This window comes from Grampus griseus (assembly GCF_964374135.1).
Source record: "Grampus griseus genome assembly, chromosome: 9".
Taxonomy (NCBI): domain Eukaryota; kingdom Metazoa; phylum Chordata; class Mammalia; order Artiodactyla; family Delphinidae; genus Grampus; species Grampus griseus.
Genome location: NC_139003.1, coordinates 60,549,833 through 60,610,780, shown reverse-complemented (window position 1 = coordinate 60,610,780; position 60,948 = coordinate 60,549,833). Strand labels below are relative to the sequence as shown.

The window sequence follows — 60,948 nt, the reverse complement described above, 5'->3', positions numbered from 1 at the left end:
TCTTGAAAAGTGATGAAATTTTGATAGTATGAATTGGCAGAAAAACATTCTGCACATTATAAAATAGTACTTTGCTACCTCCATTTAAAATGTTTTTACTAACAACTGTGGACATTTTTTATGACATTCATTTAAGTATGCTTTTAATGAATTAATATATACTTACTAGTATTTACTGAAACTTTTCTGCCCCAATATGAAATTACTAAACTTCATATTTTACTGTGGGCCCTGATATTAGTAACTCTGAAGAAGCTGAAAAATTTTGCCAAAATGAATGATCCACTGATCCTTTAAATTATCTTTAGTCTTTTACATTTAATATAGTGTGATGCTGAACTACACTCATTTAAAACATGCTTTATCTAAATTTTTGAAAGATAACCTTACTTATGGGGCAAGTATCCAAGGATGATTGGCATCAGAATCACCAGGTTTTAGGGAAATGCTGAATAAGACTCACCTGGAGGGCTTGTTTAAACATAATTGCTAGCCTCTACCCCTAGAGTTCCTGATTCAGTAGGCCTGGGGTGAGACCCAGGAGAGGATGCATTACCAACAAGTTTCCAGGTGATGCTGATACTGCTGGTTGGGACCACACACTGGTGGAGAACCAGTGCCCCAGGGTATCTGGTAAGAATGCATACTCCTGGGTCCCATGATAGAATCAAAATTTCTGGAATCTTGAAATCTCCGTTTTAACAAGCTCCCAGGCAAGAGTATAATAACAATAACAATTTAAGAAGCACTATGATAATTTGGCTGGTTAATTTGACTACTGCTGGCCAATGCATCAGATGTCACATGCCATTAAGTAAAAATGGAAATAATGCTAATGATTAACCTCAAGGCTAACATGGGGCAAAGAATACACAGGCTTCCAGTATAAATCCTAGCTCTTTTACTTAGTAGCTTTCTGACAGTGGAAAATGACTTTAGTTTTCTGAGCCTCAGTTTTCTCATCTATAATATGGGAATAACCCCCAATTTGTGAGGATTAACACAGAGTATCTAAGCACGTTACCTGCCATACAGTAGGCATCAAATAAAAACTAGCTATTACTTATTGTAAGAAATGTATGAGTTATTTCCTTTATTACCTGATTTGATTAAAGCAGATTTCTCATTCATTTAAAACAAATATTTACACTCCAAGGTAAAGAATAATAAGAAAACTTTATACTTAGCACTCCATACTCTGGGCCAAACAGTGTTTTTAAAAGTCATACACATTTTCACTCGTTTAATCCTCATATAAATCCTGTGAGGTAGGTAGTATTATTGTCCCTAGTTTACAGATGAGGGAATTGAGGCACAGAGAGATTAATTGCTCAAGGCTACAAAACTAGTGATGGAGCAAGAATTTAAATCCAGGCAGTCTGACTTCAGACCCCAGGATTCATCACAATGTTGATTTCCTATGAATCAATTTTAAGGTTTTTGGATGTTTATGGTAAACCAGTTATACTTCTAGTACAGAAAAGTAGCATGTACGGACTGCAAATAAATTCCTATCCATACCAAGGTAAAGAGGTGTTCAAAGAATAGAATGAACGCCTTGAAATTCTGGCAGATGATATCACCTTGAAAATAACAAAAAACAATTCAATTGGTAAAAACTGGTATAAGTTTTCACTATGTTGACAGAGTAATCCATAATTAGCTACTAAGATGAACATCCTCTCAAATATACAGCTGAAAGAGGTCATGGTTTTGACATGTTTTGGCACAATAAACTATTTAGCTAAGCAGCAGAATCAGTGGCATGACAGCCACATAAAATTAGCATAATGATAAAACATAAGAGAAATGTAAATTATTTGTAACGTTTAAGATAATCTTACGGAAAGTCTGTAAAGTATTCTGTTAGGATACACTCAGATGATATTGCTAAAGACAACAAAAATTTTAAATTTTCTTTCCTTCCAGAAATTCTTTAAATAGAGGGTACCTAAAATTAGAACAAAACATTTATGAATGTGTTTTTGATGTCATCAAGACTGAGTTCTCTTACAACTGTCCACTGGCAAAACAATCATCCCAAATAAGTCAGCATCAAAATTCAGGCTGTTATTCGTAAACTAAGTATTTGGTCTTTTAATATCTGACATATTTCAATTTGTTTAAGCACTCTGCATTTTTTAATGTTTTTAATTAACTCTGGTCAAAATCTCATAAATTATTTTGCCAGTGTAACTAACAGCCACCTCACAGCCTGAAAATGAGTCTCAAAACTCTGCTTTAAACAAGTTATGAAAGGCACAAACAAGTTCTCATCTCTCAGCAGGATGAGAATGAAAGGAACTATAATTATGTAGTTGGACAGTTTTAAATAATCATCTAAAAATGTTACTTAGTGATTCCTGAGAGTGGCACTAATATAAGAAAAGCATCCCCAAATAGCACTACATTTACTATTTATTAGTTACCCATAATTAACAATGGGCAAATTTGGGAATAAAATATTTAAAAATGCATGTTTACAGAATGCTATTAACACTTTCAGTAAATAAATATTAATAGTTGAGAATGGCATTCAAGAATGGTTAAACATGTTTAGGAAAGAGACAACGGGGACTCAGTAAAAGATTAACTATTAATTAGAACCAAGTAGATAATACAGTCAAGGCCCATGATAATTTCAAAATGTGGTTTTATTAATGCACTTTAGGTCAAGTGCCATTCTTATTCTACCTTACTCTGGAAGAAATACTGCCAATTATAAATAGTCACAGCAAAATTTTCATTAGACAAAAGTTGGATGTGTGTGTGTGTGGGGGGGTTGGTTCATTTATATCATACTGCAAATATAAACTCATGTTTTGAGTTTACAAGCAACACTGAGCAACAATATTTCCTTCTAAATTTTCTTTAAGGCAGATCTGTGTAGCATCGTGTGTGGGTTACTAACAATGATGCAGTGTAGTTTTAGCAAATTTAACTGTTTAATTTTCTCAGTGAAAATAATACATGTGGTCAGGAACAGGCAACAAAATCTCTTCTTGTTCCTCTGCCTGGCCACCATTTTAAAAACACAAGTTTTTCACATATGTATATATATTACTGTATCAAAACACATTTCAACAGACTTCACAGCTCACTTAAAGCTTCAGTTTACAGTCATTCATATGAAAAATTTCTAATATGGAATGTTCACTTAGAAAGAATTCCTCACTGGGATTCCAGTGTTCTATATCAGAAATGGAGAAGTTCTTCTTCAGTGCAATGCTAGACATTTTACCTCTGTTCATTTATGTTTTTCTTTCAAGGGCTCCTGATTTACTTTTGTATCTTCGTTTTTGTATGTTTGACTTATTTCCTTTAGCATCTTCTCAGGTAAGGCAGGTTGATATCTGTATAAATAACCATACGGACGAAGGTGATAAACGAGGTATTCTAACTCATACATAGTTGTAGGATCAACATAGTGAAAAGAAACTGCAAGATCAGAACAGCAACCAGGACCCTAAAAAAGTAATGGAAACAGGCATTATTAATAAATAGCACATTGTTAACATACAATATTCAAATACTGATAAAGGAAACACTAATTTTAACAGAATCCAAGCATTAAGGCTGGCAAAGTAAAGCAGAGGCACAAAATTTATTAGACCTGTGAAAGAAACCAAGAGTTTTCAGAGTTCCCAATGATTTAAAATCAAACATGAAGTTACTGAAGTATATCTAACTGAAACAATATTCTCTCATGCCCTATGGATTAGCAAAAAAAGAAAATGCTTGAGACCTCTTCAAATAAAAGGGTCAGCTATACAAAGGATAATGTTCTATTTCTCCAAGTTTTGCTTTCTCTTCATAACTTTCTTACTATGAAGTTTTGCTTGGCTCAGCCTCAGAAAGACACCTTTGGAACATTCAATGACTACAAAGCCTTGCCCAGTATGTGTCTGCAACCTAATACTTCATCGACAAATCAACCCAAACAGTATAGTATTTAAGAGAGGAAGTGCTGAGTCACACATGGGTTTGCGTCTAAATTTTGCCTACTAGTATATAATCTTGGGCAAGTTACTTAATCTCTATAAGCTTCAATTTCCCTATGTTCAAAAGATGCTTACTTAAAGGAGACAACGTGTCACACACTTGGTACCACGCTTTACCTATAGTAAATGCTCAATAAATGTTAGCTATTACTGACAGAATAATCAAGTTCAGGTGGCCCTCAGTAAGTAGGTCGAAGTAAAACCTTTGTTCAGTTTATCTAATTCTCATAGATTTCTAATAGAGTTGGCATGAGAACAGATTTAAATAAAACAAGACAAAAACAAAATAACAAAAATACAACAAACATACAAAGAGGAATGAAAACGCAAGAAAATAAAACAAATTTTAAAAACTGGTCCCAGACTTAAATAGTCACAAGGTCATCTGGGGGTCAGAATTGGTATCTGGAGACTGTTTCACTCAGATGACTCCAAGAAAACTTAAGTCTCTAACGTCTTTGCAGGGGCCCAGGGAGAAAAACAGTCTGGCAAGTTCCCAGAGAAGATTCATATTGACCTATTAAATTGAACATTTAATAATTCATGTTTGGAAGTATGTAGCTTACAATGCAGTAAAAAATCAAGAAATTGTCCACTGTATTTTCTCTGATGTTTCCTTTGAAACAAACACTGGATATGTGGGTTTCTTGGACCACTAAGTAGATGCTGGAAAATTATCTGGTGCCTACTTTTTACAACTTTAGGGAATTTAATAATAGGAACAAATATGAAAAGTAAACAGATAAGTCAACTTGTGATTATCAAACCAGCTCTGTCCAGTAGATATATGTGAGCCACACAATGCAATAGCCATACTTAAAAAGTAAAAATAGGTGAAGAAATTAATTTGAATATATTTTAACTGAATAAATCTATATTATTTTCTTAATATTCAATAGGTGATCAATATTTTTTAAATTACTGATGAAATCATTCTTTTTATTTGTGCTAAGTCCTTGAAATCAAGTATGACTTTTATACCTGAGCATATCTAAATTTTGATAGCCATACTTCAAACACTCAGTAGTCATATATGGTTAGTGGATACTATAGTGGCCAGTGCATAGTAAACTAAAGACTAGGACAAGAGCGGTTAATATTAAATTACTGATCTTTTCTGGAAGCAATTTTATATAACTCTGAAATATTGCAATAATATTTTTGATAAGATTTACTGCATTAATTATGTTATACTCTATTGTGCTGTTTTGTGACTGGATGGCCAGGATACTGTTTTTATTAAGCTTTATAAGCAATAAAAGGCTATAAAAAAACAGCTAATATTATTAGAAACAAAATACCTAGTCCTTTGCATATGATTATGGATACCCCAAAAACTCGAGAGTAGAGTGAAAAATCATCAGAAATAAAAAATCCAGGAACAGAGCCAGATTTTAAAGATGCTTTTTTTAAAAAAAAAAAAAAAAAACAGCTTTCATGTATATACTAGTTAAAAAGTTTTAAGAAAAGAGCCCAAGTCTCAAAGTCTTTTCATGCGTTGTTCCTAAAGACGTGAAGGCTCTTTACCCAGATCTTCCCGTAGCCTGCTTTCTAACCTCATTCAGGTTTCTGTTCAAAAGTTACCCTTTAGAGAAGTCTTCCTTAATTGCCTAAACTACAGTACCCCATTCCACTCTGGGTCACTCTCCATCCTCTTACCTGGGTTTACTGTTCTTCAGGGCACTTGCCACTACCTAAAATCATATTATAACTTGACTTGTCTTGCCTGTTTGTTGCATGTCTCTTCATCCAGAATGTAAGGTTCATAAGAACTGGAACTTGGCCATATTTACTGCTATATTCTTAGTGCCTGGCATACAGTAGTATGAATATTTGTTGAATTACCACTGCCGACACCTTTGTTCTCATCTACTCTGTTACACTGCCATTCAATATAAAAAGACTAAGGTAGATTCTTAGTTATTGATACTAAAGAAACATACACATTATTAGTTTTTTTTTAAGTAAACAAAAGTCAGTCTAAGTATTTATACAGTAATAAAATTTTTAAACTTACCTCTACAGGAGGATAATAGTTATAATTCCAGTACCAAAAGGTTCTAGGCAGATAACCCTTAATTAAATGGTGTTCTGGTACAAAGGGATGAAAAGTTTCTTTTCCAGTGGTATCTCTGGAATCTCCTGCTTCTACATTTATAATTTCCATGCATCTCCCCAGTGCTAAATCTTCGATGGAGGAACTATGCGTACATTTGTCTGTTTTAAATGCATCAACAAATCTCTTCAAGGCTTCTTTGCTCAGTACATATCCTGCTCCTCCACTCATGTAGCCCTGCTTTACATAGGGCTTAAATCTTCTCCCGAAGTAAATGGGTTCTTCAGGGTTGTATTTTGAGAGAAGCCATCTCAAGTTATCTAATATAACATATGTATCATCATCTGCTTTCATAAACCAATCAGCATCTTCTAAATAATGATCATGAACATACTGAAAAGCTTTAATTGTTTTCCAGTATAGTTGGTCTCTGCCTTCTCTGGTTTTTAATCCCACAGCAGGGAAGTCTTTATTTTCTTCTGAACTCATAAATAACACTTTATTACAACGCTGGGCCCATGTAGCTTTGACGTGTTTAGCCTTTTTCTCTAGATTTTGAGGTCCTGTCATTACCCAGCAAAGAATTTTAACCTTCTGATAGAGGTTTTCAGCGATGTCAGTGTTCTCATCTATTAAACAGAAATTGTTTAAAGTTAATTCACATAGTTGTAAAATCCAAATAAATTATACCAAAGAAGACATTTTCTTAAACAATTTCAAAGATCCCCCCCGCCCCCATATACCTCTTTACCATTAGTGATTTAGCTGAAAGAAACAGAACATTGACAGGAATTTCTCACTGCTGTGAATAAGCTTCTGAAGGGCAGTAAAGACAAACTAATGAAGCAGCAGTTCATTTTGGAGTCCACAAGAGTCCAGTGTTAAGAATTTCTACAAGTACCCTGAGGTGGTTTTAAAAATGCTTTCATGACTACCCCAGTTCGAAGAAGAGGAGTTAATGCAAAACAGAGATTACTTCTTACAGTAACATACCTCATTCCAAAATGCAAATCTAACAGTGAGAAATGGAAGAACAGGTAGAGGTAGTATTTCCAAGATTGTCTAGAGCAGTGTTTTTCAAAGCACTGGTCGGCAAAGAAATAGGGAGCTTATGCCAGAATATAAAGCAACATGTTACTTCTTTCATCAAGGAAGTTTTACTACAACCTATCAAAACGTCCACTTAACTCAGCAGCGAGCTTAACTGAGTTACATCCTGGTGCAAGATCCTTATTAGGATGCAGACAGGTAACAAACAATTCACAGGCTGTCAGGCCAAGGCTACCTTTTGAGTAACACTGCTCTAGAGGAAGAATCCAACTATGATATTCCAGATCAGTGCTTGGTGAAGGATCAATTTTTATTTCATTGTTAGAGACCTATACTTCTGTAAATATGCTAAAAATGAATTACTAATAAAATAAAATTTAAAAAACAAATATAAAGTACAAGCCCAAAGTTTTTATTTCTAGATTTATTCAAAATTATTGTCAAATTACCATAAAAGTTTCTAACTATTTAATCCTGATTTTAATACTTATTTAGTTGTGGACCAGCATGAGTCTGCAAAACCTCACTTTGTGTAGCAATGCTCTAGGCAGAATTCTGAGGAAACATCCTTAAAGTTAAGGTCAACCAGTGAGTTACAAAAGCTCAGCCCTGAGAAAAATTAACAACTGGAGGCAAAAATTTCTAGTTAACTGATGGAGAGGGAGTAGAAGGAAAGATTGGGCAGGGCATGAAAGTATTCTCATGTCCCTCTGAATTTCAAGAATTCACAATCCAAAAACAGAGAAAATTACCCTCTTTTCAGTCAGAGAGCATTCACATTTCATATACTTGAGGAGCCCAATCTCTTAGCTGTACAGATATACCAAATCCTGGATGGTGGCGAAAGTGGTGGAAGCAGAAATCCCCAATATGTTTCACTTAGAGCAAGACATCCTTCTCCCTACTGCTGGAATCTGGTAGATAGTCTTTCTCATTCTTTCAATTATTAATTCATTCATTACTCTGTAGTAGGCATGTACTGGTACAGGAGATAAAAAGATGAATAAGACACATGCCTTATTCATGTGTCTTCAGAAGAATTCATTCTAGCATGGGAGCTTGGCATGCAAACCAATACTTGCCATACACTAGAAATGCTATAATAGAGGTATGTATGAAGGTTTCAATGTGCTGAGGGTAAAATAAAGCAATGCCTTATAAACACTATAGAACAGTGGAATGGGAAGTTGGCTAGAATAGAGAAGAAGGGGATATAAAGCAATATCAGGAAAAATAAGAGATGATGCAAAAATTAGGTCTCTAAATGAAGCTCACCAGAAGAAAGGACAAAAGGCACGGTGAAGTTTGCTTGAGAGCAGGTACATGGATATACGGCCTGAACTAGGGCAAGCGTGCTACAGATTGAGAGAAGTAACCTAAAAAATGGTAAAGAAGCAGACTGTTAGAATTTATGAGAAACAGGGTTGGTTGGTAAGCAAAGGAAAGCACCTACCACGACTTCATAGTTTCTGGCTGGCTTAGGCAGAAAGTAATGAGCTATATAAAAATAGGAGGAAGAACGAATTTTAGGATTATAAAGGAAAAGGAGTGTGATTTACACATGTTAAGTCTGAGAGAAACAGACCTCTAGCATACCCCACATTCTGTGGACCATCAAGTAGGACAAGTAGATCCTAATATATGTGCCTGCAGTGAGGCCGATCTAGTACAGCCTACCAGGAGTAGAGAAGCCTGGCCCCAACTGATCAACTGAAGACCTAGAGCAATGATACAGATCAAATGCACAATGATTAAACTGCTCTGTGATAAGAACATGGCTGCTCAGAGCTGAATCACTGTCATACAAACATTCACACACACGACACACTTTGTAATAGTATGCATGTATTTGCTAGTGTATAAAACTCAACAAGGATGTGATACCTCGCCCTCAACCTCAGCTTGAGAGATAGGAAAGAAGCAATTTACTGCCAAAAAGATAAGAGAAAAAACCCTTAATGGGGGACCCTCTGCATTCCAGAATTCCAATGGTTTTTCAAGCTGCTATACTGTTTTCTGTCAAATAAATCACAATTTGCAGAGATCTTTGAATTCTGAACGTCTTCTCGTAGTGTCTGGAACTGGGCTAAGGTAAAGCCAGCAAGGAACAGATGGAAACTAAAATTATGGGGATTGATGACATCACACAGGCAAAGAAAGAGCCAAAGGACAGAAACTTGGAGAAAACCAACATTTAAGGGGCACATAGAGGACATAATTCAGAACATTTGGATAGAGGTAGAAGACCAGGAGAAAATGAAGTCATTATATATAACACATTCCTAGTTTTCTACTTCCCTAATTTTTTATGCCTCTCAAAACAAGAAAAGATTAGTTACGTTAGCTACTGATAAAATATAAATTGAGATTTATATATATCTCTTGAGCTTTTCTAGGAAAACAAGACTAAGCAAAAACCAAGATTAAAACAAGATGATAGCAAAAACCAGACACAGATATGAACCATGATAACAAAATTAAAATTTTTAGAAACAAATCTAACTTGAGTCTTGCCTTTCCCCAAATTATGATTTCTGAACTATTTCTATTTAAAAATAAATTCAAAGTTAATATCTTACACCCTAAATAAATCTGGGTTTTAGCAATTTCCTTCTCCTTAGGCAAACCAAGAACTGTCATTTAATATCTAGAATTAAGCTCATTTTCATCAAAAGATATAGTGATATAATAAATTTCATATAAATAACTTTTTCCAATTCTCTCAACACTTAAACAGATTGAAAAATATGGTTTATCTTTACTCCTTAATAAAGTAAGCCATACCTTTATGTTGGCTAGCATCTGCATCAAAGTTCATCTGTCCTTCTAGATGATTCTGTTCATTATCATCTGAATGCCTAGCATGAGGATCATTATGAAGAATATTAGGCTGGAGGTCCCTCTGTTCTCCCAACAAAATACTAAGTAGCTGAGAACATAAAACAAATCCAATTGCTGATCCACAAAGGAAGGTTAAAAAATTCAGCCAAGATTTAGAGGCCATTTCCCGAAAATGTATTTCTGTAAGAAAAAAAATAGCAGGATGTTTTAAATTATAAAGCAATATAAATACCAAGAGTAAGGACTGATAACTTTTAGCTATACTGGGAAGTTAATTCCTTTCATACAGGAGAACATATCTAAGAGTATTTAACTTTTGTCCCTCTATTTCCTGCGAAAACACACAGTATGGACAATTCAATAAAATAAACAAGTAGCAACTAGGAGGATCACTGCTGGGGTGGGGCACGGGCAAATATGTCAGTATTTACACACGGAATTTCCTGTTCTTCTAGCCAGGATCCTGCATGGACCCAAGCCTGCTTGCCACGTTCTTTTTCTTTCTTTGCTATCAAAATACTTATATTTACCCTTTTTCTCTTTTGGTAGTAATCATTACCTACTCTCATCAGGGGTCAGCAAACATTTTCTGTAAAGAATTAGAAATAAAATACATCAGGCTTTGTGGACCACAAAGTGTCTTGTATATTCTTTTTCTTGCTTTTTATTAAAACAATCTTTTAAAGATGTAAGAAGAATTCTTAGCTTGTAGAAGGCTAGAGTCAGTACTGTTTCGGGATCCGCAGGGCCAAACCTATCTGCCACCTGTTTTTGTAAGTGAAGTTTTACTTGAATACACCCAGTGTTGACTATGGCTGCTTTTGCACTACAACAGCAGAGTTGAGTACCTGCAACAATGGCAGTATGTCCCGCAAAGCCTCATCTAGCCCTTTAAAAGAAAAGTTTGCCAACTCCTCGCCCTAATACCCAGGCTTCACTGCAGTGGTGAATGCAGCTGCCACCTGCTCACCATCTTTCATTGTTATCCCACTGGACTGCAAGACCCCGAACAGCATCTATATATCACTAGGATTAAGTAGGATGCCTGGGACAGTGGCTGCTCGACAAATGCCTGTTGAACTGCCTGACAACGAAACAGGCCCTTCTTAAGGGTTTGCTAATAATTACTACATGGTGAACTTATAAATTCCTATGAAATTCTTAAGAGAATAGTCCTAATTCTACAGTTTCCAACTCCCCAAGATAATTTTTTAAACGTTTGCTAAGCATCTACCACATGCCAGATGCAGTCCATACTTTATCTCGCTTGAAAAAAATTTTAATTTCATTTTTCATTCTCACTATAACCATTTTGCAGATAAGAAAACAGAAATTTATAACAATTAACAGATAACTTGCACAGGTTGACAAAAATCAATAAAAGTCACAATTTGAACCCAAGTCTGTCTGCTTAAAAAGTCAGTGCTCTTTCCATTGCATTTCTCAAACTCTTTACCCAATCACCACTAACAGCACAGGACAATGGACATGTATAGTGAAGGTAGGGGTTTGGGAGATATGACCGTCAAAATAAAAACTGCTTTGAAGTATTCTGTAAAAACAAATAAACAAACCAATGATCATCACTGGAACAACAAAACAACTTCATGTGGTTATATTTCCAGAATGGCTAGGTTCTTTAAAACCAACCATCCAGCTGAGTACAACCAGAAAAACTGAACAAAATGTAAAAATATATATGTTTGGAGACACTGGTAAGATATCAAGGCAGTGAGAATTGAGGGGAGGGGGGACAAGCTCTGGAAAAAGAAAGAAATCAGGAAAGGTGGGCTGGAAATTTGGCACAGCTTCATTCCTCAATACAGCTACTGATTCTGACAGAGAAAACAGGAGCTGACGCATAGAAGCTAAGAAAAAAAACAGAGTCCAGCATCTGTCTCGGAGAAGAGGTCTTGGAAAACAGCCAGGCTTTTATCTGGACCCTCAAAGGCTACAATCTAGGAATAAGGAAGGAGCAGAAATTAGACCAACCTTCACAAGGACTGAAGCCCAAGTTGGAATCATCTTAACCACTGACTGATTAGGGTGATCTACCCCTAGCCTAACTGCAAAAATAAAGTTTCCTGGATAAATATAAAATTATGGAGAACCTCAAATTATTATTATAATTTTTTGGTAGTGATAATGTCCAACACAATAAAAAATAATCAGGTATCAAAATTAAAAGTCTGACTGAAAACAGAGAAAATAGTAGAAAATAGAAACTGACCCACAGGAGACTTAGATAAGAGATTTTCCTACTAATAACTTTAGTTAGTCAATAAGTTCAATGACAAGATTAAGATATAAGGTATAGGGTTTCCCTGGTGGCACAGTGGTTGAGAGTCCGCCTGCCGATGTGGGGGACACAGGTTCGTGCCCCGATTGGGGAGGATCCCACATGCTACGGAGCAGCTGGGCCCATGAGCCATGGCCGCTGAGCCTGCGCGTCCGGAGCCTGTGCTCCGCAACGGGAGAGGCCACAACGGTGAGAGGCCCGCGTACCGCAAAAAAAAAAAAAAAAAAAGATATAAGGTATAGAATAGACATAGGTGAAGAGGAAAATTAATAAACTGAAAGCCAGGTCAGAAGAAATTACACAGACTGAAGTACAAAAAGACATAAGGATGGTAAATTAAAAATTGAGCGAAAGAAACATAAGGAATAGAGTGAAAAGGTCTAACATATGTGTTAACTGGAATCTTTGAAGAAAAAGAGACATATGATTGAGGAGAACCAGTATGTGAAGAAATAATGACTGAACATTTTCCAAAACTGACAAAAGACTACCAACTATCAGATTCAGGAGGCTCTATGAAACACAAAAAAATTTAAAAACTAAAAATAAAAAAGAAAGAAAAGAAAATGATACCAAGAAACACTACAGTGAAACTGCCAAAAACCAAAGACAAAGAAAGCATTCTATATCCAGCAAAAATTGCATTCAAAAATAAATCTGAAAAAGATTTTTCAAAAAACAAAATTTGAATGAATTCATAATAAGCAGGTCTACTCTAAAAGAAATACTAAAAGGAGGGACTTCTCTGGTGCTGCAGTGGTTAAGAATCCGCCTGCCAATGCAGGGGACACGGATTTGAGCCCTGGTCTGGGAAGATCCCACATGTTGCAGAGCAACTTAAGCCTGTGTGCCACAACTACTGAGCCTGTGCTCTAGAGCCTGCGAGCCACAACTACTGAGCCTGTGTGCCAAAACTACTGAAACCTGTGCACCTAAAGCCCATGCTCCACAACAAGAGAAGCCACTGCAATGAGAAGCCCGCGCACGCACTGCAACGAAGAGTAGCCCCTGCTCGCCGCAACTAGAGAAAGCCCGTGCACAGCAACGAAGACCCAATGCAGTCATAAATAAATAAATAAACAAATAAATAAATTAATTAAAAAAATACTAAAACAAATTCTTCAGGCAGAAGGAAAAGAATTCCATAAAAATTCAGAGATGTAAAAAGGAAGGGTGAGCTATAAAAAGCTTATGTATATGAATAAATACAAATGATCACAGGCTACATAAAACATTAAAAAGTTCCCACAAGGTATTATTACTATTATCATTAAAATAAATGACAAAACTGGCACAAAAAGTATGAGAAGGATACAAAGAGTTTAAGTGTTCTAAAATCATTTTTTTGTGTAAAAATACTAATATCAGACTTTAAGACACTAGGAGGGCTTCCCTGGTGGCACAGTGGTTAAGAATCCTCCTGCCAATGCAGGGGACACAGGTTCGAGCCCTGGTCTGGGAAGATCCCACATGCCATGGAGCAACTAAGCCCGTGTGCCACAACTACTGAGCCTACGCTCGAGAGCCCGTGAGCCACAACTACTGACCTGTGCACCTAGAGCCCGTGCTCCACAACAAGAGAAGCCACTGCAATGAGAAACCTGCGCATCGCAACGAAGAGTAGCTCCCGCTCGCCGCAACTAGAGAAAGCCTGTGCGCAGCAGCAAAGACCCAACGCAGCCAAAAATAAAATAAATTAAATAAATAAATTAAATTAAAAAAAGACACTAGGAATGTATACTATAATCGCTGCTGTAATCATTAAAAAGGTAAATATATATAAGTAAAACTCTAATAGAAAAAATTAAATGATAAAATAATACAAGTATTTTCAAAGCAGAAAAAAGGGAGAAATGGATAAAAAAATACATGGGACAAACAGGAAACAAAGTTATATGATTAACTAAATACAAATTTATCCGCAATAGCATTAACTATAAAAAGACTAAAAATTTGATTTAAAAGATACAGATTACCAGCCAGACTAGAGAAAAAATAAACCCAAGTATACGCTGCTTACAAGAGACATACATCAAATATATTCAGAAAGTTAAGAGTAAAAGGATGGAAAGAGATACGTCATCCAAACACTTATAAAAAGAAAGTATGTTAAAATCAGACAAAACAAATGAGTAGTGGTTACCTGGTTTGTTGTTTTCATGGCATTCATTAAACTCTGCATTTATGATTTACACACTTTTCTGTATTAACATTTACTTTAATAAAAGCTTTATATAAAAATACTTTCATATGACCTTTTATTTTATCCCATTTAATACACATTTAATATACGTATATTTGACATAAAAATATTTATTCCAAAATCTGTAAGTAAATTTGGCATGCCATGGAACTATATACCATGCTTATCCTGTATCTTGTATTTCAGGCCCTCTCTCCTGAATAGCAATTCCAGTTTGAGAAGAATGACCCTAAGGGGAAGTGGAGAGCAAAGCTGCTCAACACCAGAGATGCAAATTACCAATATGAAACCAGCAGGCACTTGTTTACTTCTTTTGCTCTATCTTTACTATCACTTCAAGTTTAGAAAGGTAGGCCTTCATGGGCAAAGAGTATATATGTCCTGCTCAACTCCCCCATTCAATTTCCCAGAGGAAAAGCAGAAACAAGTTTACCAAGTCTTTCTGCTGTTTTCCCTGAGGGGCAGTGTCCTCAAATTCTCCCGCCCACTGTCTTCTTTTCCCCATTCAAACTGCCCTTTAACAAAATCCTTATAATTCAAAAGGTGTAATCTACAATCCCAGAAAAATATCCTTCCTGCTTTAAGTGCTTCTTCTGAAACTCTAAAATTCTCCAGATTATTTGAAGCCCAGTTCATTATACCTTGCTCTAGCCAAAATCTTGGTCTGAGATTATATTCAAAAAGCCAAAGAGGGGCTTCCCTGGTGGTGCAGTGGTTGAGAGTCCGCCTGCCGATGCAGGGGACACGGGTTCATGCCCCGGTCCGGGAAGATCCCACATGCCGCGGAGTGGCTGGGCCCGTGAGCCATGGCCGCTGAGCCTGCGCATCCGGAGCCTGTGCTCCGCAACGGGAGAGGCCACAACAGTGAGAGGCCTGCGTACCGCAAAAAAAAAAAAAAAAAAGCCAAAGAGAACTATTTAACTATCTTTTTGCTATTATGTGAGCTCTCCCTTTAACTGGAGTGTACATTATTAAGACTTGATACAACTGAGGTCAGTGATTTCAAAGAATCATGAATTGAAAACATGAAGCTGAGAGAAGTAAGTGAAAGGCATCACAACACCAAATTTCTTATGGTAATTAAAGAAAGACTGGCAGAGTAAGATTGAAGCCGTAAACCCGAAGGAAAGCTATTAAGGCAACATTAGCAGGCACTTAAGAAACTGAAAAGTCAACTAGGAGCCACAATGCAAGCAATCCCCCACGTCTTGTAATTCTCCCACTGACACTCTGCCTTCTAACACACTAGTTTTGATCTTTTATTCTTTTTGTACTGGCTGTGACTTTCCTTACCTTAACACCAGATATAATCACGTTACAGTCTCAGAAGGGCACAAATCCATCTGAAATTTCCATGGCTGCAGAGTCTACCACTCCTGGTACTGGAAAGCAATAGTCACAGTGGCGTTCAGTACCACTCAGACAGAAAGCACTGTGACTGAGAAGAGGAAGTAAGGACTGTAGGGCCTGAGAAAATTTTTATTCCATCACCACAGTGAATATCTGAAGTGAAGGAAGTGCTGATCAAGCTCCAGTAACCATGAATACTAACCTGCTACCCAGCCATTTTCCAAGAAGATACTGAGCTTCAGAACAAGCCTACTTCTGCAGCATGGAGGTTTTATTATTTGTAGATGGATAGGGTTTTCTTAGCTGAGGTAGCACTTTTTTAGAAAGACACCTGTTCTGGGGTAAGTGGAGGGAAAACTGACTTCTTGATTTTACAAAATCTGTTAACTTTAAAATATTTTGTGATGCTGTTCGATGCCTGTCATACTCTTACCCCTTCCGGTCCAGAGAATTCTCAGTCAGCATGTGCTGGCTTATCCCTGTTGCTTTTACCCCATCTCCTTCCAATTTCAAGGGCTCCTGCCTTATGACTAAATTTCTGTATACCTCCATTTTTCTTTCTTGTTCCTGGCATAAAAGAGCTACCTCATGTGAGTGGAATGCCCCACTCAGATTTTTGGCAAAAATCATCACCCCCACCTCTTCAGATTCTTAACACAAGAGTCTAAAGTAGACCAGACTGGAAGAAGACATTGCTTAACAACACCGCACATTACAAGGGCTTCAATATATATTAATTAGAATTGAATGCAGGGAAGTTATCAATGCCACCTGTCTTCCAAACCTGATGCATAATCAGAATCATTTGAAGAGATTTTAAAACTACAGATTTCAGATGCAAAAGTGCTGGGACAACTAAAATTTATATTTTAATATTTAAGGAACAGCTTTGTGCTATTCATTGGTTAAAAAAAAAAAATCAAGCAAATACAGAACTATGTGAAGAAGAAAGAAACCACCCCAAATCCCATCACTCAGAAACAACTATCATTAACACCTGGTGAGTATCATTACAAATATGAATAACATCTTTATGAATAACAGAGATAGAAGGGAGGGTAATTATACCTAACATTTGGGCCCTGTACTAATAAGAGCATGGATTACTTGTAACCCATAAACTAGGGACTATTAATCCCACTTTACAAATGAACTCAGACTCAGAGGGCTTAGTAAGCTTCCCAAGGTCACACCAGCAATCTGAATCAAGAATTCAGATTCTTAACCATTGTGCTATCATTTTACAGAATTGGGATTATATTAGTCATGCTACTTTAAAGATTTAACATAGTAAATTAGATTTATTTGAATTTATAGAAAAAGGAAAATTAAGTGAATCTAAATTAACTTTGAACATCAGCTAATAAACATTTAGAATGTGAACCCCCTCCTCTAAACAATCCCTCTAAAGATAAGGATTATGAAAAACATAAAGCAATCAGAGGCCTTATTTTTTTATTACATATTTCAAATTTAGACAGTACCTATTGATTTCTTGCTTTGAGAATGTGTAAATCAGCATATATATACATATTCCCACAACAATCAATTTTTGTGAACTTTTATTCTGTAAAATTTACATAGTTTATGTTCTGTAAATTACACTAATTCCCATGACTGCTTGATCTTGAATATATTTTAAATTGGACTCTATGCTCATTAATAGTTCTTTTATCACAGCTGCTCTAAATGTGAGTTCTTTATTAATGTCGTGTTTTTGTTGGCTGGATTTCAGCAAGTAATTTTTGTAATGGTGCTCATTGGTGCTATATTCTAAATTCTTGCAGGCTGGAGAATGTTTACTACTGCCTTTATACCTGAAGCACAACTCGACCTAGTACAATCTCTCTTCTTCTTAAAACTCTAAAAATTACTCAGCGTCTTCCCACACTGGTGCCAGAGACTTTGAGGGTAGACTGATCTTTTATCCTTGTATATAGATAAATGCTCCTCTTCTCTTACGGTTGGTTTTCAGTCACTCACTGGTCACTAACATCCTCTCACCAAGACTTTAATGCCCTTTATTACACGAGCAAATCCTTCCTCCAGCTTTTTAGGCTTTCAGAAAGTCAGTGGAATTCACAATAAAGTCCTAGGCTTTCAGTGTTTTTTGTTTGTTTTTTAAATTTTAGTACTTTATACCATATCCTGCCAGGGTTGTCAGTCTAGAATTTGTAATCTGTTCTGGATTATCATATTTGTTTTATTTACATATTCAAAATATATTTCTCTCTTCAAATCACATTAAAATGATGTTCAAAAACTTTTTTCCTCAAAGACTTTCCTTATAAAATTGGGATGAATGTTATATAGTGATACAACTTATAAATACTTACAAATACACTGCATGTGAGGCATTATGTTTGAAACTTTTATATGTTTTCTCTGATCCTCACAATTGGATATAAAGTAGGAGGAATCAGTCAACCTGAATTCAATACATCATACAGCTACTGAAATCAAGATTCTATAGTACTGGTGGAGGGAGAGACTCATGGATCAATGGAGTAGACTAGAGAACCAGAAACAGAACACTTAAATAGCTCCACTGATTTCTGACAAAGGTACAAAAGCAACTGAGTGGAGGAAAGATAAACTTTTCAATAAATGGTGCTGGACATCCCTAAGCAAAAAAATAAACCCTGACCCGAGTCTCACATCTTATATAAAAGTTAAATCAAAATGGATCACCGACTTAAATGTAAAACATGCAACTATAAAATTTTTAGGAGAAAGGAAGGAGAAAAATCTTCAAGATTGAGAGGTAGGCAAAGAGTTCTTAGACCTGACTCCAAAAGCACAATTCATAAAAGGGTAAAATTGATAAACTGGACTTCATCAAAATTAAAAACTTTTGCTCTGTGAAAGACCCTACTGAGAGAATGAAAAGACAAGCTACAAACTGAAAGAAAATATCTGTAAACCACATACCTAACAAAGAACTAGTATTTAGAATATATTAAAAACTCCCAAAACTAAACAGAAAAAAATAAACAATCCAATTAGAAAATAGGCAAAAGACATGAACAGATATTTCACTGAAGAGGATGTACAGATGACAAGCACATGAGAAAATGTTCAACTTCATCTACCATTAGGAAAAATGCAAATTAAAACCGCAATGAGATATCTCTACTTACCCATAAGGATGGCTAAAATAAAAAACAGTGATACCACCAAATGCTGGTGATGTGGAAAAACTAGATCACTATATATTGCTGATGGGAATGTAAAAGGATGTCCAGCCACTACAGATCAAAGGTAACTACGCAGAGAAAAATATGTTCTGACCCAGCTTGTTATCAAGGTAAACTATTCACCCTGACAAAATGGGAAAACAGCCAAACCAATTTGAATGATATGCCTCCAACCTGGTGAAGCCCCCCTACTGCCTAGAGTCTTAAAATAAAAAATCATTAAAAAATCAAAGTTCCTACTTGCGGCTGTCCAAGGTCCCAGCTCCCCAATTTACCTCTCTCAGGTAGCTAACTGACTAGACAGAAACTGTCAGCCAGCAGCAGCATAGATCTCTAGCTCAAAATTTAAAGGGAAGATCCAAATGGTGCATAAAACAATTATCTATCTATCTAGGTAATAAAAGAGATTTTCAACTACACGATTTTTAAGCAAGGTTACCTAGGATTGATTCTATTAAAAAATGAACAAGCAGTGGGCTTCCCTGGTGGTGCAGTGGTTGAGGGTCCGCCTGCTGATGCAGGGGGCGCGGGTTCGTGCCCCAGTCCAGGAGGATCCCACGTGCTGCGGAACAGCTGGGCCCGTGAGCCATGGCCGCTTGGCCTGCTCGTCCGGAGCCTGTGCTCCGCAGCGGGAGAGGCCACAGCGTACCGCAAAAAAACAAAACAAAACAAACAAAATGAACAAGCAGAAATACATGGAACCTACATAAAAACCTTGTAGTGGGAAACAAAATTAAACATAGGATGCAAAAGACAAGGGAAAAGCACAGACCTGAATACTTACTCCATAGGAAAGAAAATCTTAAACTACATAGGACTATTTTGTAGTCTTTTAGAAACTGAAGGGATTAGAGCAATTATGCAGGAAACGATAGCTATGAAAGATGGGCAATGGAGAGCCAACACAGAAATAACTTATTTCTCAAAAGAGAATAGAACAAATGAAATAGAAAAAAAAAAAGTCAAAGATATAAAAGAAAATGCACTGAAATGGAGGCCATGCATCAAAATATTTAAAGGTCTCACATATAATCAAGAAAAACCTTGGTTAAGAGATCCTGAACTTGGGGTGGGGGGAGGTTGTTGTTGTTGTTGGGATGAATTAGGAGACTGGGATTGACATATATACACTAATATGTATAAAATAGAACCTGCTGTATAAAAAATAAATAAAATTAAATTTTAAAAGTTAAATTAAAAAAGGAAAAAAAAAAGAGATCCTGAACTTCACTTAAAAAAAAACCTCTATAAGTATCCAGGGAAAAATAAGCAAGTCAAAGGGAAAAATTAGGCAGAACTACAAGGGAAAAATTATTAGGCAGCTTTCTCCTCTGTGTTATTATATGTCAAAAGAAATGCTGCAAAAACCCAAGTTTTTGAGGGGGACAACATTCCCATAGACTTAAAGATTCAGCAAGCTGTCATTCAAGAATCCATGTAACAGGAAGACATTCTCAAATATGCAAAGGACTCAATACGCACATACCCTTGATACATTACCTACTTAAAGGTAATGAGAGTTACCAGCTGAGAGTAAAATCCAAATTAAAACAAAAACCCAAATTCACAAATGAAGAAATCACACAATGAAAGGGTTAGCATTAATAGAAAGTTGTACTCCTTTCCAATATAACACTGTGGAGTGGTAATGATGAAACAAAGCAGAAATATTATTATCCTAGAAAGAAAAGCTACATGAGATAAAGTGATAATAGTAATTTAACTGTAAGACACGTAGGCAGAAAGGGCATATCATGTGAATAAAAATGGAGTGGGGAGGGGTAGGAGAGAATGTGCTAACAAGTATGTACTCTAATTTCATTAGAGGGGTAACTCAGAGGTTTTTTTAAGCTTAATTTAAGCTTTAATTTAATTTAATTTAATTCACTGCAGCACTATTTACAATAGCCAGGTCATGGAAGCAACCTAAATGCCCACGGACAGATGAATGGATAAAGAAGTTGTGGTACATATATACAATGGACTATTACTCAGCCATAAAAAGGAACGAAATTGAGTCATTTGTTGAGACATGGACGGATCTAGAGACTGTCATACAGAGTGAAGTAAGTCAGAAAAGAGAAAAACAAATATCGTATATTAATGCATGTATGTGGAACCTAGAAAAATGGTACAGATGAACCGGTTTGCAGGGCAGAAGTTGAGACATAGATGTAGAGAACAAACGTATGGACACCAAGGGGGAAAGCCGTGGGGGGGGTGGGGATGGTGGTGTGCTGAATTGGCGATTGGGATTGACATGTATACACTGATGTGTATAAAACTGATGACTAATAAGAACCTGCTGTATAAAAAAATAAATTAAATAAAATTTAAAAATTAAAAAAAAAACTTCAAATACACACAAAAGTATAACAGTAAACCCCCATATATCCATCACACGACTGAATTATAACTTTAAAATTTGCTACATTACTTTATCATTTCTTCAATTGATGATAGTATTTTAATGCAAATCCCAGACATCAAGTCATCTCACCTCTATGTACGTCTGTACACCTCTTCGAAAATATGGACATTTTTTTACAAGCCAAAATGCCCTTATCAAATGCCTAACAAAATTATCAATGCCTAACAAAATTAACAATAATTCTTTGGACTTATCCAACTCAAGTATGTAATCAAATTTTCCCAACTGTCTTCTATAATCAAATTGCCTCAATTAGCTCACAAATGTCTTTTCACATTTGGTTCGTGCAAATCAGGATTCAAACTATATCCAAATTCACAGATGAAATGAAAAAAAAGAGAGCATTTTATATAATAACTATTAAACATGAAAACCTAAATGAAAACCACATTTCTCTAAAAAAACAAATAATCAAAGCTGACTCAAGATATAAAACCTAAATGAACCAAAAAACCAGAGAAGAAATAAAGAATGTTGTCAAACAGCCAGACTTCAAAGAGGTCCAGGTTTTCCCTGGATAAAATACTTCAGTCTTTCAAAAAACATAATTATTATACTACATAAATCATTCTGGAAAATTAAGTAGCAGAACTTAACCAATTCTTCTTTTATGTAAAAGGTTGGATACTGATATCTGACAAGGAGAGACCAAAAATAAAATAGAAAACCTCAGTCCAATCTTACCCCCAAATAATACATTATTACAGGAAATGCAGCCCAAACATTAGTAGTTATCTTAAGTTGGGTCCCCAGGAAGCAAACTCTGAGATGACGCATTTGTGCAAATGTGATTTATTAGAAAGTATTTCTGGGAAAAACTTGTAGGGAAGTAGGACAGGGAAGGATAGAAGTCAAGAAAGGGTAAGATACCAAGCAAAGTCCATGGAGGGTAATTTTAGCTTAATCCCTCAAGGTAGTTCTAGAGGCAGTGTAGGCCACACCTCAGAGTTGTACCCACACAGTCAATCACTGGTTAAGGGCTATCCGTAGGAAACAAATTCCCCAGACAATTCCAGAGCCTGTACATTGGCAAAACAGTATCTGGCAGTTTGAGGGCAGCCCTACAACAAAGCCTGTGAAGAGGAAGGAGATAAAGGCCTATGGACAGAGTATTAGCATCATCTGTTACAGTGATTGTTGCACAGGTAAAGTTAAAAACCAATTGGTTTGTTTTGCATTATGAAATCCCCAAAAAAGGTTAAGCAATGAATCATTCCAGTTCAACCATCATACAGGACTACTGTAATAAGGAGGACTTACTGAGGACTACTGGTAATAAGCCCTAAAAACATGTACAGAGATTTCAATTATTTTTTAATATCTACTCTAAAATATAAATAGCCAGGTAAGAATCACCAGATATTTTAAAGAAAGCCTCTAATATGAAAGAAAAAGATCAACATAGTCAAATTTAATGTAACTTTAAAGAGACCATGTAATGAGATGAAAACTTAAAGAAAAACCCTCAAAACTATCACTAATATCCTGAAAGATAAAAGTCGTGCCATCGTATTCTTCTTTTTGCCCTACGCGGGCCTCTCACTGCTGTGGCCTCTCCCGTTGCGGAGCACAGGCTACGGACGCACAGGCTCAGCGGCCATGGCTCACGGGCCCAGCCGCTCCGCAGCATGTGGGATCTTCCCGGACCGGGACACGAACCCGTGTTCCCTGCATCGGCAGGCGGACTCTCAACCACGGCGCCACCAGGGAAGCCCCATGGTGGGAATATTTTAAAAAAACAAACAGAATTACAGTTTGAGATTTACGCAACTTGATTTTAACTTGACTGTGAGGTTTTACGAAATCTTTGGAAGGTGATACTGACTGAGCACCTTTCAATGTGTCAAATACTGTCCTAGGAACTAAGGATATGGTCACTGGTATATTTTCTCCTGTTTACAGAATATAAACTCCCAGAAGACAAAAAATAGTTTCCTACCTCTGAGCTCTTGACCATGATGCTTTTCACAAGACATTGGTACAGTATCAGCTGGCTTGAAATAAGAGTGCAAAGCATCTCCTTATTCATGCCCCAAGTCCCCAAACTTGATTATATTTCCACATCTCTTTTACACTCTGTAAACACTTTTCTCCCTCCTTCCTTGATCATTCTCCCTTGGGCTCAACTCTCTTACCTCTGTTTCCCAACTTAATAAAGGCTTCACATAGCAGTCTTGTTTAAAGGAAATACTTTACAATGCCACAGGATCAAGTCCATACTGCTAACTTGGTAAACAAGATCTAGCTCTAGTTTACCTTCCTACACACTTGATACTCCCTATCCATAAAGCCTATACTGAGCCATTCTCCAAATCTGCCATGGCCTTTCATATGGATGACTTTGGCCATTCTATTCTTTCTGCTTGGAGTGCCCTCCTCAGTTATGTCTACTGGATAAATGCATAATTATCTTTCATGGTTACCTTAGTTTCAGTACTTTTCATAATCAGTCTTCCCCATCACCCATGATCAAATTAACTGCTTTCCCATCAAATATTTTCTTGTTCCTTCATTCACATCTCCTACTATGTACTTATCACACTTCATCGTAGTAGGTATGTACATATCTATTTCCCCCTAGACTATAAGTTCCTCAAGAACAACAGCTATAACTCTTTTATCTCTATCTCTCCAGCAACTAACACATTGCCTGGCTTGTAAAATGCATTCAAATGTTTTGTTTTAAGTGTATGTATGTGGGGAGCACAGATGAAATTATTTTTTCCAAATAGGTATCTTTATCTATACTGCCTAATTTACTGAATAAAAAATCATATGGTCCCATCATTTGACACATTTATACACTTATATAACCCAGCCATAAACTAGATATATAACATGAACTATATGTACTATTTCCTTTGATGTGTATTCAACTCATACAAATTATAACAGAAGTACATATTAATTCAGAGACAGAAAGACTAAAAATATTTTCTATTAGTAATTTATTAAAACTACAGAAATAGAAAATATTAACACACAGCCTTCACCTAATGACCCTGAAGTATTTTATTAGCATTACAGTTACACAACCTCAGTACTAGAAAGGACCTTGGAATTTTATGAATCCTGAAAAAGTATGTAAGGATTAGAAACAAATAAACCTCCCAAAAATTATGTAACACCGCAAAACCAAGTTGTATTAAGTCTCAAACTATAACTCTATTTTTAAAACTATTCCCACAATTTCCAATTCAGAAGATCAAAAGTGAGAATACCTTTTTGTTACTTTTCAATGAGAACATTAATATGTCTTGCATCCTCAGTAGAAATTAGAGAAGACACAAACAGAATGACATCCCATGTTCATGGACTGGAAGATTTAATGTTGTTAAGATGTCAACACTACTTAAAGTGATCTACGAATTCAATGCAATTTGTATCAAAATCCAATGACTTTTTTTTTTTTGAAGAAACAGAAATATCCATCATAAAATTCATATGGGATTTCAAGGTACCTCAAGGAGCCAAAACAATTTTAGAAAAGAAGAGTAAAACTGGAGGACTCACACTTCCTAATTTCAAAATTTACTATAAAAGCTACAGTGATCAAAACAGGGTGACACTGGCACAAAGACTGACATATAGCTCAATGGAATAGAACAGAGTGCACAGAAATAAATCTTCGCATGCGTGGTCAAAAAATTTTTGACAAGGGGGCCAAGCCCATTCAATGGACAAAGGACAGTCTTTTTAACAAAAGGTAATGAGAAAACTGGATATCCACATGCTCAAGAATGAAGCTGGACCCTTACCTAACACCATATACAAAAATTAACTCAAAATGGATCAAAGACCTAAGCTAAAACCTAAATGTATAAAACTCTTAGAAGTAAACATAAAACAAAAGCCTCCCAACATGGAGTTGGCAATGATTTCTTGGATATGACACCAAAAGCACATGCAACAAAAGAAAAGATACTCAAACTTGGCTTTATAAAACTTTAAAAACCTGTACATTAAAAGACATTATCAACAGAGTAAAAAGGCAACCCACAGAATGGGAGAACATATTTGCAAACCATGCATCTAGTAGGGGATTAATAACCAGAATATATACAGAACTCCTAAAACTTAACAATAACAACACAAACCCAACCCAAAAATGGGCAAAGGACTTGAACAGACACTTCTCCAAAGAAGATATACACATGGCCAATAGGCACGAACATGTTGAGTATGAAAAAAATGCTCAACATCACTTATCATTAGGAAAATGCTAACCAAAACCACAATGAGATACCACCTCACATCCATTAAGGATAGCTACTATCAAAAAACTCCAGAAGGGGCTTCCCTGGTGGCGCAGTGGTTGAGAGTCCGCCTGCCGATGCAGGGTACATGGGTTTGTGCCCTGGTCCAGGAAGATCCCACATGCCGCGGAGTGGCTGGGCCCGTGAGCCATGGCCACTGAGCCTGCGTGTCCAGAGCCTGTGCTCTGCAACAGGAGAAGCCACAGCAGTGAGAGGCCCGCGTACCGCAAAAACAAAACAAAACAAACAAAAAAACCCCCCAGAAAACAAGTGTTGGTGAGGATGTGGAGAAATGGAAACACTTGTGCACTTCTAGTGGCAATGTAAAATAGTACAGCAACGGTGGAAAACAGCATGGCAGTTCCACAAAAAAATTAAAAATAGAATTACCACATGATCCAGCAATTCCACTTCTGGGTAGATGCCCAAAAGAATTGAAAGCAGGGTCTCAAAGAGATATCTGTACACCCATTTGTATAGGAACATTGCTCACAACAGCTAAAATGTGGAAGCAACCCAAGTGTTCATCAACGATTGATGAATATGCAAAATGTGTTATATACAAGATGGAATATTATTCAGCCTTTAAAAGTAAGGAAAATTTAACATATGCGACAACATGGATGAACCTTGAGCACATTATGCTAAGTGAAAAAAGCCAGTCACAAAAACACAAATACTATATACAGTAAGTCCCCTACATATGAACGAGTTCCGTTCCGAGAGCTCGTTCGTAAGTCCGATTTGTTTGTAAGTTCAACAAAGTTAGCCTAGGTAACACAATTGGTTATATAGTACTGTACTGTAATAGGTTTATAATACTTTTCACACAAATAATACATAAAAAACAAACACACACACAAAATAAACATTTTTAATCTTCTGGTATAGTACCTTGAAAAGTACAGTAGTACAGTACAACAGCTGGCATACAGGGGCTGGCATCGAGTGAACAAGCAAGAAGAGTTACTGACCGGAGGAGGGAGAGGAGGTGGGAGATAGTAGAGCTGAAGGATCGTCAGCAACAGGAGATGGAGGGCAAGCTGCAATTTCACTCACGCCTGACGCGAATGGCCCGGGTTCTGGCTCCTTGCTGGATTCAATTCTGTCTACCCTCTTGATAAAACGGATCCAGTGATGTCTGGGTAGTGGTTCTTTTTTTCTTGTCATATATGACACGGTAGCACTGGACTGCATTCTGAACAGCTGCTGCAACCTTCGTGTACCGTTCTACGTTCGGGTCCTGTGCCTCAAAAACTAACAGTGCCTCCTCAAATAAAGAAAATCCCCTTGCCATTTCCTGCATCGTGAGTCTCTTCGGTTCTTCAGTTACTTCTTCCCCTTGTCTCTCGTCATCCTTTCTCTGGGCCTCCAATTCCATCAGGTCTTCATTAGTAAGCACCTTGTGTTGCACAGCAAGTTCCATCATTATTGCTTGGTGCTTCTTAGCAGTACCAGCTACATCACCACTGCTTTTACTCTTGCTTCTGGACATCCTGGGCTTGAAATAAAGATACTGTACTATGGTACTCTATACAGTACTGTAAAGTACACAAAAGTACAACCACTTGTAGAGGATGCATGCATGTAACAATGTACGCCAGACATGTGAACAAACATTATGTGATTGGACGTGCAAACACGTTTGCATCTTTGAAAGTTCGAAACTTGATGGTTCGTATGTAGGGGACTTACTGTAATTTCACTTATATGAGATATTTAGCTAAAGTCATAAAGTGATTTATGATTTCCTGGGACTAGGGGGAGAGCGGAATGGGGAGTTACTATTTAATGGGTGTAGAGTTTCAGCTTTACAAGATGAGAAGAATTCTGGAGGAAGATGGTGGTCATGACTGCACAATATAAACGTACTTAATACCACTGAACTGTACACTTAAAAATCGTTAAGATGGTATATTTTGTGTATTTTACAATATAAAAATTGGAAAAAAAATCAATGATAAAGATGTAGATTTGCTCCAAATTAATCTATATCTATCTATCTATCTATCTATATAAAATGTCATCCCAACTAAAATATAAGATACTTAAAAGTTAAGTAACTTGGTAAAATGTAACTAAAAAGTTTGAAAAAATAAATATGAGCGTATACCTGGGAAATTCCTGAAAGGGGTGTAGGGGTGGACTAAGCCTAGGCAGACCTACTTAAGATATACAATTTTTAAAAATTAAATAATGTGGTAAAAATTATGGTAAATGTTGTTTGGAAAAATAAATATGTGAGTAAAACGTACTATAGTAATTAAAACAATTTGATATTCAGGCTGAACAGGCATGTCAGTGTACCTGTGAATCGGAAAAAAAATTTTTAAACACTTTTATTAATTCATACTAAAGATATATTGCTGAGAAACTTTTTTTTTTTTCTCTACAACCAGACTGTTAGAATTATTTGAAAGTGTATCAGTGAGACTGGAACACCCCACTCTGACATGTACGATGAATCGCTAATCAGAAACAGCTTCAATTTCCAACCCAGAGCTTCAGATAAGTGTTTCCCAGACACAACATTCCACATTTATCTTAACTTTGTAGTCTTCAAGGGAACAGGACACTTAAGTCTACTTCTCAGCCCAGGCCTGATGTTAATTAACCCGATTCACAGTCTTGCTGTACTTTAAACCTATCAAATATTGTTTCATTTAAATTCTGTCTAAACTCCACCCTTCTCCAGAATCCTATAATAACCCTGTCCCCTCTGGCAGTTCCTCTGGTGTGTGATCTCCCTCACAGCAGCAAGTTAATTAACTTAACTTTGTTAGCCTAAAGATGTATATCCCTGGTGGTCTTCATCAGATCGAAATAGTCTGTTAAAAAAAAAAAAAGTACATATGGAAATTTAATACATAATACACATAGCATTTCAAATCAAGAAAAAAATGGCTTATTCAAGAAGTGATATTGAAATAAACTTCTGGGAAAAAGATAAAAAGCAACCATCTGGATCCCTACCTTTCTCTTTAAAATTCCAAATGTTTCTAAGATTTCAATATTTTTAAAAAATGAAATTAAAAAAAAACTAGAAGAAAACATCTTTTTACATCTTTACATCATGAACTGAGATCTTTTCAAAACTCAAAAGGTATTAACTATAGTAAAACTGTATGAGGTTATGCATTGAATAAATTTCTGGCAGTGAAATTGCTGGTTCAAAGGTATGTTTCTGTATAAAATGTTAAAAAAAAATCTGTACAGCGAAAAATAACAAAAAGTATCATAAAGAAAAAGAGAAAAGGCCAACTTAATATAAAAACAGTTAAAGAAAATAAAAGGATTTGAAGGAAAAGAAAAAAAATGGTCAGGAATGTTCACATTTCACTCATATTACAGAAATGTAAACCTCAAATGCAGAGATACTATTTTTTTAAAATTTTATTTTTAATTTATTATTTTTTCTATTTTTGGCTGCGTTGGGTCTTCGTTGCTGTATGCGGGCTTTCTCTGGTTGCGGCGAGTGGGGGCTACTCTTCCTTGTGGTGCACAGGTTCTCATTGCAGTGGCTTCTCCTGTTGTGGAGCATGGGCTCTAGGTGCGCGGGCTTCAGTAGTTGTGGCACGCGGGCTCCGTAGCTGTGACTCGCGGGCTCCAGAGCGCAGGCTCAGCAGCTGTGGCACACGGGCTTAGTTGCTCCGCGGCATGTGGGATCCTCCCAGACCAGGGCTCGAACCCTTGTTCTCTGCATTGGTAGGCGGATTCTTAACCACCGCGCCACCAGGGAAGCCCAGAGATACTATTTTTAATGTATCACAGTGGCAAAAAACGTTAAGATCAGTAACAGCCAGTACTGACTTAGATATGAGAGAAAACTGGCGCTCATCCGTTGTTTCTCAGAATGTACATATTTACTGTCTTTCGGAAGGGCAGTTTGGCAACATCTTTAAAATTTTTCAAGTATGCCTTGACCATCATTTCATGATCAGAAATTTCTCTTATGGACACAAACACAGAACTGTGCAAAGATGTTCATGGCAGCCATTGCCACAGATGTTTGTTAATGAGGAACAAGTTTAAAAAAATATATGGTACATCCATAGCATAGAATATGCTATAGATGTTAAAAACAATGATCTATATGAACTAATAAGGAAAATCTTTGCACATTTGGCAGGTTATGACTTTTTGTTAATAAGGTGTAGTGGCTACTTTTTAAATGACAAATGTAAGGAACAAACAAACCCTAACTGAAAGCGTAGATTAAATATGTATACATATATATACACACACACACACACACACACACACACATATATATGTATATGTATGCATATACACACACACACACACACACACACACACACACACAGAGTATGTTTTCATGCCCATCTCTACCCCAGGTTCTCACCAAAGGTAACTACAGTTGACCCTTGAACAACATGGGTTTGAACTGCCCAGGTTCACTTATATGCAGATATTTTTCAATAAATATACTGGAAAACTTTTTTGAGATTTGTGACAATTTGAAAAAAACTCGTAGATGAACAATGTACATTAGAAATATTGAAAAAATTAATAAAAAGGTATGTCATGAATACATAAAATACATATGATACTAGCCTATCCTTACATAGGCATAAGGTGAGTGATATTTAACACAGAATTAATAATGTGTTAGTTTTCCTGTTTTATAACTTTTTTTTTTTTTGTGGTACGCAGGCCTCTCACTGCTGCGGCCTCTCCCGCTGCGGAGCACAGGCGCTGGACGCACAGGCTCAGCAGCCATGGCTCACGGGCCCAGCCGCTCCGCAGCATGTGGGATCCTCCCGGACCGGGGCACGAACCCATGTCCCCTGCATCAGCAGGCGGACTCTCAACCACTGCGCCACCAGGGAAGCCCTATAACTTTGTTTTCAAAGAATTACATTACCTTACAGGTACAGTATGCCCCCCTCTGTCTCTCCCTCCCTTATAATTTATGCTTCAGCAATTATGAACTATTTACAGTTCAATAAATATCTCAATGCAATGAGTTGCTCTACTCTTACTGCTTTTCTGTCTATACAACATCCCCTTCCCTCCACCGTCCATACCCCAACCTCTGTAAATCCCATTAAGCCAGTGTTTCTTAACCATGGCATAAATGACATCATGAGCTGGATAATTCTCTGTTTGGAGGCTGTCCTGTTCACTGTGAGATGTTTAGCAGCATCCCTGGCCTCTACTCACTAGATGCCAGTAACACTCCCCCTAGTTGTGACCCAAAATGTCTTCAGACACTGCCAAATGAATGCATAAAATACACGTAGATTATATACTAGTGTATCCTTACATTTGCAACTGGGTGACTGAAGTAACTAGAGAAGGAAGAAAAAAGCTTACTTTTCACTACAATCCTGTGTGTTTTAAATTTTGTACCTCTTCTAACCTTTCCACTGCTACCACCCTAATCCAAGCCACCTTTCCCCCTTCCTCTTACTCTCCCACTTTTTCTCTCCCAACTACTGCAACAGCCTCCTAATCAACTTTTCCCTTTCTTCATCCTTGGCTTCTTCAATCCATTTTTACCAGTCCTTTTAAAAGTTAAATCAGATCATGTCACTCATTTGCTCAAAACCCTCCAGTGTCTTCCCAATGTCACTCAGAGACATAATCAAAACCTTAAGATGAACCCTACACAGTATGCAATCCTACCCTCCACACTCCTCTCTTGCTGAACTCTCCTTCTAGTATTTGGTTTTTGTACGTCAAAAAGGAACAAATAGCAATTTCAAAAACTGAACCTGTTACTGTCTGTTCCCTTGCTGTGTTCTAACTTTGGACTCTGCTGTTCTTCAAACACATGAGGGTCCTTACACTTGGAGCTCTCTGTTGGGAACACAACTCACCCAGATACTCACATGGCTCACTCCCCAACTCCTTCAGGTCTTTACTTCTCAGGGGGTCTTCCCTGGCCACCCTATTCCTACTCACAGCACCTATTAACATCTAATATATTACATATTTTACTTACTCATCTTGTCTATTGTCTCTTTTCTCCATCTTGATCAGTGGTTCTCAAACCTGAGTCTACATCAGAATCACCTGAAAGGCTTGTTAAAAGAGTTTCCGAATCAAGAAGTCTGGGGAATAGAGCCTGAAAATTTGCATTCCTGACAAGTTACCAGATGATGCTGAGGTTCCAGGGACCACATTTTGAGAACCAATGTTTTAGAATGTAAGCTCCATGAGAACAGAGATTTTTGTTCACCTATTCATTGCTTTACCTCTATGACCTGGCACATGGTAAGCAGTGAGATAGGTAAATGAATTTACTCTGTTCCCAAGGCACCCTCTGATTTGGTCTGCTATATGGTGCTAAAATTTTACTGAATACTGTAAAAGATAAATTACATGACTGTAATGAGTTAAACTGTGTCTCCCAAAAAGACTGGGGTTGAAGTCCTAATCCCAGGAGCTATGGATGTGATCGTATTTGGAAATAAGGCATTTGGAGAGGTAATCAAATTAAGATTAGGTCAGCAGGGTGGCCCCTAATTCAATATGACTGAAGTGCTTACAAAAAGGGGAGAACACCATACTAAGACAGAGACACACAGGGAGAATGCCATGTGACAACAGAGGCAGAGACTGGTGTGATATAACTTTAAACCAAGGAACGCCAGTGACACATGAAGCTAAGAGGCACGGAACAGATTCTTCCCTAGAAGGTAGAGCATGGCCCTGTCAACATCTTGGTTTCAGACTTCCAACCTCCAAAACTGTGAAACAATAAATTTCCGTTGTTTTAAATCACTCAGTTTGCTGTATTTTGTTATAGCAGCCCTAGGAAACTAACACAATGACCAAAAATGCAAATGACTACACCAAGCTGTATAATTTCAAGTCTCCCTATTATCCAACTTGCACCAATTTGTTTTAATATATAGCTTTCATTGTGAACTAATCAGACTTCCTGTTGAGAATCTCCCCAATTTAATACCGCCTCTCTCTGCCCTCCATGTGTCCCTTCAATGTGCAAGGCAGCTCACATTACAGGTTCTAGATAATGTACTCAGATTTTCTTTTTGGTTTCTCCTACCTTCCTATGGGCTACCCTATTTCACATACAACAGCTTCTTTATATTTTTTTCTTCAAGGTACACTTCTTATTTTCACATATTATAGATTTTGGCATGTATTTTCCCATAGGACATCTGAATTAGTTATAAAGTGAAATTTTAAATACACATTCGATACACATTTAGACTTCAAGATAAAATGCTAACTTCTCTTTTATGGAACAATTCTCCATTTTTTCCCCCTTATTCTAAAAGAATGACCTTAACCCCACTTAGGTCTGGGTAAAAGAATTTTGCCATATTCTTTCCACCTTGCTGTGGTTTGTACACTAGCCTCTTTACTCAAATCTCAATAAATCTTCTAAAAGTAACATGGTTGTACTGGGAAGCTTAAAGTTTTAAGTGAATCTGAATGAAATTTCAGCATCAAGTTGTCCATTTTCCATTTACTGTTTGTTTACAGGTGCACTGTCACAAGAATTCCAATCAATGATTTCTTCACACAGAAACTCTACTTTAAATTACCATGGTTTATAAAGTAAGCTGTATAATGCAATTTTTATCTTAGTGAGCACAAGTCAATATACAAATAGTATATAGCATATACCTAAATGACACACTTTTCTATTTCTATGACTAGGTGATCATTAATTGATATGTACTCCTAAATGACTTTGTGATAAAATTCTAATAATTTCTGGATACTGAATTTACTCAGAAATATAGACTAGTATAATCTATACCCCCAAAAAACCATATTTAAGAAAAATACCTATCTTTAAATGGGTAGTAACCAAAAAATATTTTTAAAATGCTGAACCCTAACTAAAAAGATCAGAAAAACACAAACTCCAAGCAAATATAAGAGAGACATCTAATCGTTCTCCACTAGTACTAAAATACCATGCTCTTTTCCTGTGAAGAATTTTAAGTGAGTCATACTTTCCTTACTAAATCACTGTTTTACTTAACATATGGTAAAAAGAGTTAACTGTTCGGTAACTTGAAACTTTACACTCAATTAAACTGTACATTAGTATACACTACAGCTGGCAGAAAATAAAATAAGTATGATTACTATACACAATACTTAGAACACACAGCATCAAGTGACATTTATCTGATAAAAGTGTGGAAAGTTGCAAAAAGTTAGTTTTACCTCCTAAAACCTCAGATTCCCACTGTCTAAACCAACACCAGAATTAAACAACTTGAAATTATGCATGACACCTTTTCCTGGCACCCAGGCAGAGCTATCACTGCCCAGTTTTTGGTAAATGAACATATTTCTGTTCGTTACACATTGGCCTAATTACTCTATTGCATTAAAGTTCTAACTTTATAATTAACTTTTAAAATCATAAGGAAACCAATTCATGGTTAGGATAATAATTTTCAACCTGAAATGCTTTAAAAGGATATACCACAATAACTATAAAATAAGGAATTGAGAGAACTAGATTACAAATCTAGTCAACTTTTCCAAAGCTTGTGATGTTTTGTCATTTGACAATAATAATAAAGGGAGAGGGTAAGAGCTGGGCAAGAATAAATCCCCACCCTTAAATTTCGTTCATTTTTTTGCGTATACAATACATCCAAATTCAGAGCTGTAAAGCCAATTTGTCAGCACCTACGAATCCCATCACACTTGGTGGGGGAGGGAGGAGGGAAGGAAAAAACTCCTTTCCTCGTCCTCCACGCAGCTAGTGCCAAAACACACCTGCCTCACTAGAGGCAGGGAAATTTAAAAGAACAAATCGGCCACAGACAAACCTGCTGGTCCAAGAGAGCCCTGAGGAAGTCCCCCGGCACTTGCGGAAGGCGCCCGCTCGCTAGGCGCCGGGGCGGCGCGGCAGCCCGGCTGCTCTCCTGGAAGATGTCCACACCTGAGCGCCCGCAGGTCCGCAGGGAGAGGGCCCAGCGGGGCACGACCGCTAAGTGCTCAAGCCGCGCGGTCCGGAGCGCAGCCCGTGTCTCACCGTCGCGACCCGACGGCAGGCGACGCGCGAGGAGGCGAGGGGCACGAGAGGCTAAAAGGGAAGGACCCACGACCCAGAGAAGGCTACATGTCAACAAAATAGCGGCCCGGTGGGCAGGCGGCCCCAATGGCAGTTCGCAGAGATGCCGGGAGCAGGAAGTGCCCCGCGCCTCCCTCAGGAACCCGCACGTCCCCAGCCCCGGCGACGACTCCGAGACACCTGTTTGGCGGCGCCGGGGGTGGGGTTCCACCCTCCACGCTCCCCCACTCACACACTCACGCTCCGAGAGGGGGAGGGCGAGAGGAACCGAGACATTGGACCCACAGTCTGAGGGCGCCTCCGCCGGCGTACCTGACATCAGCCTCGGCTCCCTCTCGCCCCTCCGGGGGGGCAGAGAGGGGGACGACACGAGCCCGGCGACCCTCGCTCTTCTCGGCAGCCGCAGAAGTGGCTCGTGGCTGCTAGCCCGGGCCGCCCGCTGCCGCCCAGATCATTCCCCGGCAGCGGTTGCTGCTGCGGCGGCGGCAGCAGCCGAGGCGGGCCCAGCGCGCGCTCCCGCCCGTTCGCTCCGCCCCTCCCCGCAGCGCGTCCAGGCCGCGGCCCGCGGACAGCGCAGCCGCCACCCAGGGCTCTCCTAGCGCTGACGTCGCCGCCGCCGCACCAGCCCCAGGGAAGGGAGGAGCGAGAGGGGGCAGGGTGGGGCGGGGCTACGACGACGTGTGGGCGCGGGGATTGGCAGTCGAGAGCACGCCCCGCCCTTGTGCGAAGGGGTCTGGGAAGTCGGGTCTTCTCTGAGCGATAGTCGCAGCTCTCTTGCGGCTCCTCGCTGGCGGCCTCCGGCTTCCTGATCTTGCTCTAGGGTTTTGCGTTAGCTTGCGGACCTTGAGAGGAGTTAAAAGCAGTGAGACATCAGGGACCGAGACTGCGGATACCTGAGAGACCTTTGTCTGAGGGACAGGCTCTTACCCTGCAGGAGTCTTATGGCCTCTAGCCTGCTTTTAAACAGTTCTTTTTACCCCTGTTATGCCCCCCTCCCGACTCTCTTTACTCAGTATCTCTCTGGCCTTAATGAAAGGAAATACGGCAAGATAGGTACGCGAACTGTTGTTGCATAACCAGGTATGTGAACCCGCAGGAGCTGAAAACCCAATTAGTGATACCACAAAGCCTCCTAAAGGCACACGTGGTCTTTGGTTCTGTCATTACTTCACTGCTGTCAGGCAATGGCCAGAAGAGTTTCCTCGGGTCCTTGCAAAACCTCACCCCCCCCTCCCCGCTTTAGTTGGCAAAGGGACTTTGTATCAGAAAACTGTTTTTGGATTAGAGCGAGGAGTCCTGGAGCGATTGAGGCAACCCCACAGCAGTCAGGAGGTGGGGTAAGGTCTTGACTTTATTGGTGTTAACAGTCCTTTACAAGGCCTAGCCTGAGGGTGAGAAAGCTACCCTGCTTCCTTTAAATGCCCTCCTCAGCAGTTCTTTAGTGCCTTGGCCTCTGGGCTGGAATCTTGGTTTCCTCCACCTATCAGCTGTGTAACCTTGGCAAGTTACTTAACATGTCCGGGAGAAATAATAACGTTAGTAAGGTATTGTTGTTGTCCACCCCCCTTTAATTTGTTTACATTCAGCTTTAGTGTAGTTTAGCAGTATATGCAATTAATAAATCCGAAAGAATCTTCCAAAAGAGTTTTAAAACATCTAGATTCTTATCCAAACCTCTCATTTTTTCAGATGAGAAAGCTGAGGTCAGAAAGATAAACTGAGAAACCCGTTCTGGAAGAGAAGTGCAAGTATCTGATGTCCAGGTTAGTGCTGTTTCCTGGGCCCATACCTCCAGACTTCTCTCTTGGATCCTTACCTCCGTCATTTTCTTTCTTTCCCAGCCTCACCCCCTTTCCTTCCACAGCCACTGTGAAACAGGGAAAAGAGACCTTCAGAGGTCAAAGTGTTCCAACTAGAAAGCAAAATGAAACAAAATACCTCAGGATTCTTATTTTAATTTTATTAATATTTATAATGAACAAGGAATAATATTTTTCCAATGAGCAAAGATAAGAAATCCTTCCAAGGATAAGCTCAGATACAGCATGTCTAAGATAATTTTCTTAGTGGCAAGAAGGTATGTTGATATGAACAACACCAGATCAAATCAGCCCCTCCTACCCTTCTGGGTATTTTTGAAAATAGCTGTTATTTTCATGAAAACAATACATACTTATTCAAATAAAAAAAAATTTTCCAAATCCCATAATTCAGAGGTAACCATTTTTAAAAGTTCATGTTATACTCCTCCAGACACCTCTAAGAATAAAAAATACATAAAGATATATAAATACAATGTATGATAAACTGGATTTCATTATGTACACAGTTCTTTTCTCACTGAACAATATATCATGAATAACAGCATTTTAAAAGTTGCATAATGTCCATTAAGTGGATGTACTATCATTTATCTAACCAGTATTCTATAGATTCATTTCTGTTTTTTTTCCAAATGTTTACTATTTTAAACAACTCTGTGATGAGCTTCTTAATGCATGTACCTTTGCACAACTGTGCAGCTGTCACCTTGAATAAATTCCTGGAAATGACATTCATGTCAGCCAATTTTTCTTCATCATCAACTAGAAAAAAGAAAGTGTGATTACTTTGAATATAATTTATATGTGAGACTCAAAATGACCAGATTTTCCCATTTGAAACACAGATAAACCGTTTGGACAGTATGTTTGTCTGTCTGGTGTGGCGTTTCAGTAATGTATGTCAAAGCTCCTTGGAGCAGAATAATATGTGTCAAGGCTCCTTGGAGCAGCGTGATAGACACTGATAGTTGATTAAACCCTTTCTTTCTTACTAGCAGAACTCTAATTTTTTTCAGGGTGACAGTGTGTCCAGTTAAAAATATTTACTTCCTCAGTCTCTAATAAGCCATGGTTTAGCCATGTGACCTGTCAGCAAAATGAAAGTAGATGTTGCTAGGAGAGGCTCAAAGTTTTATGGAAGAAATTTCCTGTTAGCCATTGGACCTATACCTGTCCTTTATCTTACCTGGAACAGTGACATGATGCTAGAGGTGGAGCAGCCTTATTTCAACCGCAAGAACAAGATAATAGCATAGGAAGCCAGAGGGGCCTGGGTTCATGATTGCTTTGGAGGGTAAGCTTACCCAGCTCTGGACTGCCCACTTCTGGATTTGTTGTTACGTGAGGGAAAATTCCTCCTCTTTAAGGTCTTGTTGTTTGGGTTTTCCGTTATAAGCACTGAATCAAAGTCCTAATTGACATAACAAGATAGGAAAAGTCATTATTTATTTAGCACTACATGTAGAATTTTTTAATAGACAGGGTAAGATGAAAATGGGGGCAGAAAATGGAAACAAGCAACGGCAAAAAAACACTCTCTAATAAGCTTAGTTTTCCTTTAAATACCCAAATATTACGATTAGATTAACAAATCTTTTTGTAATAATTAGATTAAATTCTATAAATTAAATTATATTTACTGGTTTAGTAGTTTTCAAATATGTTCACAGGTTCTTTCATACTTCTTTCAAAAGTGAAGCTTAATTCCCCTCACCTAATGTTTGTACTGTACTTAGTGACTTGTTCTCATGAAGAGAATATAGAAATGCTGTAGTGTGACTTCTTAGAGGAGACTATAAAACATATGCCAGCTTTCTTCTTGCTCTCTCTTTGGGATTGCTCGCTGGGGAAAGGTAGTTATGTCATAAGGACACTCAGCAACTTATAGAGTGACCCATGTTATGAATAATTAAGGTTTCAGCCAGTTAGGAACTAAGGACTCCTGGAAACAGCCATGTGAGTGAATTTGGAAGCAGATCCTCCAGCCCTAGTCAAGCCTTCAGATGACTGCATCCCTTGTCAGTATCTTTATTGTACCCAAAGAGAGTTTGTGAGCCAGAACCACTCAACTAAGCCACTCCCAAATTCCAGGCCCTCAGAAACTGTACAATAATAAATGTTTGTTGTTTCAAGCCACTAAGTTTTGGGATAATTTGTTGTGCAGCAAAGGTAATGACTATAGCTGGGTCTAACAGAGCCTACCTAGAACAATGCCTGACACATTTGTAGGTATTATTTGTTGCTTGAATGAGTAAACAGTTGAATCAATATATCTTTTTCACTTAAAGGGTAACATACAATGCTGGTATTATTTTTGATCCCTGACACCTGTGTTACGTAAGGTTTTTCTGACATGATCATAGGGAGATCAATTGTGAATCTTACTGAGATCTGAACATTGACAATCCTGGAAGAAACATATAGTGAACAAAGCAATGGAACCCTTGAGACATGAATACTGCTCCCAGTTTTATCAGTGATTAGCTGAGTAACAAGTCACCTAAGCCTTCTAAATCTCAATTTCACTATACATAAAGTGGGGGAAATAATCCTGACTGACCTCAAAAGGTAGTCGATGTGATTATATGTGACAGTATCATTCTTTTAATTACATTAGGTTTGTAATGTCTATCCTACTTTTTTTTTTTAATTAGTTAATTTATTTTTGGTTGTGTTGGGTCTTCATTGCTGCGTGCGGGATTTCTCTAGTTGTGATGAGCGGGGGCTACTCTTCCTTGCAGTGCGTGGGCTTCTCATTGCAATGGCTTCTCTTGTTGCGGAGCACGGGCTCTAGGGACGTGGGCTTCAGTAGTTGTGGCATGTGGGCTCAGTAGTTGTGGCTTGCGGGCTCTAGAACGCAGGCTCAGTAGTTGTGGTGCATGGGCTTAGTTGCTCCACGGCATGTGGGATCTTCCCAGACCAGGGCTCGAACCTGTGTCCCCTGCATTGGCAGGTGGATTCTTAACCACTGTGCCACCAGGGAAGCCCTGTCCTTTTTTATTTTTAAGCAATTGAGTATTAAATATTTTAGGTGTGTATAACATTGATTTTTCTTTCAAGAAGTGATAACTAATAACTGATTTTACTGTGTACCTTTGTAAAATATTAGCATCATTCACAGTAAGCAGTTAGGATTTAAGAGTATGGAAGGATGGTAAGTTATTATATGTCAGAGCTCATTTTATTAGTCTGTTGAAATATGATTGTACTTTAAAAAGAATACATAATTATGACTGGCTCCTTTCTCTTTTCAGGACTTAATTTGTAATTATGGTTGGGTGTGTGCCCCTCTTTATGGATGGTTGGGTGTGTGCCCCTCTTTATGGTAACAGTGGTAGTTAAACATACTTAGTAATAAACATACATTTAACCAATAATTTGGTCTGAATGTAAGCATTTATTCTAGAGCAAAATTACACCCAAGAGCAAGAAAATAAATGGTAGAATACATGTCTTTCTCTTTCAGAGAGGAAGACTTGGGCACGAAAGGGAAGGCTTTATATAAAGGAACATCAGAGGTAAAGAATATGCAATTAGAGACAATGCACAATTTGGCAGTGTGACTAACTCCAGAGGTAAACATATGAGGATGAGTAAGACAGAGCTTCAGTGTAAGATTCAAGTCTTGATAATGTAGCGGATGAATTATCGAAACTTCTAGTTTTGTTGTATTTCCTTTCTTGTTTTCTGCTATTCAGGTGTGACTCTAAATCAGTTGAAACTACTGACTCCTCTAGATATCAGATTATTTGTGGTTTTAGTTGACCCTGGCTACCTCCCACCGTTATTCACTTGAATAGGAAGAAGAAACTTAGAAAAAAAGAGACAGAGCTTTCTTTTCTGGAGATAGTGTGCTTTTCAACGGAGCTTCTCATCTCATATTCAAAATTCCTGCCAGGTTACAGTATTTTCATTCTGTGGAACCTAAGAGAGCATTTTCCAGACAGTTTTTATTCCTTGCACATCTTCACAAAATCAACCAAGATTTTGAGACAGTTGGAAAGGCTAGTGTTACTTTCTGGATTGACTGACACATGAAGGGGATAAAGGTGGAGAACGGAGCAGAGGGGGAGATAAAGAAAAAAGGAAAGTCTGGGAAATACTTTTAATCTCAAGGGAAGAAGACTCAGCATGACTCACAACATGTTAGCTTGAAAGCAGAGACTGCCTTGTGAGCACTGAGGAACCGGAGAAATACTCAACTTAGAAGGTTGGGCTCCCTGGGGTTACCCTGTGTTCCTCTAGTTTCCTGGAATAAGACTCAGAATATTCCTTAATTATATTCCCTGGTGGCTCAACAAAAGCAGAAAACATTTGTTGTAAATGGAGTAGGTGATGCTTTAAAATCCGTAAACAGTAAATTATTTATAAATGTGTTTGTTACCTCTGTGATTGTAAAGAGCTGACTTACAAGTTTTAGCTGCATAACGTGGCACGATTGTTTTCTTCTTTCTTTTAAGTTGTATTTAAATGTTTTTAAATCTAAGAATGGATTGGGGTAGATATTTTGTTGGGTTTCTGTCCATCATCCATTGAGAAGCACCCTCTTCCTCTTCCTTTTTCCTCCAGTTCCCATCTAGAGATTTGGTCCTTACAGCCATGTGTATATGCTAGGACCCTTCTCCCTTCTTGATTGGATAGAGTTTGATCCTTGAAGGAATCTGAATCAATCAGATTCTCTCCTCCGAGAATTTAGAATTGGAAGAGAGGTCTTAGTTTCTCTCTATTGAACACTGAAACTGTAACCCAAACAGGGGCTTGTAACCCAAACATGTGAACCCAAGATAAGGGGAACCCATTGTACAGGGAGAGAGAAAAATGAAGCAGACTATCTGAGAAGAGAAACGACCTGAGCTTTGGTGATCTCACAGAAACAGAGAAAGAAAGGGGAGAGTGTCATCATTTTTTAGCTTCTCACAGACTTTTCATGACACTCGTCCCGCAAATGGCCCGACTGCTCTTGAGTTCCATGAATCCCTCCACTGTATTCTTATATTAAGTTACACTTTTTATTGTTAAGTTAGTTTGAGTGGATAATTTTTGCATTCTTTAGAGTACATTTCATCACTTCATTTAAGAGCGATCTAAATAGTTTTTTTCATTTATAAGAAGTAAAAAGCATTTTGAAAGCTTTGGTCTGAGGAGTAACATAAAACTTATGAAAAACGCAAACGCTTCAGTCTTTTGAATAAAAAGAGCAAAATGGCAGAGTAGGAAGCTTCCCACTCTTGTTCTCCCACAGAAACATGGAAAAACAAGCAGAAACAGTCAGAATCAATTTTTGAGAACTCTGGAAAACAGTTGAAAGTTTACAGCAACCAAATGAGCGCTGAATCAAGGCACTTCAAAATAGTAGGAAGGGCTGCTCTCGCCTTTTGAGATCGACCGCACTCTGTAGAGTTTGTTTCTCCCAGGGCCTCTCGCCTTCTGAGATGACCCACACTCTGTCTGTGGCATGTGTATCTCCCTAAAGAAATCTGGTTTCCTGCCTGTTCTCAGTGCAGAGCCTTCTTGCCTGCCTGCTTATATCCTTCACAAGTGTCCTATATTAATAAATCTACTTCTTACTTATCCCTTTGCCTCTCGCTGAATTCCTCCTGTGCTGAGACTTAAAGAACCCGAGTTGCATTGAGTCCTGAGACCAGGTGTGTGGTTTCAGCTGGGAGATTGTGGGTTCAAGTCCAATCTGGAGTGCAACTGGGTTCGAGTCCCATCTGAGGTGTGATTGGGTTCAGAGTCCCAATCTGAGGTGTGCGATTTCATCTTTGGAAGGCCACATAAGAAATTGGTAAGAGTGGCTGCCTCCAGAGAGGTGACCAGTTCCCCAACCAGGGATTGAACCTGTGCCCTCGGCAGTGACAGCACAGAGTCCTAACCACTGGACCTCCAGGGAATTCCCTAAAACTTTATAATTTGGTTTATTAATAAGTAATAGAAAAAAACTTTGATATCTGTAACGTACATTATGTGGCAAAGTTTATCAGCCCAGCTATTTCCCAATCAAATTGATTTTCTGCTATCTTTATTTTATGAAGCATTCTGCCCATTAAATTCAAAATAGCTGTGAAAAAAAAAAGTAGGAAGATTTTGTAGTGATTTACTTGCCCTTCCACTACCTCTACCCCTGCATGGGGACAGTCTTATAAAATGTCAGTAGTCTTAAAGTGGCAACAGTCTTAAAGCAGCAGTGGTCATAAAGCTGTTGCAGTCATAAAAAGGCAGCTATCTTAGAACGGCAACAGCCCATGTTTCCACTGTGGGACTGTTTCCGTTCTGGAGGGAGCAAAGCTGACCCTGCTCACACATTGTTGTAAAATCTGTTCTAATCTGTTGGGGGGTGCTGTGTACTGAATTGTGTTCCCCAAAATTCGTATGTTGAAGCACTAATCCTCACTGTGACTGTGGGGCCTGTGAGGAGGTGATAAAGGTTAAATGAGGCAATAAGGGTGAGACTCTCGTTCAATAGATTTAGTGCCCTGTAAGAAGAAGAGACACCAGAACTCGCTCTCTCTATTTCTCTCCATCATGTGAGGACACAGTGAGAAGGCAAACTAAATTGGCAGGTACCTTGATTTTTGAATTTCTAGCCTCCAGAACTGTGAGAGAGAATTTCTGTTATCTAAGCTATCCAGGCTGTGGTATTTTGTTACAGCGCCCAAGCAGACTAGTATGGGGACAACCTAAAGGACGGATGCTAGGTGTTCCACTCTGTCTCCCCTAATTCAGAACTCAGGAGAAAGAGCTTGAAAATACTTCAAGCCAAATTAACAATCCTCAGACACTTGGGGCAGAGATTATGGTTGAAACATACAGTAGACTGTCTAAGGCAAAAACTGGGGAGAGTTTCTTTGGGAAATTAGGACATTTAAAAGCAGCTATGTGTATGCGGGGATTTAGAAAGCCGTGTACATACCCAGGGTAAGACACATGCTCAGAAAACACCTGAGAAGACCCTAAGCTTTTCCTTATGCTGATCTCTTGGCACAGTGCAAGCCTGGCAAGTTGAAGATCAGAGCCAATTTGCCAAGACTTGTAGGTTCCTAGGTTTCAAAGAAATTTCTATCAAAACACCAGCTGAACACAAGCTAAGGAACAGAGACTAATGACCACATTGACAAAGAATGCAGTCTTTGCAGTAGTAGTTTGGGAACAACATTGAACAAACTGACTGCTACAGCCTTCAACAACCAAAAAGTAGCAAGCCCTGTGAGAGGGAGAGAATCTGACTTCCAGGTACCATGCTACAATAGAAACTAAATAGTTTTCATCAAAAAAATCACAAGGCATACAAAGAAACAAGAAAGTATGGCTCTTTCCAAGGAATGAAATAAATTGGTAGAAACCATCTCTGAGGAAGTCCAGACATTGGAATTACTAGACAGAGATTTTAAAACAACTGTGTTAAATATGCTCAAAGAACTAATGGAAAACATGGACAAAGAACTAAATGAAATGAGGAAAAGGATGTATGAACAAAATTAGAATATCAATAAAGAGAATTATAAAAAGGAACTAAAGAGAAATTCTGGAGCTGAAGACTACAATAGCCACAACTTGGACAAACTTGGCTTTACAACAAACCAGCTTTTTATGCAGAAGACTCCCATTGGGTGATGACATTCCTTAACTCAGGTCATAAAATTTGTCATGGTTTAGTGTGATTTAGTGGAAATATCTTGGACTTTGAAGTAAGGTTGATGTGTTTGAATTATAGCTATAAATAAAAATAACAATGACTAAGATTACTAACTAAAGTAGAGAAAGCTCTAAGAAGGAAGAACTCAGAGTCTAGGACTTGTCACATAATGTGTGCTACTTACTTGCTATTATATTAGGCACTGTACTAAACAGTTAACTAACTGATTTATTTTAATCTTCATACCAACTCTCTGAAGTAGGTGTTATCAACCTTATTAACTGATAAAGAAACTAATCTTAGAGATTAAGCACTTGTAAGTAGTAATAACAAGGATTCCAACCCAGTTTTTAAAAACTGCTTTATTGAGGAATAAGTGACATGAAATAACTATATATACGTAAGGTGTGTGTATAATATGGTATGTTGACAGATGTATACACCCACGAAACCATCACCACAGTCGAGATAGTGAACATATCTATTGCCCCCAAAAGTTTTCTCCTGTCACTCCCCACCCCATCCCATCTCCAAGCAACCACTATTCTACTTTCTGTTACTATGGATTAGTTTGCATTTTCTAGAGTTACATAAACGGAGTCGTACAATGTGTGCTCTTTTTTATCTGGCTTTTTTCACTCAGCATAATTACTTTGAAATGAAGCCATATTGCATATATCAATAGTTCATTTCTTTTTATTGCTGAGTAGTATTCCATTATAAGAATATACCACAATTTGTGTATCCATTCACTTGCTGATGGACCTTTAACCCAATCTGACCGTAAACGATGCAGCACTCTCTCTTCGGCTCCCTCACTTACCATGTGGTCTTGGGAAACCTAATTATTCTCTCTGCTGCTCAGTTTTTCTCACTGTAAAATGGCAATAATGTGTTTTTTTTGCCACAGGATTGCTATGAGTAAATCAAATAATATGTGAAAGCACTTAGTACTGTGCCTGGCACACAGTAGGTGCTTATAAATATCATTCATTTTTCCCCAAGAAAGAAAAATCTCCAGGAAGGGAATAAGGAAAAAAATATAGCAGTACATGCCTATCTGGCTCTTTCTTCCGGTATTTTCACCTAATTCTTGAAGATTTCTCACTTTAATTTCCCCTGCTTGCATTTCATCTGTACCCCATGAATATGATGTTCCCCTTTTCTCTCTGACCCAAATACGGACACAGACTCTTTCTTTTCCCCAAAACATGACTGAAATAGTGATATTTTCACAAAAATTAAGGGATATATTAAAGGGGTCTAATTACATAAAACTAAGCAGCGTAAAAATAGTCAAGTTTCCTAGATGCCTGCTCCCATCCCAAGTAATCCCAGCAAAATAAGTCAGAAAGCTTTTTGTTTTAAATTTTTATTTTGACATAATTTCAGACTTTACAGAAAAGTTGCAAAAATAGTACAAGGAAACTTCATACAACTTTTTCCTTGATTATTGTTTTAAAATTTTAACAACTCGAAATATTTTCTTATTCTTCTGCCTCCAAAATTTAGGCTAAGAGTGGCTTGACAGAAAATACTCAATTAACTCAATATGGTAATAAATATAACAACAATAACAATTCCAAAAATTGCTTACTGAACCTGATAAGTGCCAATCTACTCAGTGTTGAACTTGGACTATCACCTACTCCTAACCGTATAGGACAGTTACTATTATTACATTCATCTAATAGATGAAGATATTGACACATAGAGAGTTTTAGAATCTTGCCCAAGGTCACACAGATAGAAATCTTGTCCTGCTGAATGCAAATGAAACCAACAAGATTCCTGACGCATGTTTTTAATGCTAATCTTTTAAATGAAGTATCTACAAGCTACAGCCTTTTGGCTAAATCCAGCCTGTAAAAGAGCTTTATTTAGTCCCAGATCTGCTTGGGCAAGGATCACCATCCTCTTATACAGATGAGTGGGCACAACCGGATCTTCACTCCTTCCTAACCTGGCTTCAGTCTTTCAGTTATCTGGTCATCTTCTCTCACTGACTACTGTGATTTCTTGTCCTGCTCACAGAAAAACACCAGCCTGACTCTAAGTTCCAACTTCCCAAACACCATTTGGTCCTTCTAGTGAGGGTCTCAGGTCTATAGGAAATACCTAAGTGCCCAATAAAGTTGACAGGCAAGGTTAATCTTCACCAAGTGGGGGCATTTCTGGGGCATTTTATGATGACTCACTCCAGACATATTAAATGATAAAAACAATACTGTGCATGTGATCAAAGGGAGCAAACCTGAGGTGGATGTAGTGATGCATTGCTCTGATCTCCCTTCAGGACTAAAAGAATTATTCCCCTAGCTATCGGGAGTGCTGCCAACAGACAACCCTCAGCTGCCAACCCTCTCAGGGAATTGCCTCAGGTGCAGCTACCTGCCTCAACTCAAGACCACACCTTCTTTCAGGGCACCCACAACCAGTGACTAATTAGCACAGGGGTATAAAAACCAGCCTCCCAACCTCAACCTGTAATATTCTCTAGGGCCGTTCCACCATCAGAGTTCCCCATGGGGTTGACTAAAGCCTTTGTTAAGACTACATCATAGTTCAGTTTCTCCTTCCGTCCAGTCTTGCTTCTTTCTCTTCCCTTTCGCAGTCATTGATCTCAAAAGTACTCCCTAATAAGCTGTATGTATTCTGATCTCTGTTTCAGAATTTGTTCTCTGGGGAACCCAGCCTATGACAAAACCTAAAGCAAGGACATGTCCAAAAATGTGTAGTATCTACAGGGATTGTATCAGAGAAACCAGTCCCTGAGAACAATGTTAGCAGATGACAGAGGGAAAGCAGAATTCTTTCCTTCTGTTTGGGCAGAACTGCCTCTATATACAAACACAGCACTAATCAGAAGAAGCAATTAGTATTGAAAGAAAAATAATGAGCCATAATATATAAACAATTTAAATAGAGTTTAAGCAACTGTGAGAGCATTATCAGTCAAGATCTCATTCCTTATTCCCATGTACATTAGACTTTGGTCAAGGGGGAAAAGACAGGGGTAGGGGTTAAGGATGGAAAGTGGAGGCTGGTAAGTAGGAAGATAACACTTTATAGTTGAAACCTGAAAGATCTAGATGGAAATTGAAGATGGTATACAAAAACAGAATAGAAAGAAACTTCTAGAGTTCAGAAGAACCAGAACTCTAGTTCTGTGAGGAGACCAGAATTTGTACTCTGTATAAAATGTGGAGAGGTTCTAGGGGCAAGAAGCATGCCCATGTGGGGCAGGAAAGAGTTGAAGGATAGAATAAAGATGAGGAAAGTTAACTAGTTTTGCTTCTCATGTGCAAATGGCCATTTATTGTGTGGTTGGTTTTTATCTTTGAAGTACAGACACATCCCGCAATTTATTAACATGAGTGAGTACAAAGCTCCCTAGAGTATGAGAAAGGAAATGAGAAAAGAGACTGTGCTCCAGCTTACCAAGCTCCCAGCTGACTGAAAGGCCTCTTCCCTTTTCTGCCATTATATGTTAAGTATGTTTATATGAACTGTTGTGATACTGTTTTAACATTGTTTCTTTAGGAAAATGCATCCATACTTCAAGTTGGATCACCTTAAAATGAGTGTTTGAAATGCACCTCACACAGAGATAGGGGACTTCTGGTTTACTAACATTAGTGGTCTAGATGTTGCAGATAAATAAAATTCAGGTGGTAAAACAGTGACTTGCCAAAGGCATCATGATCAAATTAAGCTAAGATTAAAAGTTCATGCACCTTCATTCAGTCTGTAAAACTTCTTTTTCTCTAAGGAGCATTTGTCTTGAAGAGATTATTGGGGAGGGGGACTAGAGGGGAAGGAACAAACTACCATAGTCCAATGAACAGACCACTTTCTTTTCTTTCTCTCTCCCTCTTCTCCTTTGCATTTCTATTTCTCTTCCAATCTATTTCTTTCCTCCTCCGTCTCTTCCTCTTCCTCTGTTTGGTTGGGGGGGGGGCGGGTGGGGATTTTGTTTTTCTCCTCTCCTTTTTCTTTGTTTTCTGGTCTTTCACTGATCTCAGTATTTGGCCTGGCTCTTTTGATTTTCTAGTCCTTATTTTTATACGTGCCAATCCTAGTAGAGAAAGGAATGTCACTATTACTATCATTTTTTAAAAAAACATTTACGTTCTTAACTCTTTCTGGCTCTGTGCTAAGCATTATAAAAAAGGAAATTGTGTAGACAGTGTGTGACTTCCAAAAGTATATAATCTATTTTGAATTCCAGCTGTGATTTTATAATACCCTCACGATTCTTGACTTCTGTTTGTTTGTTTCTCAGTCCCATTAAAAATCTGGTGATAGCAATGAATTGCCTCCCTCCAAAAATGCACAAGTCACAAATATACCCAATTTGCATGCAATTTCAGAAGGTGCAAAAACTCCCTGAACCCCTTAGGAGTTTATGACCTCATATCAAGATCCCTACTGTTGTCTCAATACATTTACAAATATCACACAATTTGAGATAGGAGTGGTATCTTAAAACATAATCCATTTTAATTCATTTCATTAAGAAAATCAATAGGCTGTATATAACAGCCATTTTTTTGTGGTTGCAGAGGTAAAAGGGGAAGAAATGTTTTCAAATTACAAGTATATTATAACATTATCCAAAAGGAAGAAACATTTATTGAGTACTGCCTACTATATACATACCAATTTCCTACATGATACAGCTGTTGTAAAAATTATATGTCTATGTATATTACATGTCTACAAATATACAACTATGTACATATGTATTATATATGTATACAACATATGTGCTTATATAATATATAAAGCATATATATGTTAAATTTTCACAACAGCTGTATCATGTAAGACTCATCAGATAGGGAAATTGAGCTCAGTGAGATCAAATAGCTAATTCAGGTCATCTGCTAGTGAACAATAGCTGAGGATTCTAACCCACATCTAACTCCAGTGCCCCCTTGGAGGATGATTTCTTATTTATCTTTTCTGCTTAACACAAAACTTAGCACATAGGAGGTATTCATGGAAACTTGAATGTTGATTGAATTAAACTGAACAGGGTCAAGTACAGAACCCTGTAGTAGATTCCTGGAGACTAGAGACCACTCTCCCCACTGCCACCCCCCATTTAATTTCATTTCTTTAGAGAAAAGGAACGGGACATTCTAATAAGTTCTGAAGAGTAGAGGGAGTCTACAAAATCGCAGAGAAATGTAGTAATTTTCCTCTGTTCATCAGAGAAATATGTTTCCAGCAGTGTGAGGGTAACAGGCTTGAATATGCCAGTTTTCATTTGGAAGGAGTGTACTGCAAAGTTAATGCAATATTAAGTTGAGGAAACCATTTTCAATTTAGTGAGTCCTTTGAATATTAAAGGAAGCATCCTAACTGAGGCTCCTGAAATATAAAGAACAATTTGAAACATGCCTAGGAGGAAAATACAGCAATTTTAGCATAAGGAAATTCTCAAATGAAGTCTAATTTTAAAGGAAAAAGAATCTCATTGATTGAAGAAATTGTTCAGAACATATATGTACATACTCTGAGGCTAGCTAATGAAGGAAACCGTAATTTGAAGAGAGTTGGTGAGGAAAATGAAAGTAATATCAGAATGTGGGCACCTCTTAGATAGAGACTGATTATACTTTAAAAGAATGTTTAGGAAAGCTAATAAACACTCAACTAAGTTGAACAGAAAATACATCAGAAGTAACTATAATCTTAGAAGCCAGTCAAGACAACAGAGTAATGGAGAATCAGTGGCTGTTTCCTTGATTTAAAAATAAGCCCATCCGTGGGACTTCCCTGGTGGCGCATTGGTTAAGAATCTGCCTGCCAGTGCAGAGGACATGGGAAGATCTTTCTGGTCCGGAAAGATCCCACATGCTGTGGAGCAACTAAGCCTGTGTGCCACAATTACTGAGCCTATGTGCCACAACTACTGAAGCCTGTGCACCCTAGAGCCCACATGCCGCAACTACTGAGCCCGCTTGCTGCAACAACTGAAGCCCACATGCCTAGAGCCCATGCTCTGCAACAAGAGAAGCCACCGCAATGAGAAACCCATGCACTGCAACGAAGAGTAGCCCCCGCTCGCCACAACTAGAGAAAACCTGCGTGCAGCAACAAAGACCCAACAGAGCCCAAAATAAAATAAATCAATAAAATAAAAATAAAAATAAGTAAGCCCATCTTGACTTCAGGTCAGGGCAATATCATGATGTATAGTTTCTGAATTTTTCCAATCTTTTCCTAAAAACATAGTAAATAACTAGAATAGCAAAAGAAAAATTCTACTCACAACATCCTCCAGAAGACCAACCAAAACACCCCCATGAACCTCAGAACACCAGTGGGTGCTGCCTTACCCAAACCACAGATGATGTAGGACCCATACAGGACATGCCTAGGTTTAGCAGCTATGCAGAGCTAGTGGAGGAGAAAGAAGAAGTTTTAATGGTTCTATGAACATTGCAGTACAACAACTGCCAACGAATCCTAAAAGAGAGAAAGTCCCTCCTTGAATGGGATTTTCAGCAAGTGAATATTGTGAGAATAACAGTGAAAAGGAGAAGGTTCCAGACTCCGGTTATGGGTGAATGGAATAAAAGTTATACAGCTACACACTAAGGGACTATGGAGAGATCAGAAGATACTGCAGTGACTTAAGTGCTCAAAGAACTGAGAAATATCTAATAAAAACTCCTTTCCTAAGGAAAATGCTACTGTGAAAAGAATTCAGATTGATCAGGACAGGAACTCTGAGGGCAAAGAGAGAAAAGGATCAAACTCTTTGGGGAGAGGTAGGACTCCAGAGAAGGCAGAGCTCAGAAAATGGGTATAACTACACAGAGTGGTTGTTTAAATATATATTTGTGTATCTGTCTGTCTGTCTGTCTATCATCTATCTTTGTGATAACAATAGAGGAGAGAGCTCCTAAGCAGTAAAGATAAGAAAGGTACCATGGTGCCTCTCAATCCCCTACAAGGCAACCACTTTCTAAAAGCACAGTACACTCAAATTGTTTATATGTGAACAACAGAAAAGAATATTGTCAAAAACCAAACATACTATTATATTTTAAAAAATGGACTAAATAATCATTCCAGACCATATACAATCAAAAAGCAGATAAAAACTAAATAATATAACAGAATTATCTAAAAGAAATTAAGAAAACAATAAAAACTATAAAAGAACAGTACCTCCCTGGTGGCACAGTGATTAAGAATCCGCCTGCCAGTGCAGGGGACATGGGTTTGAGCCCTGGTCCAGGAAGATCCCACATGCCACGGAGCATCTAAGCCCATGCGCCAGAACTACTGAGCGTAAGCTCTAGAGCCTGCGAGCCACAGTTACTGAGCCCACACGCCACAACTACTGAAGCCTGTGTACGTAGAGCCTGTGCTCCACAGCAAGAGAAGCCAGCACAATGAGAAGCCCGCGCACCACAACGAAGAGTAGCCCCCGCTCGCCGCAACTAGAGAAAGCCTGTGCGTGCAGCAATGAAGACCCAATGTGGCCAAAAATGAATAAATAAATAAATAAAATAAAAAGACAGTAATTTAAAAAAACTATAAAGAATGGCGTGTATTAGAATTAGGAAACTCAGAATTTAGAAGGCTAAACATCAGTTGGGGATGGATATGATTCAAAACTGAGCTTAAGTCACTGTAAGGGCTGGTCTGTTTCCAGTTTACCCTTCCTTACTCATAAAGTGTGTCCCTTTTTGGTCCCAATTGAGATTTATACATCTCCTCTTCCCTGCATGGCTAAGAACTCCAATTTTCCTCCAGTCCTTTGAAATTATCAGAAGTTTTGCTCAAATTCTCATCTTTTCAGCTACTGTTCTCATATAGGCAAATATCTCAAGGCTGAAAGCAATGACACATACCAGGCTCTGGGATTCCCTTATTTTCTGGATAAAATCCCCATAAATCCTCACTTCCTGAGTGAGGATTCTTCAAATACCTTTACATTGTTCTGAAACAACCTAGTCCACCATTGTCAGAAACAGAATTTGGGAAATAAAGTTGACAAAGGAGGAGAAAGAAAAAAGGAAAGAAAAAGGATTGGAAAGAAAAAGAATACAGAAGACAGGAAAAGAAGATCCAACATAAGTACAATTTATGTTGGAGGAGGAAAATAAAAGCAATAGAACAAAACAAATACAAAAATCCAAAATGCAAGATTTTCTTAAAATTAAAAAAAATCGAACATCTATATTGAAAGAGCACACCATCCATGGTCCATTGGAAAATGAACCCAGAATTGTCAACACCAATATGTACTCTGGTAAGACTGGCCAACAAAGAAAAAATTCTGGATGTTCAGGCACAAAGAGCAAGTCACTTATAAAGGAAAAATAAAATCATATATTCATCAGATTGAGCCACAGCATAGGACAGTAGGGAAACATATTTAAGATAACCAAGGAAAGAAAATGTCAAACAGTGATTTTTATACATACCCAAACTTGCTTTTAAGGATAAAAGTTACAGAAAAACAAAGCAGTTGTGAACATGCACGAACTCATGGAATGTTGCTCCTTGAGAAATCTACCTGGAAAACAATCTTCAGACAACCAACAGATCATAGGAGATGCTTCAGCTAAGTGTCAGGCACATAATAACTTGCCAATAAATGTTACTTTAACAAATGGATAGATATATGGATACATGGGTTAAAGAATAAACTTACGTATTTCAGGATATACCTGGTAGGGAAAAGGAAAGGGTCATCCATATTACTAGTTACCAGAGAGCTAGGAATATGAAGTCAAAGAATCTTAGTTCTGAGAAAATTTTTTTAGGTCAAGATGAATAAACTGTGTCAAAGATTTGCCCAAGACGCACAAATGGACCATGGATGAGCCAGGAAATAGATCCAGAGTTTTCTGATGCTTAGTGAAGTTCTCTTTAAAAACTCATGCACGAGTTTGCACCACTCATTGCACCACCCTGTTGGTCCAATGGCTAAGACTCTGCGCTCCCAATGTAGGGGGCCTGGGTTCTATCCCTGGTCAGGGATCTAGATCCCACATGCCGCACTGAGAGTTCACATGCTGCAACTAAAATACCACATGCTACAACTAAAAGATCCCTTGTGCTGCAACTAAGACCGGGTACAGCCAAATAAATAAATAAAGTAAAAACTCATTCATTGACAAAGTGTAACCTTTAAATAGCATTATTCATTTTTTTCCCCAAAATAAACTAGTCCAGTTTTCTGTATCCCATAGTAAAATGTTTACTGAAAACTGGGCCACAACATCTTTTCATCAACTTCAAAAATTTACAACAACAATTTATTTATTATAGAAAAATTCACTTACAATCTCATCATCTTTACCTTTTATTTTGTTGAGCGTTGCATGATTTCACGTCATTTAACATCATAGTGTAACTTTTGTCTGTCCCTAATTTATTCTCCCTTTATATTTTGTTGATATAAATCTTAAACTTGCCAAGCTGATTAGTTACAGCTCCTTGGTACCTCTTGAAACCTGAAGGCAGTGTCATCAGATGAGGTTTTCATTGGGTGGGGAAAAAGAGGAAATGAGAGTGGGAGAGAACTGCTGTGTGCTGAGGAGAAAGTAGCCATGAGTAAGTAAACTGGAGGTAAATATGTTTGGCCTTATAGATCAGGCCTCTCTCTCCATCCTCCTCTCACATCCAGTTTTGGTATCTCCATATGGTATTGCCATGGTCCAACAGAGCTAGGGGGCCGCATTCATAACAATGCCTAAGAGACATGGTAACCGGAGGCACTACGTAGCAGAGGGCAGACCCAGGTGTTGCATATATGATGCAAAAGCAAGTAAGATCACATCTAGTAGAGCTTCTGCTGACAGAGCAGATTTTCAGATTTTGTTATGTCAAATATATCCCCGATCCTAAGTAAACCCCTTGGGGAGGAAATAAAAACTTTCTTGATTTTGTGATAGAGAGATAGGGGCCAAAGATATTTAGTTTGAATATTAATGTGTATTGTGTATCTAGTTATTGAACTAGTACAAATGGATTAGTCTCAGATAGTTCATAGAATTAACTTAAAATTTTACTAATAGCAATAAGTTTCTGATAGACTGCTTGGATTCAATTCCCAGCTCTGTCACTAGCCACCGAGTCATTTAAGAAAGTTATTTCACCTCTCTAAGCCTCAGTTTTCTCATAAAATGTGAAAAGATAATAGTACCTAACTCATAGGGTTGTTGTGAGAACATCATGACATAATGCATAAACATCACTGTAGTACAGACATGGGCATCTATTAATCCTTTTGTAAATGTTAGCTGTATTACTGTTAGTGTCACTTCTAGGGGTCTAAAAAAATGGTGAGTACCATCATAGAACATCTGACTAGTTTTTAATATAGCCGCACCAAAAGGAGTGTTTTTACACTAGAGAGGAAGGCATACCCACACACACCCCCACACACTCACTGAGTATGGTGTAAATTACTTTTGATAATAATCATGATCTTTTCTCCAAACCAGGAGTTAGCAGACTCCAGCCCACCATCTGTTTTTGTATGGCCCACAGCTTAAGAATGGTTCTTGCATTTTTAAATAGTTGGGGTGAAAAAAAAATTAGAGTTAATAAATCTTGGCAGGATAAGACCAGGATATCATTTATCAAGAAATAGAATAAAATTTTTGTTAAAAGCAGAAATTTCCCTACGGAGGATAGGGTCTTTCTATAGGAAATCTATTTGCAGTGACTAAGAATCTATAATGTAGTGGTTAAGAGCTCTGGGACCAAATTGCTTCACAAGCTTCAGTTTTCTTCTCTGTAAAATGAATATTAAGAACACTGTAGACATAAAATACAAACTTATGGTTACCAAAGGGGAAAGGCAGGGAGGGATAAATTAGGAATTTGGAATTGATAGATACACACTACTACATATAAAATAGATTAAAAAAAAACACCCACCTTGGAGGGATATAACAATCAAATTATGTAATGTATTCAAATTGCTTAACATACATTTTGACAGTTATGCCTTCAACAAATGTTAGCTGCTGTGGCTGCTACTGTTGTTGGTATTATTATTACTACTACTACTATTATCTCAGGCGAGAGATGTAAAGACCCCAGTTCTCCCTGACCTTTGGCTTCCTGTGGTTATTGTACAATGGATTTCAATACTGTCTAATCCTTCAGGTGATGGTGGCTTTTCCTTCTATCCCATCTCACTCCTCTGGGTGTTAAAGACCCTCTTTATCCAGGGGTTTTTGAAAGGAAGAGTGTCCAACAAAAGACCAGTACCTCTTGGTACACTGGCATCTCTTTGGTAAATTTTTGCACTGTCTTCTTGGCTCTTCATTCTGTCTTGGTATCTGATATAAAATTATCATCATTATTATTGTTGTTATTTGATATCTTTGGTTCTTGACTCCACAGCCCAAAGTTCAGTCGTCTTCTACTGCACACCAGGCTCCCAGAACCCTTGCCTGAGTCTCATATGCCAGGGCCTATTTAATTGGGATCATAAAAGAGCTGGGTCATGGAGTGTAATAAATGAGGGTTTTGGAATTGGGCAGACATGGGTTCAAATTCGTGTACCACTGCTTGCTAGTTTTATAACTTGGGTCCATTACAAGACCTGTGAGACAATTTCAGTACATGTAAAATGGATAAGTTAATGTTCATCTCAGTGTGTTTTGAGGAGGATGAAAGAGGATAATGGATATGCCTGGTATTAAAAAAAAACCTCAAATGTTAGTTTCCATCTATATTGTGTATATTTAAATTTGTGAGTTTAGATTTACACCTTTCCTTCCAGAGATATGCGTAACAGTGGTATCAAGTTTGTTTTAATGCCATATTTGAATAGCAGAGATGATAGTTTTCTAGCTAATGTATATTGCTATTATGTAGGTAAGCCCCTGTTATCCCATTTTTTATTCCTCCTTAGGCAACTACTTTTCTTGGAACCATTTGTTTCTATGCACTTGACCTTGAGTCACTTTCTGATTTATTATTTAACATAACCATAAGCTTGTTTGATTACCTTTAATTAAGTTGTATCCATTCCTGACCATGGAAATTCCTTTGTTTCCTGGTCAGTGAAGTCCCACCTTTGCAGCTTTTAACAATTCAGTCAGCTTATTTTGCCCTTTGTAATAAATGTGGTACTTCTGTCTCCAAACTTTTCTCGGAAGAACCATCAATTAAAAATATGTTTTAGTGCAATGAGCATTTTAATAATAGTATCTATCTTTAAATATAGAAATGATTGATTCTTCAATTAGTAAAAGGCTCATTTATGTTGTAGCCTTCAACTGACATGAAAATTTAAAAAATCAATGTATTAGATCTGTGGCTACAAGCCTCCATCTAGGTATATACACTCCTATGGCATTGCTATATAATTTGTAATTGATTAAGCACGGTCTTCCTGATCATTCCTTAGGCCCTTGGTCAGAAATCAAATCTCCTCTTATTATTGTTTGTGTAAAAAATCTGATTCAATTATATCACTGATTTCCAGCACCATTTAAATTTCCGAAAGTGTTCAGGTAACAGGATTAGCAAGGTGGTGGCCCACTGAAGAAGGGAGGGGCAGGTGACTAGGTGAGGAAAGGTAGAATCATAGGTATTCATACACGCACACACACTCAGTGTTGAGAGTGGATAAAAGAAAGTCTTTGTCCTTCAAAGTTTCTAAATTCTGGGCCCTTTTATCCTCCAGGGAAGATAAACTGGCTTTTCTAAGTTCTGGGCCCTTACTCAAAGGCAGTGTAATTCTGTTTTCAGAGAAATAGGAGATCTTTTGTGCCCAAGGGCCTAAAGGAGAGGGGGTAGGGTATCCTGGGGATTAGTTGAGACCCAGGAAGTGCATAATGAAAACACCTTCTGTGAGTGAGTATTGTCACAACCCATGTGGTGGCCAGATGAAGAGGCCTGCCCATCCCTGTGTTCCTGGGATCACTTCTAGGGGTAGAGGGATGTCTTCACCAGGCAGGAACCACATGAGGAGGGCCCCAGAAGTTTTATGCTTCCTTTGTAGGTTCTTCTATTGCACTGGTCCCTGTGGCCTATCACACTCTAGAATGCTCACCAGCAAACACCCTGGAGACTTGTGCTCGCCAGGGACCACTGACAGCTCTGGTATTCCTTCAACAAAGATTTATTGAGTACTTACTGTTTGCCAGGTTCTTGGTCTGGGGATAGACCTTTGAAAGGGGGAGGATAAAACCTAAAAAGATTCATAATCTCTCTCCTTCTTTCTTATGCTGAATTTTCTTTCTTTATAGAACTCAAAACACTTTTTATATATCTTCTGTTTGTTGTCTGTTTTGCTCCATTAGAATGCAGGACTCAAGAGAACAGGAACTTTATCTTTTTTTTTTTTTAATATTTATTTATTTAGTTGCACTGGGTCTTAGTCTTAGTTGTGGCAGGTGGGATCCTTAGTTGAGGCTCATGGGCTTCTTAGTTGTGGCTCGTTGTCTCCTTAGTTGTGGCTCACCAGCTTCGTAGTTGTGGCATGTGAACTCTTAGTTGCGGCATGCATGTGGGATCTAGTTCCCAGACCAGGGATCGAACCTGGGCCCCTTGCGTTGGGAGCACAGAGTCTTATCTACCACACCACCAGGGAAGTCCCAGGAACTTTATCTTGTTTATTGCTATCTCCCCAGTGTCTAGAACAGTGCCTGGCACATATTATGTATTTCACAAATATTTGCTGAAGGAATGATTGAATGAATCAATCCCATTGTTTTAGCCAACAAAAGTCAAGTAGCCTTGTATATTATTTTATCTTCTCTTTCTGAAGTACTCCTGTGCTTTTATACCTAAAATATTGTGTTTTCTGCTGCTTTTCTAAAAACTGCTTATACTGCTGGATCATTTATAATCTGCAGAACTGCAGTGAACATGTGACGTAAGAAAGGAACACTGTGTACCTTGTAGAGTTTCTAGTCTAGTAGAGCCTTGTAGAGCCAGTTCTTTTATGAGAGTCCTTTTATGAAAGATCTGTGTAGTTTTATAATCTACTTAAATTTGTATCTATAATTGAAGCAAAAAAAAAAAAGTCTAATTTCTACATGAAAAGCAAACGCTTTTTTGGTTGTGTTTCTGTGTGATAGAAACAAGGAAGCAGTAGCCTCAGAAGCTTCCCAGCTACCTCCACTGCACCACCACTGCTGTCATTCAGATTCTTCTTCCCCCTGCCCTTGCCTAAAGGAGGGGAGGAAGGAAGGGCGAAGGAAGGACAAATTAGAATTCCAGGAGGATTCTCTCAGCTGTCATCTTTGCCAATGAAATTTAAAATGCATCATTTTCTATTTCTACAGAAGTTTTTGCTGATTTTCTAGTAAAGCCTTCATTGATGTGCCAAAAAAAAATTATGTAGACAACCCCAGTGACCACGTCTGTGACTTTTCTTTCATCAGATATCAATCACAGGCTTATTCAACTTAGCTAGCATGAACTTTTAATAAAATCTGTGTTAACAGGTTTCAAACATTTCATCACTTGGTGTTTACATATTGATTTTCTTTATAGTGTTCTTAAATCTTAATTTAAAAATGGGTGTTAACCTTTTTAGCATGCTGCAGTTTCCTTTCTTTTCCTTTCTTATAGACCTATCATTTTCTGTGTTTTGCTCATTGAATAGCCCTCTTGACTCTCGAGATATATAATGCTTTTCTATTTTACCCAACCTTTTTTTCTTCTTGTAGTAGCCCCTTAAAAACTTTTTTGATATAATCTACCTCTTCCAGAAGGTCAATACAGCATTCCTGATGAAAGAATGACATTTATAATGCTCAGTAACATTTTTAATGCTCAAATTTCTCTTGACTTACTAATGAAGAGCTTTAATTGCTTTTCCTTTTTCAACTTCTTAGGTTTTTTGTATCAATAAAAAGTTTAAAAAAAAACTTTGGGGGGGGGATGGAATTTTATCATTATAAAGTGTAAATGTACCTGCATCCTCCCCTAATTTTTTTCTTTTAAGTATTGCCTTACTGTTTCATTTCCCTCTTCCTTATCTATGTGATTAATGGTGAATACTCACTGATCCTTCATTATATATGAAAACTAAGATAAGAACTGTACTTGCTCTATCTCTTTCGAGCCTCACCACAGTCCTATGAGATAGGTAATATTCTTAGATTTATTTTTCAGATAAGAAAGCTGAGACTTGGAGAGCATCCCATCCGAAGCAGTAGAGTAGTTCTGGGAGGAGCTGAACTTTAAATCACTATGTATCTGACTCAAGACTCTGTACTCTTAACCAGCATACTATAATGCTTCTATATGATTGATGTCTGGGATAACTATCCCTTTCCAAGTCCATGGTTTCTTCAGTTTTCAATCCTGTCTTCACAGCAGTTTACATTTTCACAAAGACAGCAAAACCTGGTGTTTCAGGGCAAGGCTCTGGAGCCAGATCAAGCGGATCCAAATCTAGGGCCACTACACACTAGCGGCATAATCTTGGGGAAACTATTTAGCCTTTTGTGCCTCAAATTCCTAACCTGAAAGTAGGGAATAATAGTACCTACCTCATGGGGCTGTAATACTTAAATGAATCATTAATACACCTAGAGTGTTTAGAACAGTCCCTGGTATATGGTAAATAGCTAATATTGTTGCTTATTATTTATTTATTATTACTTATTAATTCAACACACATACATACTTATTGAGTGCTTTCCTCTGTTACTAATGCCAGGCATCATTAAATTCTGTATAGAGAGCGATTACCACAGAATCTTTCCTCAGGTGTTCATATCTAGTGGTGGATCCTAAAAAGCTGTGTTCACAAGGGGGGATAACCCATACTTAGAAAGATAGTCCAGATATTGGGCAGTCAATCTAAGTTCACTAAATTTGAGAGAAATTGGTTAAGGAGTGGTGGAATGAGAATCTGTAACCAAGTGTGTAGATCTCCCAAACTAGTGCTTTCCCACTGGGCTAGATCATTTCCAGATAGCCAGCTAACCCGTCGCATTTCATGTGCCCTTTTACAATTTGACTTTTCCGATCTCCCCCATCAAGAGGTTGTGTCTACTTCCTTTACCTTGAGTTTGGACTAGCCCCATGACATACATTGACCAATAGAATGTGGTGCAAATGATGCAGCATGACTTATAGGCTTAGACCTTAAAAGGCCTTGCAGAGTCCTTTTCTGCCCTCTTGGGATCTGGCCTCCATGTAAAGAAGCTGAGGCTAGGTTACTGAATGATGAGAGAGGGAGTGGAGAGAAAGAAACCCAGCCAGTCTCCTGCCATTCAGTCACCCCAGCTGGGGTGTCAGTCATGTGAGCGAAACCTGGCACCCTAAATCCTGTAGCTTTTGTTGAGCTGCCCCAGCCAATACCACGTGGAGCAGAGTTAAACTGCCCAAATTGCAGAATCACAAGCAAATAAATCAAATAAATGGTTGAGTTGTTTTGGGATGGTTTGTTTCATAGCAATAAATCCCTGGAACTTAAGAGGTCTTGAGCTTTCATTTTCACTGTCTTGGAAGTCAGCCACCACATTTAAAGCTTGGATTAGATAATGGAATAGTGAGAGACCATGTGGAGATAGTTAAGTCCCGACATTCTGATCATCCTGCCAAGGCCCCAGACATGAGGATGAAGCTACAACCTTAGAACTCCTAGGATAGGCTCACCACCAGCTGAATGCAGCCATATGAGGGAACCCCAGTGAGACCACCAGAAGGACCACCCAGACAACTCACAGATTCATGGTTGCTGGTTTTTTTTTTGTTTTTTTTTTGCAGTACGAGGGCCTCTCACTGTTGTGGCCTCTCCTGTTTGCGG

General features: G+C 38.2%; 1 protein-coding gene across 1 annotated transcript; it reads right to left on the bottom strand.

The window, feature by feature from the left end:
• Window positions 1-2,657: 2,657 nt before the first annotated feature.
• C1GALT1 (core 1 synthase, glycoprotein-N-acetylgalactosamine 3-beta-galactosyltransferase 1) lies at window positions 2,658-35,166 on the bottom strand. Its single transcript, XM_082661756.1, has 4 exons — window positions 35,034-35,166; window positions 9,892-10,128; window positions 6,019-6,686; window positions 2,658-3,466 (listed from the first exon to the last, which is right to left on the bottom strand). Exons 1-4 carry the CDS (start codon window positions 35,038-35,040, stop codon window positions 3,248-3,250), a joined length of 1,131 nt encoding a protein of 376 aa, XP_082517882.1. The 5' UTR covers window positions 35,041-35,166; the 3' UTR covers window positions 2,658-3,247.
• Window positions 35,167-60,948: the final 25,782 nt, after the last annotated feature.

Bases quoted from the DNA above. Each gene is read 5' to 3' on its own strand.
- C1GALT1 (XM_082661756.1), bottom strand. The intron at 6,687-9,891 runs GTATGGCTTACT...TCTGTTTAATAG, and splicing joins AGATGCTAGCCAACATAAAG to ATGAGAACACTGACATCGCT. The intron at 3,467-6,018 runs GTAAGTTTAAAA...TTACTTTTTTAG, and splicing joins ACTATTATCCTCCTGTAGAG to GGTCCTGGTTGCTGTTCTGA.